This window comes from Ixodes scapularis, unplaced genomic scaffold (assembly GCF_016920785.2).
Source record: "Ixodes scapularis isolate PalLabHiFi unplaced genomic scaffold, ASM1692078v2 PGA_scaffold1__304_contigs__length_218370807, whole genome shotgun sequence".
Taxonomy (NCBI): domain Eukaryota; kingdom Metazoa; phylum Arthropoda; class Arachnida; order Ixodida; family Ixodidae; genus Ixodes; species Ixodes scapularis.
This window is the reverse complement of record NW_024609846.1, coordinates 81,350,398-81,411,345: the sequence shown is the minus strand read 5'-3', so window position 1 is coordinate 81,411,345 and position 60,948 is coordinate 81,350,398. Positions and strand designations below refer to the sequence as shown.

At 45.4% G+C, this 60,948-nt stretch overlaps 2 protein-coding genes across 3 annotated transcripts; one reads left to right on the top strand and one right to left on the bottom strand.

Annotated features, from left to right (window-relative positions):
* Positions 1–318: 318 nt before the first annotated feature.
* LOC120847384 (protein RER1) lies at positions 319–14,990 on the bottom strand. Its single transcript, XM_040219126.3, has 8 exons — positions 14,883–14,990; positions 14,389–14,511; positions 9,691–9,795; positions 7,970–8,069; positions 7,183–7,261; positions 3,486–3,621; positions 2,862–2,962; positions 319–539 (listed from the first exon to the last, which is right to left on the bottom strand). Exons 2-8 carry the CDS (start codon positions 14,458–14,460, stop codon positions 521–523), a joined length of 612 nt encoding a protein of 203 aa, XP_040075060.1. The 5' UTR covers positions 14,461–14,511; positions 14,883–14,990; the 3' UTR covers positions 319–520.
* Positions 14,991–15,178: 188 nt separating this feature from the next.
* On the top strand, positions 15,179–29,488 carry LOC8037702 (tRNA pseudouridine synthase-like 1). Of its 2 annotated transcripts, none has more exons than XM_002412395.5 (7): positions 15,179–15,447; positions 16,950–17,013; positions 20,739–20,932; positions 22,149–22,328; positions 25,246–25,483; positions 26,612–26,777; positions 28,549–29,488. In XM_002412395.5, the coding sequence occupies exons 1-7, from the start codon at positions 15,398–15,400 to the stop codon at positions 28,707–28,709; spliced, it is 1,053 nt and encodes a 350-aa protein (XP_002412440.3). In that variant the 5' UTR covers positions 15,179–15,397; the 3' UTR covers positions 28,710–29,488. The 2 variants fall into 2 exon arrangements, with proteins under 2 accessions (XP_002412440.3, XP_029847885.2); XM_029992025.4 differs by lacking the exon at positions 15,179–15,447 and adding an exon at positions 16,261–16,305 and having other exon boundaries at positions 28,549–29,422.
* The last annotated feature ends 31,460 nt before the right edge of the window (positions 29,489–60,948 follow it).

Here is a 60,948-nt window from a genome sequence, read left to right as displayed (position 1 = left end):
TTGGTGCATACCATCTTTTGAGATTTTCATACAACATTGCGAAAGACAAAGACACATCTAAGGTGTTCAGTTTGCAGATGCACAAAAACTAAGAATGTTCAAACCTGAAATGTAGAATTATAGTGGAGTGGAAGCAAATGCAACTAATGGACGAGAGCAAAGTCTGCACAAGGGGGTCGGATGTTTGAAAACACCCTCTGTATAGGGGTCCAGATCTATTGTACTGCAGCCACAGTGGCAACTGTAGCACTATGGACCCACTTCTTGGTCCTGTGCCATAGCCTAGTGCTGTGCTCAGAAAGGAGGCCAGTTTCAACATTGTGCCACAGGCTGGGTTTTTATTGAGAAAGGTGTTAGTCCACTCGCCGCTGGAGTCAACTACCCCGGGGCCACAGTGTCTCTCTCTGGGTGATGAACGCAATGCAATGCAGTCCGGGCATGCGCACACACCACTGCACCGACTGAAGGAGGGGGCGGGGCCTTGCCTTTGTTCGCAAGGACTGGTTCTCTCCTCTTCAGCTCACAATTCCTCTACACTACTGAAACAGAGAACCGCAGTTTTACTTGCTGGCCCCGAGTAGTGCTGCAATCCTGTCCCTCTAGCCACTCTACTTGCACAATCGTGAGGCCAAAGATATGTGGGCTGCACATTTCCACGAAACCGTCGCACTGCTAGCACAATACGACATGTATTTGCGAACCATCCTCGCATTGCTGCTTTTTCGGAGTGCACGCGGGGACTGGAAACTCCATTACTCCGTTTCTCTGCATATTACAGCTGAAGGAATGAAAAGGGCTCTCTCATCCCATGACTTCTTCAAAATGCATCAATGCATACAGGAAAAGGTGTTCTTGTGTGGTTTCACCAAAATGCACTGGTGCACCAGAGGAAAGGTGCTCTGGGGGTTCCTCCACTATGCACCGGTGCATATAAGAAAAGGCCTTGCTGTGTGGTTTCTCCACAATCCACAGGTTCACAGAAAGGCTGTGTTCCAAATCCTACCCCAATGGATCTGTGTTACTTCCCCGGGTCGTGTCACGTGATAACACAGACTGAGAAATGCTGGATGCGAATAGGTTTAGGATGCCAAGGTACAGAACTCTTACCCTGGAGTAAAATCGAGTAAATTTTGAAGCACTGCCAAGGAAAGGTGTTTTCACTGTGTGGCTTCTCCACAATGCACTGGTGCATACAAGAAAAGACTCTCCCATTGAGTGGCTTCTCCACAATGCACCAGTGCATACAAGGAAAGCTACTCATTGTTTGACTTCTCCGCAATACACCGGTGCATACAAGGAAAGGTGCTCCCATTGTGTGGCTGCTCTACAATACAACAGTGCACATAGAGAAAGACAATCATTCGATTGCAGCTCTATAGTACATCAGTGTATGATGAAGCACTTTGCTGAACTAAGCACCATTCACAATTTGGTCCCCTAAAAGGCTAAACACTTCAAAAGGAAACTAAAAGTGTGGCTATCAAGAAAACAGATTATACACCTAATGCCATTCAATTGTGAAGGAAGTATTGTCAAAGGAAACTTGTCCAGGTGAGTGCAATTTCTGGACAGACTACTTAGTGCTCTCACCTCAGCACTAGTAATGATCTCTTGATTTATGTAAGCAATACAATGCGCTTGAAAAAAGTGCTCCTAAGTAAGAGCTCGCAAGCTGAAGAAACAAGCAAGAATCTTTTGAATACCACTGACAGCATGAATCGGATGTTTAGTGGGGACCAAACCCGACCTATAAAAGTAATTAGAGGTGCCAGTAGCGCTCAATCACAAAGCACAAAAACTTCGTAAAACGAGGTAACAAAACAGCGTCACCGAAACCTGTTCGGCAACCGGGAACAGGACATGTAAATACCGCCTTTATTGGAGTAATAAACGCACCGTTTACGAATGAAGACTGCGCAACCATTTTCCCCCAGGGCACGTGTATGGCCATTCATTGCGACAAAAAGAGGGACACAGATAATGCTCTATTATGGAAATGCTATTTGTGCAGAGTGCAAGTTCTCAGAGAATTGTTTTCTCGACCTGGTTATTCGCCAAGTTTCGTTCGTAGAATGTAACGATTGGCTGTACGCATGCTCTGCGGAAAACAAGCTGTGCAGGCCTCAGTCGCAAACAGTGCGTCTGTTGCCCGAGCAAATGCGGCACTTCACAAAAAACCGGCAGCTCACATCCAGTCGGAGCAAAGAACCGGAGACAAAACGTTCCTCCCCTGGAGCGGAGGACAACAAATGGCCGGCGTGCCACCTGGCTCGAGCTAATTGTTTTATTTCAGAAACGGTACAACAGCACGCACGCGTCTGTAAGCTGGTACAAAAAAGGGGTCAGATTACGAGGCTGGGAGGGCCCAGACTCCAAAAGGCAGCCACTGAACAATAAATACTGCAACTCAAAAACTCCCGAGAAAAGAAAAAAAAGGGGGAAAAAGAGCAACACCTTTTAGACAGCAAAGCCGTAGGGCTGGACGTCACCGAGTCACATCCGAATGCTGACGTGGTGCTCGTGTCCTACCTGCGCTTCTTGCTGGACTCCGAGAGGCGACGAAGAAAATCCAGCCCCTCGTTATCTAGGAAGCAATGGAAAGGATCCCTCCCTGCCCCCTCCTTCGACGTCGGCTGACGCAAGCAATCTATATATATGTATGGATGTATGTATATTTTTCTCTGGTGTGCGAACCGCGCGAGTGATTGGTGGCGGCTCTACGAGTGGAGGTCCTGAAGCCACAACGCAGGGTCCTCGGCGGGGTCGTCGCCCTCCCCCCCTCGAGGCCGTTTGGTCTCTTGCCGCCGCTGCGTGTCGAGGAAACTCCTCGCCGGGCCGCAAGAAAGGAGGGTGAGGCTCACTTGGAAAGCGTTCCCCGGGAAACGGCGCCGTCCGTCATGTCTTTGGCTCGGTACCGGGTCTTGCCGTGGGTCCAGGGCAGATACCGGTACTTTAGCATGTGCTGCGACGGAAAAACGCCATGTTCAAACGCCCGCTTGTCACCTCGTCTGGCAGAAACGTCTAACCTGTCCCCGACCCAGGATGTAAATAGACTCGGAAAAGTTGCCACAATACGATGAACAAACGTAGGTTCATATGGACTTCAGATAACGAGAACAAACAAAACAAACTCAGCTGTTGTACACACAATATTTCCAAAAGGCTTACAGACACCTAAAAGTTTCACAATAGCAAGCACACTTGTTTGCTTGTTCACCTTAGAGTCTAGTACTCCTTACGAGGATTTGTCTTCGCACGACAGACATCCGAGCCTTTTCGGGTAGTACAAGAGCAAAGGTCCACGAAACCCTCGTCCTGGTGCCAACAAACGACTCGTCGCATGTCGCTCTTGGTTAAGTACGAGGAACGCCGTTCAGGCTCAACGGATGAATAGAGGTGCCAAAGCAGGTGAGAAGGAGTCGGTCAGTCGATCGGTCAACTACCCCAAAGTCCTTCGGCAGACCGGCCTGGGCAACGTGCCTCACCTTGATCTGCCTCTTCATGGTGATGCAGAATAGGGTGATGAAGTAAAGCAGCAGGATGGGCCAGAACACCGGCACATTGAAGGCCTCAAAGAAGGTGCACCCAATGCCGACAAGCGTCGCCTTGGTGGCCGAGTACCTGCACGGGCGAAAGACCTGCGTCGAGCAAACTAACGCTTCCCGTGCGACTACTTTGCAAGCAAATGGAAACTCCGTTGGAAACGTTCAGACACAGTTCGCTCCCCCCAAATCGAATCAAACTGCAGAAAGTAGTTTGACACACGCATTGCCTTTTCCTTGAGGGGAGGATATGAGCATGGAATTATAATTTTTCAGAAAAAAAGCCTTTCTCAAAAATGTTATATTCATGTTTATTAACTTCAAAAGAATGGCCTCAGAGACTCATTTATAAACACACGAGACTTGTCTCAGGAAAAAAAAAAAAAAGACCTTTGGCATGCCGGCAGCTTTCACACTTATAAAACTGGGGCCTGCTCTGTGCTCTCTAGCAGGTCCATATCACATAAGCGAATGACATTTTAGCGACAAACGACATTTGAGCGAATCAACGTTTTAGCAATTAATGGGGGCGCGTGCTAAGCCACCCCCTCCCACACGGCGACAGTCTGCGGCGGCTCATTACAAAAATGTTAACCCACCTCGCCCACCCGTAAACGCTGCTTCGCAACGGCCGACTATTCGTTAGCGTTATTCCGTAGAACGTCAGCGTTCGCTAAAACATTATTCAATCAACTGAGTGCCTCCCGCTCTTTGGCATAGCCAGAACGTGTCACCCCATTGAAAGCGCCTTTTACTCTTTAGGTTTAGCCCGCAGAAGCTTCCCAAGTTTAAAAGTACCAATGGCCAGAAGAGCCCCACACATCCAAACAGAAAAAAATAGGGAAATATGGTACAAGTAATTTTATTGGTCGAGACCCAAAACATTGCTTAATATTGGTCCTGCCGGGTGACATGATATTGTGTTATCTTCAGCAGCACCATTTTGACAGTATATTTTCCATTTCAAATCATACTGCTACTTTGCCAACCTCCTTTACTATCATTTGCCTCTTATTGTAAAATCACGAGTGAGCGCCCACTCAAAATTTGGAGATAATCGTGTAAAAATGGGGGATGGGCACTCCTTAGGTCAACAATATGTAAATATATGTCCCTCATGTATTTTCCAAATGTTACAGAATTGAGGGTTTGGCACTTATTGTGGAATGGGCAGATGCTCCGTATTTTAATGAAGTTCTCAGCAGTTCATCTGTCGATAGATGCCTGCTACCAAAGTTTGCTTGCATACAAATGACGCAAGCTGGTAGCCAAAGCCAGGGGAACAATGAAGTCTCAAAGAAGGTGCTACCTACCATAAAATACCACAGAAGCGCCCACTTCGTTCAAGCACCTACTATTTACATTTCCCAAAGTTGGGAATTCTGCACATTATACCCAGAAAAGTCGACTTCTGTACCACTTGCTTGATTTCAATCAAATTTGCAGTGGAAGTTTACATGAGTGGCAAGACCACCGCTGCCAAATTTCTTTGTCCTATAATTCTGAAACTTGTTACGAATGTTACAATTTGGAAGTCAGTGTGTTTGCTTAGGAGAACTATTGTTTTAAAATAAAATAAAAATTTGTGATCTTTTTTGTGTAATATAGTTATAGGAATACCCATAGCACACACCCAACTAGTTATTTTGCTATATTGCATTGTTTTTTTATAAGTGTAACTGCATCAGAAGATTAACATTTTTTGTTCATGTCTGCGCTTTTTTACAAATGTATGTTTTTTTTAGCATAAAAGAATGTTAAAGTAGAAAAAGTAACCAGCCAGGTTATCCCAGAAAACCACCTAAGAATAATTCTCTATTCTGTAATAGGAAAATGATAGTTTTCCTAAAGTGAAATTTGCTGCCGAAAAGTGGAACAGAGAAAAATGCATTCAAAGTGCTCGAACCCCTACCTTTTCTTTAGCATCGGTGGACCGAAAATAATTTATAAAAATTTAAATATGCAGTGTAAACTAATGAAACTTTCTGGGAATACTCGCTAGATGCTGGTGGATGTAAATATGGCATTTTTTCAAAATCTGAATGCGGATGGCTTCTCGATTCCAAAATGCTATCTCGTTCTCCCAGATTCACTCTAGTTAATTAAAAAAAATTATATTCTGTTTGCTGCCGAAACCGAAACATTGTTCTCCCTAGTTTTTCCCCAGTTTTCCCCGTCACCCAAGCGTGATGTCACGGGTGTGCAGCGAGGTGCGTGGCAGGCAATCGGGTATGCTAGCGTCCACCTTTCTCGCGTCTAACCGCGAGAAAACCTGGGCGTTCATGCTATTTAAGTTGATAATTATCTATATTTGCGCAAAGTATACCTTGGCCTACGTGCAAAACTATAAAAAAAGAAAAAAGAAAAGAAAATGAGAGCAATAGCAAATTGGAATTTTAAAAAAAAAAAAAAAAAAAAAACGTTTTTGCAACTCTGTACGCTTAAGTAGAAGATGGCTGGCGAAGAAAGGTCGAAGAGTCACGCAATACATTTTTTAACAAATTGCCAAAGCACCACAGAAAATGCTTGGAATGTAGGTACAGATGCCCCCCACGCTCATACAACCTGAAGAAACGTGCCATCTGTTTTACATTTCCTTTAGAAAAGTTACCGTTGCAGGCGCCAGCACGTGTAACTACTCTTGTGGCATGAATATGCTCCTTGGTGCCTAAGTAAGTAATTTAGCAAAAGATCTATAGACCATTTTTGAAAAGCGCTTCTGGTCGATGCCTTTTTCAGCATTCGTGCGTGTGGCGCATACATTGCTCACCTTCCAAAGCGACAAACATGTGCGTGCTAGGCTGGGACCTAACAGATGTAGACTGTGATTCTCGTAAATAATAAAATGTATAGAATGGAGTGAACGGCATTCGTGTAGATCAGATGGCAGGTTACTGGTCATGAAGATTGTGTTAAAATGACAATTAAAAGAACTCTGCAACCACCAAGCCAAACATCAAGGTGCAATGGAATGCACATAAATACACAAATACACTCTTCATCTTCAAATGAAGAATATTTGCTTGAAGATACAATAAAGCGTAAGGTACAGAAAGACATCATAAAACTTTTAATTCAAAATAGGCTAACGAACGTTACTAAAAAAAATGTGCACCCAATTTTTTTTTTTTTTTTTTTTTTTTTTAATTTTTGGAGTAGAATGCAACGCGTTGAAACAATCATCCACGAGAGCACATTGGAAGGGGGTAATTTTGGCCGAGCTGTCCACAATCTGAAGGGTAACCTTTTGCAAAGGTGTCGCCTAACTGAGCATAAGCATGCTAACTGAGCATAGCATGACGAGAAATCTGCAGATGGTCTAACATAATCCTTGGCTCTTTGCTGGGGCACGCCAAAATAAACGCCCTTTGTCGGTCTGGCACATAGCCTCCCCTCCCCTCCCCCCCCCACCCTCCCTCCCTCCTCTCTCCCCCCCCCCCACAAACACACATATACTGTTTTATTTAGTATTGACACTTGTTTTCTAGGAGACATAGTAGGAGTGGTTACATCATGCGGCCAGTGTTCGAAGAAGGCCAAGAGTGATTTTTCCAATCTGAGCTAGCGTCAAGGATTGTCTCTCGCTCGACGTGATTATTGAGCAGCCGTGCGAGACTCTAAAAAAGAGGGGCATCCTCACCAAAACTTGAACTCCGGTAGCCTGCGGATGAAGGGCCTAAACTCCTCGTTGACCTTCGTTGGCAGCTCTGGCCCGTCCTCTGCAACCCGGCAAAGGGAGGTCGCAAAAGCATGCGGGGAGAGCCCCGCGTTCCAGTTTCCACGCACGTGAAAAAATTTGAAGCGGTGCATTCAGGCTTTGGCCAGTTTGCAAGAAGCAGCATCTCGTTCAAGACTGCTCCAAAGGAAGCACTGTCAAGGCCAATGCGCAAGCCAAGTGGCATTTAGTCTTGGCTAAGATGCTGCTTCTAGCGAACTAAACTGTGGAGGTGACAGCATGCACAAGAAAGGGCAAAGCCTCCAACATGCTCCCCCAAATATGCTTAAACATGAGACATGTTAGGGGATTCTCAAGAAGATTAAAAAAAGGGAGAAACAAGGGGAAGACACAGAAAGGGGACAGATGCATCAGTTTCTCTTGTTGCGTGCCCCTTTTTGTGTGTCCCTCAGTATATCAAACGTGCCTCGTCTTTTGACAGATTAAGTTACTATAGTAGGGGCTTAGTAGGTGTTTACTATATCCGGCCTCGAGTCTTCTGCATCCAGTTTACAATCTGCCTGTATGACAGCATTGTCTCTGCTCCTGAATGCATAGTTTCAGTTTTGCGAGCCGCCAATAAGCTCGGCAGCCAGTATTTTATCAAACTGAAAATGCCACTAATTTGGAGAAGTCAAATGCACAGAAAGCGGTAGAAGCTTAAAAGATTCAAACACAACTCAGCAGCACAAAACGGCCACGACAGGCTCACCATAGTCATCCCCCATGGCAGGATCAATCTTGGGTGTGAGGAAGGCTATAAACAAGTTCAGGTGATAGATTCCTAGTGCATATGTTACAATGTACCAGCCCTGCAAGGCAACAAAAGGCGGCATGTGTCAGGGGAAGCAGCCTATCAAGACACTCTGATCACATAACAGCAGCAAAAATCGGTCACTTTTATGTGTCAACACATAAGCATGTAAAAGGCTCGAGGTACACCTAAGCATTTGTTGAGAGTTGTGAACGCAGAAGCATGCACGCCGCTCTTCGCTCCCTTCCTTCGTCTGCGGCGTACGGCGCGCTGACCTTGGGCGTGGAATGGTGGAGCGATCGTTGAAACTGACGCACAGCGGCCAATAAGAGCCTCGCCAACGCGTGCCAGCCAATGGAACCGAAGCCGAAAATTCATCAGCTTTACTTTGCTCCCTTGAAATCGGGAAAACTAAATGCCGTGTCTAAGCTTTTCACGTGGTTTCATAGCTGGGAACTGGCCACACTTGAATAAAGGATCTAAGGTGCCGTTTTCGTGCTTCAAACTGAGGACATCGGCTCGCTCCATGAGACAGTTAATGCTTTCACACTTGTAAAAGATCACTACATTTTGTCCTAAGTGATGGAACATAGTGCCAAGATACTACCCACTTAATGTTTTAGTACGACTAACGCATTTGACGAGCAAATTTAACAAAGTCGAATTTCAACCAGAGGACCGGCACAGAGGAACACGTCAAAACCCCGGGGCAGAGGCACCACAGAAAAACGAATGGATATGGCTAAAACCTCTGGATCAGACATCGGCTTAACGTTTGCAGCATATGTGCATATTAAGACTTAACGTTTATTACATTTTCGTTCCGTGTGACGAAAGAGCGCTGCTAATTGGTATGGCCGGCGGCCAAAAATAGTCATTTTGTGCAGGATGTGACACAGAACGAATGAAAACGGGCACTGCGTCACGATTCGGTGGAGCACACGGACGTCTGAGCTCGAGGTTGGGTCCAATGGTTCCGGCCATGGCACGTTGCAAGAGTTCCGCTTAAGATGATACTACCTGTCCAAACAAATTTCACTGCCCAGTCAATATTGGAAACCCAAAACTCGTGTGGGCTGTTCACTCTCCATGATCATACATTCAAGATCTTTTTTTTTTTTTTTAAATATAAATATGGGTTTAATAATCAATGGCATCAGAGGAAAGCAGTACCAGTCCCTCGTGTTTTCAATAAGCGTGCAATAGGTTGGTTAGTTCAGACATTTCGCTTTTGCCTCACTGCACATTTAGGGGGTGCTTTCAAACATGGGGCATTAGTTTGTATAAGTTTAATGAAGAATGCTATGTGATTATACTATAAATTCATGAGCGGCAAGTTTAATTGAATATGTACTTTCTTGCCAGTGGAAAGTGAGCGACGGGTCAGTGATGAAGTCACCCATATAATGTTGATACAACTACTAGATATTTTCGAAGTAAATGTAATGTAACTGTGTTATATCTTTCTTCTTTGATAACTGATAACAAATAAATAAAATCTTATGAGTAGCATCATTTAAATACATACAAGATGTTAAATGTGTTTGCAACTCCATTACATTTGTACTTAGGCAACTGGAACCACAACTCCATTACTTTTTAAGAGCCCCTTTTACAGCTCTGCTTGCAACCTCCTTTTTGCAACCCCACGGGGGAGTATGTAGCATACAGCATCTCACCTGAAGGTACACAATTCTGGCCATAAAGGCAAGGAGAAGAAGGATAGTGGCCAGCCACCTGAAGAAGGAATAGGGTGTCCAGGCATCAAGCAACCGCTGGTAAGTCTGGGCGACGGGCCAAAAAAAAACAGCGGTTAGTCACCAGTTGCCATGGATTTGCATCACCTCGCGTCAGGGCACTCTTTTCATTTGCTGTAACTCTTAAACTATTATGGGAGTGGATATATTGCCGGCAACCAGCACAAAAACTTTGAAAAAATTACGGGACACTTATGCTTTGCCTTTCAGAGTGGAACGCGATAGCGAAACATATGAACTCCTGTTTGTTCCCAAGCCGTGCAAGCGTGCATTGCATGGCCTAGTCAGTAGCCTGTCTGGCTCGCAACCAAAAGGGGGGGGGGGGGTTCGAACCCCACCTAAAATTCTTACAATTTTTCTTTAAGGCAAGTGAATTACTTTATAAAGTGAAATCATTTAAGACATGTGGCGACCTATGATTTGCATTACATGTCATGTTTTTTTAATCACTTTCATTCCACATGTGACGTCATGTTTCACGTGAGCATTGTGGGTTGTTTGAAATTCCCACGCGTGGTAATGTGGCTGTGATGTCATGACCCTTCATCCAATCCTGGATTTTCACGTCATGCCACCGACATCGACTTTTCTGCGACACAAGCTCCTAAAGGGGCACTGACAGGTCAAAATTGTATTTTTTTTATTTGTCATCGAGCGCCTAAAAAAGAGCACTTCGATTCTTCGATCATCATCAGTTCTACATGCGTCGAGCACCGCTATGGTAAGGGAGGATAAAAAACCGGGATGTGACATTACTCCAGGTTCCGATTTTCAGTATCTCAAGAAGAAGGGCCATAGTGCATTCGCAACTGCGTTAAAAAACATGTTTTACGAATGCTGTTATTATATATTATAGAAATGTCGTTTACATAGCTTTTAAATTTCATAATCGATGGTGTCAAAAATAAAAAGACACGAAGAGGAAAAAAACAAAAAAAAGAGCGCGCAAAAAGAAAAAAAATGTGTGCGTGGGAATTTTTTTTTGGGGGGGGGGAGGTATTTTTGGTATTTTTTTTGCATGTCTATGACTACAACTTTCATCAGTTTTGACAACAAAAACAAATATGACCTTTGGGGTGATAGTGCCCCTTCAAAGCACTATCATTAAGAAAAAAAAAAAAGCTGCCCCTTCAAAGCCCTATCATTAAGAAAAAAAAAAAAGCTGGCAGTGTTTTTTTACTGGCTGGCTACGTACGGAATATCCAGCTCCATACACTGTTGCATTTCCAAAGGGAAAAGTGTGTGTGCACACCTCTAATCGACGGTGAGCACAAGCACTCCCATACCTTTGGCCACTTTGCCACAGAAAGTTGTCACGAAATGTAGAGGGCAATCGTGCGCACCGCCACTTTTTTTGCATACGTTGCTGCCTCGTCTAGTTTATTGGCCGAGAGGAAGGACGAGGAGGGTCGGGGCTTAGGTTATATTGCTCCAGTGTTGAACGTTACAGGGTGTAAGTATTCTCAAATTTGCTTTTGCTATCACAGCTGCCATCTTCAGTGTTTACGCCTGCTTAGTTTCTACGACGCGGCAGCGAGTGTCACATGTGCCGCTTTTAGGGCCCGTGGATTTGGCACCTGTTTCACGAGTAATTCAAAGCTTTTTGGAACAAACTCTTGTAAAACATTGGCGAAGCAGTGCAAGCAATGGGAACATGCAGAGTCTAGAGCCTAAACCATGAAACAGGTGTATAATACTGCCAGAATTTTTTTTTCCAAACCGATCTTGCTTGCAGCTGGCATATTTCCTGCAGAAATATGCAGGTGGTAGTCGCACGATTGTAGCTGGCCAATTCAACCGCCGGCAATTTTGTTCCCGGCCTCTTGTGCCAGCTGCCGGCAAGATATCCACATCCAATTACAATCCATACCGCCACACACTTGCACACATACACTCGAGAGTTTGCAAACAATGAACACAAATATTTTATACTGAGACAGTCACCCGAGGTGCACTGTGCAACAACACAGGTAGCACGAGGAAGCGATTGCCAGTTTCCCCCCCTCCTTTTTTTTTTTCTTTTTCCGAACTGAAAAGGCTGTTGTCGAAAGCACCAGTAGGAAATGTGTTTACTTGGGTCAAATACGAAAAATTCAGCAGAGACGCTTAAGACTGCTTACATGTGAGAATGCGAAAGCATGACGCACGCACTAGGCACAGCTTTAGTCAGCGAGAACCGTGGAGCTGCCGTGGCTTTGGAGAGCATGCCCGTCTTGCACCCCAGAGGCCCGGGTTCGATTCCCAACCAGACCAAAATGTATGAAATTTTATTTTCAAAGCCATTAATTTACTTTGTTAACAGGAACCTCACAGAGAAATTTTTAACGTGTTTTTAATCTTTACGCTGTGCCACCAGCAGTCTGGCTGGCCCTTAGCAACAATGACGCCGTTACTATAGAGCCACATGGTGCGTCGCAGCCAATGGGAATTTAGGTGCCGTTTGCTGGCTTCACTCTATGGGACAGTTAAAGGGGTACAGAAGCAAACATTGAAATATACAAATTTCGTTCGAAAATTAGTTAAAGGAGCGGTGCAATGATTTTAACACTGAACGAATCCACAGCTTGTATTTTTTATATTGTTTACTTCGGCATAAGTGAGAGAAAAAGTGCCACCATACCCCAAAATACCTCTATTTCGCTGCGTAATCGTAAAATAAAAAACACTTTTTTTCCCAACCTGCGGCCACATGGTGGCCGCAAATGGAACCTGTGGTGTGACGTCATTCGGAGTGGTTTTTGTAAGTGGTAGTGTTAGGCAATTGTAAGCTTGATTTAAGGTTAAGTTTAAAAAATCTTGTTGTTTAGGCATGCAGAAACGCTTCAAAAGCCTAATATTGCCGCTAAAAGGGTATGAATTATTTGTGGCGCCATCTACCGCAAGTCAACAAAACCTGCCGTCGCCGACATCTGTCGACGCCCGAGGCGCCTACGGCGGCTACACGAGCAACCCGGACGTTTTGTCTTTCCCTCGCTCGACGGAGTGCGTTGGTCGTGGTCCGTAGTATCGTGGTATCGTTATTGTTCCTGGTGTCTCGACCTCGACTTCGACTGCCCGCCGCGTCGCAAGCATCTTGCGCTCGACGTCGCTCAGGCCGTCCGCCCATACCGCCATGTTGGTCGGGAATCGGCGGGAGAGCGGGAGAGCGGCGAGCCTGGCGAGCCGGCGAGCACTGGGGAAACGGGAGCCAGAAGAACCCAACCGGAAGCCAACGCCACTCCGAATGACGTCACAGGTGAAGCTGGTGCCGCTTCAATGTTGAGTTGAGGGGTGCCAGAGATACCAATTTCTTTTATTTTTTTTAATGAAAACTAGGGCAAGCAGGAAAGAATAGTTTTCGGTCCTTCGTTTTATATGTGGCCAGGATCAATTCCCGCAATTAATTAGCCAAAGTCCGTAAATTGTTACACCGCCCCTTTAAGCATGATAGATAATAACTAAATGATAATCACACGTTTGTATTTTGAACGACTGGCTATACTTTTCGTTCCAGACGGCGCACTCGAGCAAGCGCTCGAAGAGAAGCGAACGGAGAGCACAATGCGTCATAAAATATCATACGCAAAAAAAAAAAAGAAAAAATTTCTCGCATTGCTGACAGAGTAGCAAGGCTGGCGGGGTTTTGCTTTTCCGTTGGTGGCGTCGTCAGCGTTGTGGTGGCGTAAACAGCGTCAATGCGTTACAACCGAGCCTTTTGATGACGAGCGTTTCACATGTGAGATCAGTCGTGCGTGTCGCGTTTGTGTGGCCCACTCCAATGGCGCTTCAGGACGATTTCTTGAATGGCAGAAGTGAGGATGAAGACACCGCCACCGCCCTCTCTGTATTCATTTCGGAAAGCGAGCAGCAGGTGTTGGAACCCACGTTGAAAACAATGGACAAGCAAACCCGATTCACAGGGCATGAAGTTCTCGTCGTTTGGAAACTTGTTGATCAGCATATCGCTGTTGACCAAGTCGTTACCACAGATGTCAGCCACACAGAAGCGCGGCGACGTCTCGAAATTAAAAAGTACAGAAAGGCTTGGAACTGTACAGCAAAGTCACAGGAACAACTCGGTGACATTCCTCAACGAGCCCATCATGGCATCTTGTTGGCTTCCTTCATAAAAGGCAAAGGCTTCAAAATCACGTTCAGGCCGAGGCAACTTACAACAGTTGAGCATACTTCCAAAGAGTGGTGCTGCTCTGATGTTTAGTGCGGCTACAAAGCAAGCTTCCCAACGTTGCTAGATGACTTCCCAACTAAGCTTCACAGGCATCCAGCAGGTACACATTGAAAGATGGTTTAACTAGCTTTAAATTAAGTTTCCTGGTGCCTTTCCACGAAAGACTGGTGTTTTTGAAGTTATGATGCAACATGCAACACATTTAAGGTAGAAAATGAGAGCTGGAATTTCTTTTCCGCACCCCTTTAATGCTTTCATTAAAAATTTGTGATGGCCGCTATACTTTACGAGTCACATGGGAAAATGCGCCTATATGGTGTTCGCGCCCCCTGTGTCGCGCAGTGGGAGTTTCCTGGCCGAGAACCCGTTGAATCTCGCACACAGGTCAACGGAGGATCATGCGTTACACGTGTAGAGGACGACAACTTCTTTGCTCCTTGGCACGGGCTCACCTGGGAAGCGTTCCTGAAGAATAACGTGAGCGCTGACGGCTGCGGCCGGCCCGAATCTTCGCCTTCCATCATCTTGGAAGATGTGTGATGGAGGTCCCCGTGTTGACGGCTGACACTCCGGCACTTGGGGAAGGGACGAAACAGCGCTGGTTAGGACCGTACTGTCAGCGGCACCGGTCACTTGTTAACACAGTGGCCACGACAAGCAGCGAGGGATACACATTAAGGAAAAACTAGCCTCCCTGATCGAAACCTGGCACTTATTTGATCAACAGGTGAAAAACACTTTTCAGGCGAGCTGTGACCAACTCTCCGTCATCGACACGCTACGAAATGAGTAAAAACTGTTATCCCTGAGCTCGGCCGACCGGCACCGACGCAGCCCACGTAGCTTCGGCATTTTCTCGCTCGTTCTAGGATGCTTCCAAAGGAACGAGAGGCGTCTATCGAGCGAATTTAATGAGCAAGGGGGGCTGAAGGAGACGAGAAGTTACCTCTAATCAGCAATAATCCTCCGAAGATAGGCCTAAGTGGCACAGATTAAGCTTCGGGCGCTCGGGCTTCGATCTGTGTGTAAAACGCCACGTAGTAGCACAAGGCACCGGTAGAATCTAGCGGAGTTCACACCTACTTTGCTGCGTCTGCAATGAAGAGACGCTTACGACCGCTGCCGTAAAATTATTTTAGTCACTTAAATTATTTTTTAAATCTTAGAAAACAATAAAGCACTTCGTCGTATTGAATGAATAAAATCGCTTAATTTGTTTTCTCGACTGGGTATTAAAGTGGTAGATGGCAACCTGAATAAAAACATTTTAAAAATGGCGGCACCCAGTCGATGGCGTGGATGACATGTGGACTATTTGTGCTTTTTCATTGTGTGCCTCTGATATCTCATCAAACAACACTTTAAAATATGAGAATAGGTGAACCGATAGCAGAACATATCGCTCGCGCTATTTTCTGCCTGTAAAAATATTGTCGTAACTTATTTATGTGGTTTTAAGACATGTCGTCGAGGTATCTCCTAAAGTTCTCGTACCTGGGTACAAGATACAGGTGAGTTATTGGCACGCCTGGAACGACAAAACGTTAGCGCATCTGCTGCGTTTTCGCAATCGAAGCGCATGCGATATCGACTTCCCAACAGAAAGTTGATTTAAGCGAGAAGAGAGTTTACTGGGGCCGGCGGTCACCATGTCACCACTAGAGTTGCGCTTCCGTCCAGACGGAAGAGAAACCCGCCACTGAAGCTCCGTCCAGCATATACAGGGTATCACAAAAGAAAATTTACGCGGTCTTTTTTACCGCAAAAATAAACTAAGCATCGCCGAACACTCATTTTCCGCCCAAAGATAGAGCTAGAGGTCACAACCAGATGCCAAAGTTTCAGCCCGATCCGATTACTTAATCAAAAGTTATAAGTGATTTTCTGAAAATTTCAATGGGAAAATGGAGCCTATTTTTGCCCGTTTTCGGTTTCGGGTGCCATAAAGCCCCATGTGTTTGAAAACTCCGTTGGCCACCATTTTCCCATTGAAATTTCCAGAAAATCACTTATAACTTTTGATTAAGTTATCGGATCGGGCTGAAACTTTGGCATCTGGTTGTGACCTCTAGCGCTACCTTTGGGCGGAGAATGGGCGTTCGGCGATGCCTAGTTTATTTTTGCGGTAAAAAAGACCGTGTAAATTTTTTTTTTGTGACACCCTGTATATAAATGAGGGTTTATCCCTATGTTCCACCTCTGACCCATTTCTGGAATAAAATGTGGATCCTACGTTATCTTTGACGTAATCTTGAAGTCGAAATCACGTGTCCCAGCAATCCTATGCGGCCTAAAACTGTCCGAGAGGTGGAGACGAGAGCTCGCGGGGATGTGGGAACGCCGAGCTCGGGTTGGAATGATTAGAGCGGGTAAACTCAAAGCCTTTGCCTCCACTGCACTCTTCGAACGCGCTAGAATGTGGAACGCGAGCATCTGGCGTTTCGCTTTCGCATTCGAACGCGTTCAGCGAGTGCAGTGGAGACGAAGGCAGCTAAGTCGGCATCCAGATCCAGTGAATAGGGTGGATATTCCAGCATTTCCAAACCTTTATTTAGGAATGGCATTATTGCAACGCGAGACCTGAGGCTGGCTGCATTGTCCAAATGAAGTAGCGCTCCCTGTCTCCACTTTCCATGATGTTTCTTTTTGATTGCTGTGCATCATTTTGTAATTAGGTTCGCATAGTAAGAACCCGTTATTGTTGCTCCTTCTTGTAAGTAATCCACCAAAAACAAGGCATCCCAAGAAACCGACCGAGAGCCTGGGCGAAAAGAAACATCATATAATAATAATAATGATAATAATAATAATCCTTATTGGCTCAGGAAAGTCGCAGCGCCACAGAAAGGGAACAGCCAGAACAATAAAGGTCCGCGGTGCTGCATCTAGTGATGGTGATATTAGTTTGATTGTAGAAATTTGTTTTTCCAAGCATCTGTGGATGCTCTGCAGCCCGGCTGTCCTGCCTTGATGTGAAGACGGAAACATGAGTTGATATATGCTTTCCTCACAGAGGCATGCAGCGACAAAGCAGTCGACCCTGCTTGGAGAATTGGACCGTCCAGGGAGCCATTGAGGTCAGTTTCACATGGTGTTCCGAGTGCTACTAGGTTATTGCATCTAGTAGCAGAACTATAGTAAATTGCTTACAATCTATGAGAAAGACGCCACCCACAAAAAGCAAAGGCTTGACCTTCACAGGAGAGGTCTGCATATGCCAGTCGTGCACCATTTTTAGCAGTATGGTTCAGCATATATGGCTAGAAGACGAGCACCCTCAGGCTGCGAACGCATTCGCTACATCTCATTGACTAATGGAGATGCCATGAGCTAGGTACATTGTTCTGATTGTGAATTATCTTTTGTATGGGAGGAGTGTTGCTGCAACGCCCTCGTCATACGCATATCTAAAACTCCTAGGCATTGCCCTCCTAAAGCTCTTCTAGCCCTAGAAGAGCGAGGTGACACTTTTGCCTGCACATAGATTACACTCTGCTCTGCAGGAAGCGGGACTTCTCGCACGTACGATTGTCACACCTTCCCTCCTGGCTCATCATATCTTTCATCCTGTGGTTGCTTCAAAGATGCCATCTGCCCCTTGGCTCGACCAAAACAAAGAGGGTGATACAAAATTCATTTGCTGTCAAACCGCTATATTTTTGCAAAAGGTTAATTCAATAGATTATATATATACTAGGTACTCTTTTTACCTCAGGGCAGCAACGCCATTTCTTTTTTGCGTCCTTGCAAACGTCCGAGGAGGAACAAGCCCCATCATGACACCACTGCTTGAAACCTCTATGAAATAGTTTATTATCATTTATCCTGGATAGTTAAGGGATCGCTTAGCGAGAGGTTTGTTGGAAATATTTTATTACTCATGTAATTAATGTAACCAATTACCTCATATATGTCCGACTGCTAAGCAGAACTACCTTGCCAAGTTTCCAACTTTGTCATTTCTGTAGCACTTTAGTGTCCTAGCAAGGAGATGCCCTGCGTTTGTAAAGACTGAAAGGGTTTCTAATGCTCATTTCCAAACACCTGTGTGTGGTTAGATAAGTGTGTGTTTTTCGGTGTCGCATTCTAAAATGTCAGAAAAATGGTGCGCTTTTATTGAGGGGGCAATTTGCAGTTTGCAGTGTGGCTATTTCCATTTTCTTGTGCATCTGGTGGAAGCTTAGTTATGTCATAAGAACGGCTGACTGGTCGTTGGCAGAATAAGGTCATCAGCAGTGTTTATGTACAGATATTCCAGACATAATAAATTTCTGGAATCGTTCGTTTATGGCCAGGCCTCAAACACGTGAATTCTCGTCTCGGGATCCCACGCTTGCTTCCCTTTGTCAGTACTTCCATATAAATAAGTTTCAACAAGTTACTCGAGCCTGTACATATTGTAATATAATACCTTCTAAAGGTAGCTTGTAGAAATATTATGAACTCTAATTTAAACAAATCTTTCGGTACCCTGACACCGTTGATTTGTGACAAAACCCTTTCGAGCCCAGTATCCTCCCTACCCAATGTCACAAAGGTCTATGGCACTTCAGCGACACTTTATAACCATGTTTTTATGCAAATTGGAATAGCCAAGTAAACAAAGTGTCTACTATGGTATATATAGTTTTTAAATATTACACCTGATTTATTTGCTGACAATTAGTACCTTCAAGCACATTACTCGATCTAGTATGGTTCCAAAAAAAAAAGTGCAGGCGATAGACTTATTTCGAAACTCGAAGCGCCTCATTGTGGAGTACTGCCACGTTATGTATTGAAGGAATCAGTGGAAAGCAAAATCCCTCCATGCTCCACTCCTGGCTCACAGGTTCCGAGGTTAGAATGCATTCGGTGACTGATTTATGGGAGTAGTTTTCTGGATAGCTCATTAAAATCAAAATGAAGAATCTTGATGTCTTCAGCTGCCCCATTTTTTTTTATTTTTCAAAATGCCAAGTGCAGGTAGCGTTCATTTTAATTTATTGCCATATTTTCCGGCGCACGAGTTGCAGTTTCTTCCCCAAATTTCCATTGGTATGTCTTGTACAACTTATATAAATTTTTTTTTTACAGCGCCGGGACGAGCTCTGATAAACTGGCTGCTCCCATTTGTGTGTATATCGCAATTACAATACACAAATGTAGTCTTATCAATGTAATTTTGCAGCACCAACCATACAAAAAGTGCATATTAGTAGCAACAATGTGTAATAAACAAGGATTAAAGGAGAGGACACATAGAAAAACAGACACATGTGCTGGCTATCAGCTCATGTTTCTTCTACTTTGTGTAAAGCAAAACCACGGTAAAAAAAAAAATTGAAATTTTTGTTCATTACCCAGATTGCTTCGCCAAGTAGTATAGTTCTTTGGCAGTTATGGAAACGGAAGGGGCGCTGATGCACTTATCGAGTCGTGTGATCTTCTCGGCTTCAATAATTAGAGAAATTAATGAGGCCAAGAAGATAGTGCAACATAATCAACGACAAGTTTGTCAGCGCCCCTTCCATTTCCTTATCTGCCAAACAACTATAGTACTTGGCAGAGCAGTCAGTGTATTGAGTTAAGATTTCCAGGTTTTTTTTCGTTTTCTTTATACCTAGGTCCTGCTTATACAAAAAAGTAGAGGAAATGTGAATTGATAGTCAGCACCATGACCTACTGTAATCCTGACCTGCCCACAGAAGGGCGTGCCAGCACGCACCTTGTTGTACAGGCCACGGGCGCTGTGTTTCCTCACGCTATGACTTCACGGTGCTGCACGAAGGTCTTTTTGTTTTCTAGGGTATCCACATATCAAACAAAGGCACGCGAGGCACGGCAGCGTTTTCTGGTCCTGACCTGCTCTCCTCGCGGGATCTCGTCAGTCAGTGGGCTCATGACAGGTTCGGCTGCCAGCACAGTGGCTTTTTATGAGTGATCCGAGAACGTGCCTTATTTTGATGCTGGCACGAGAGCAATCAGGGCTAAAAACACCCTTGCGCGCCCGTGCCTAAGAAATACGCTCTTTCGATCCAAACAAACATGAGAGCAAATCCGGCGATGCATCCTGCTGCAGTGTGCTACTGCAGCCTGCTGGCGTCCCTCTACGGCAGGTGTTCTGGAAAAACAGTAATCAGATATCACCAGCCGTGCACTCTGCGGACCGTGCGCTAGACAGGTAGGCTGTGAACTGAGTTTGGGTCACAGAAAAGCCTTTGCTGAGCGCCCCCAACGGCAAAGCGAGGCACTTCATCGGCGGCAGCGTCTCCCATGGGGAGCCATTCTGTGGGCAGGTCGGGATTACAGTAGGTCATGGTCAGCACTGTGTTTGCCTTTCAATGAGTTCTCTTCTTTTGCCCCTGTTTATTATGTGCTGTTTTTACTAATATAAACTCTCACCAACTCGCCCCAGCTTCCATCTTAAAAAAGTGCATGCAGCTCAAGAAAGGTGACTTTTATGTACCAACTTTTTCAAGAAAAACGGACGTTAATGGGGCTGTGACTCGAGGCTAGTTTGCACACTAGCGACTGCTTACAACCTAGTTCCTTAGAGCCTCTTGACATTCTTTTACAATGAGAAAAGTCACTAGTGCGATTTGTCGTGTGGCCGTGGAACACTTCATAGCTCCGTACATTCCCTATTTTTTTATGCGTCATTCTTTTTATTTTATTTTCGTGCATTGTAAGATTGATCTGGAGTTGCAAAATTTTAAACAACTGCATTTATGTTAAGATTTCATTACTAACAAATGCAGTTACGTGAAACCTTTGGTCGTCACTACAAGAGTCAGATTAAAATACTGGTTGGTCGATGCAGGGGGCGCTGCGCAACCTAAGGCCGCTGAGCGAGCCGGTACTAATTCTCGCCAGCCGCACGGACACCGGGGTGCACGCCTCTCTCAGCGCTGGGCATGTGGACCTCGTTCCGGCAAACACCGCACAGCGCTACCAGCCCCTGCAAATCTTCGGCGTCCTCAACAGGCACTTTGCACGCAGGGATCACGACATTGTGTGAGTCTGAGTGACCATCATGGGCTTCGTCCTCGCTGAGTGCATCCAGGCACTTCGCTTTGAGATGGGGACAAAGGAACTAGAGGCTGCTACCAAACATGTGTTGCTCAGGAAGTACTTCCACTACTGAATTTTTGAGAGGAGGAATCCTCATTCGAGGTGGTGCACTCACTTTATGTTTGCATGGAGGTGAACTGCAGCATGGCAGTGAGCTTTGCAGGCTCCAAACAGCTTAGCTACGTCGCTGTGGCAATGCTACTGATGGTTTCATAAAAAGCTTCCACATAGAATAGCTTGACCATATTTGAAGCCCACAGCATTACTAACCAATCCCCTTGCAGCAGGTACAATACTGTTCATTAGTAGTCAATGGATCAGACTGCATATTAAATGCAAACTACCCTATCCCTCTTTAGGCGAGGGGAGCAGTTCGAGGTACCTTGGGCTTTTTATTTTGCAGAGGGTCCAGATATCTGTCTGTTCTTTGGATATTTCCCCGTTTGACGTATATTCGCAAATCTGAGTATTTATGTAGCATTTAACAGTTATATTGAACAGTATTTCCGTTATTAGGGTTTACTTTGAAACAAAAGGCCCGTATACCCAACCATGTTGTTGCATTATGCATCATGCTCGTATTAGCTCCGGAGCTGTAGGTGGACAAGCAAGCAGTTCATCTCTCCCCTTGGAGTTTAGGGGGAGAGCGCAAAGTAACTTGGTGGTTTTGTACTCTAATTGATGTACAAAAAGTTCATTGACTAAAATACACTTTGAGTGAACTTCATCAGAGGCAACAACTAAAGTTGAGTACTTTTTAATATGCTCATTTTACTTTGTATCCTCTTGTTCTTAACAGTTGTGAGCGCAATGAAAACTGATTGCAATATCATTTATTTTTATGTGGAGCTGCCATTATCTAGAACCGATATCCAATGCTATTTATGAGCCACGGTATCAAGTAGCCCGTTGAAGGGCCCTGTGAGTAAAAAATTTCGAGGAGATCACTTTTAATTTTTTATTCAAGTAGCGTAATAAGCAAAAACTTTTGAACCTTGGCTTTACTCCAGGACTGAAATTTCTGGTGGACTTTCGACATTCTGTGATTCACGTTTCATCAACGCACAGCAGAAAAGCTCTGAATGGTTTCTTGGGCAGACCCAATACTTTGAGCACAAGGTGCTACTTACCAGCTCTGTCTTCTTGCTGCTTTCATCAGAGTCCGAGAGGTGCTTCCCGTGCCTTCATGGTTCCACGCCCGCTACCTGGCCAAGTCGCGAAGCTACGTCTACCGTGTGGCCGTCCTGCGGCCTCATGTCCTCGAACAATCCACCGTTCTGGGGACCACCATACGCCACCTCTTGCCGCTGAACGAGATCAACTCCTGCTGCGCTGTCCCGTAAGGACCTCCTTCGTCGGGTGTATCTCGAAACAACCCATTCTTATTTGAACCCTTCTCGTTTGAACCCATTCGCAAAACACCCTTCTCGTTTTAACCTTTCGCGTTTCTACCCTTTCTTATTTACACCCGTCTCATTTGAACCCTTCTCGGCTGAACCCATTCGCAAAACGCCCTTCGCGTTTTAACCTTTCGCGTTTCGACCCTTTCTCATTTGAACCTGTTGTCATTTGAACACCGTAGTGAGGTATAGAGAAAGGAAAAACAGTTAAGGATAAAGGTTGAAGATGAAGCGAAGCGGCACCATTTTTTGCATAGCGCATGAAACAATTTTCCTTACGCCTGCGTTCCACCCCGAGTCTGTTGACGTAGCTACGTGGTCACATGGTGACGTGGTTTCAAAAGTGCTAGCGCAGATTCGGTACTTCATTTATCTTCTGTCGCTGTATGTCGTAAGATGTAGTCGTGTGGAGCGGATGGATCATTGTGCTAGTCTTGTGTTATTGCTTGTAATGGCCAATTTGGGTGTTCATTTTCCCTGAAAAAAAGTTTTTCCGTATCTTCGGCAAGGGCGTTCGCGTGGTCAAAGGCTGGCGGGTGCAAGCTTTTCGGGTTGCGCTTCTCAGGCGTGTACCGGCAATTTACCAGCAGAAGTTTTCCCGAGCTCCAAGAGGTCGGGCAGCTTGTCTGCCAGTCTGTATCCAGTATCGTTACATCTGAATCGGGATAGGGAACCAAACGAAACAATGCTCGCTGAGGCGGCAAATAGCGGGTTCGAGTGGCAAACGAAGCCATCGAGACAGGCACCCCTTTGTGCTGTGAGACAAGATTGCAAAAACAACGAAGAGAAATATAATTTATGTTTCAAAGAAAGTCAACATTTTTGGAAGAATTTGTCTAGCCTGAGCAAGGTATGTTTGCTCTGAGACACGGGCTACATCATACATCACTTTATTTTACAACTCTGTAATAACAAGTTATTACACCGCTGAAAAAAAAGTATGCATAGTGATGCAGTTTGAAACTTGAACACTCATTACAATTTCAAGGAGGGTGGGTGCAATGAGAAGACTGAGGATTCCAAAAAAGGTACTAGAGAGTTTTAGTAGACCGTTCCGATACCCCCGATAGCCCCGATAACGATACTATGCATGCGCAAGGGAGGCGGTGGCGGAGTATCGGGTACCGTTATCGGAGTCATGGGAACGATTTACTAAATCTCTCTACTAACAGTAAACAGAATATGGAAAACGACGTTGGCAAGCCTCTGTGGCAACAGTTAATCGAAAATCCAAACGAAGTTTATTGAAATTTGACGCGCGTGCGGGCAGCACCACACTGATTTATACATCTTCCCTTTCATTGATTTTATATTTTAATATTCTGTCAGCTGTACGGACTGTGGTAATACCAATAGTATTTTGAAAAGTTTTGTGTAGCCGCTTCTGTTTACACACATCTCAAAGAGTCGTAGTTTATGTTTTCGTATGCAGCGTGCTCATGGTACCATAGAATCATCGAAGAAGAAGTTAACAGAGCTCACTCGCGACCCAGTCAAATAAAAACGCCAGTTCATTGTGCTTTGCCTTCGGGTGAAGAGGGTCACGTGATGCGCCGCTGGCGCGTTTTTGGTCGCCGGTGCCACAGGCAAGGGCTCGAAGGCAATTAATTACCCGAATTCGCCATAAATACCGCAGAAAGATTGCGAGATCATGATGTTGGATTAATTTGGGTTCGAAATGAGAGAGGTTAAAATGAGAAAAGTCTTTCTGACAATAGTCAAAACCAGAAAGTATGTTTTGAGAAAATTTGAAATGAGAAAGGTTAAAATGAGAGAAGTCGTTTTGAGAAGGGTCCAAACCCGAAAGTTTGTTTTGAGAACGGTTTAAATGAGAAAGGGAGAAACGCGAAAGTTGTTTTGCGCTGGGTTGAAATGAGAAGGTACAAACGAGAAGGTAGAAACGCGAACGGGTTCAAATGAGAACCACCCCCTTCGTCGGTCCCGGCAGCAGATATTTTGTTGCATGTGGACGTTCGGACGGCATGGAGTTAGGTTGCCTCAGAAACAGAGCTCCGAGTCATTGCCGTAGAGCGTAGGTTTTCCAACTTAGTTCCTGGGGACCCAGGAGTTCCCCAGAACATTCAGAGAGGTTTCTAGAGCTCCCAGATTTCCTCCATCATCCCTACCACGAAGTAAAGTGTTTTCCAAGTTTGGACATTATTTTAGCAGGCATGAGCCAACCATTGATGCATAACTATGGGCCCAAATAGTGGCAATTGGGTATATAATTATTTACACAAAATTGCTTTATTGCATCAGTGCCGAGTTAAGGAAAAGTTCCTCAGGCATCAATCGAAAGAGTTTAAGGTTACTCTAGAGGTGCGACGTGGCCAGTGCAGCATGCGACTGCTCACCAGGGGTTTTTAACGCTTGAGGCCTCCGAGAGCTCACTTTGTTGCTGTTACTTATTTTATTCCAAGATACTGCAAATTCCTTTTCGGATTTGTTATTATAGCAGACATTGGTAATACAAAGGACTCAATGCAAATTGAGGTACAGATCTGTAACAATTCGTGACATTTCACATCTCTCTTATTTACAAGAGCAAATACGGCACTTACAAATCAGTCGTAAGGTGAATCTCAACCGCTTTAGGGAAGGTTTAGTGCTGGTGCAGCTGAAAATAGTGTAGGTGTCTTAGTGTCTTCAGTGTCTTATAGCAGCAAAAAGAAGTCTTAATTTTTGCTTTTTATTTTTAGTTCTTGTGTTATGCTGTTGACTCTCTGGGTGAATGAACGAACGAGTGAGTGAGCGAATTTGTGCTAGGGAAACCGATGTGTGTCATGTTGTAAACAACAATAGCCGGCAATGGCGATCTTCGTAAGAGCCATCCCAGACGTGCATGCCCCTGTGCAGGCCTCTGGACTTCTCCCGGGTACATGAGGCCATGGAGCTGCTCAGTGGGGAGCATGACTTCCGCACCTTCAAGAATGTCGGGCGCACCAAAGCCGAAGACGAGGTCAACACCGTGCGCAACGTGTTGGACTTCACTCTGCGGCCATCGCAGCCAGCTTCGGCCGTCGCGGACCCGCTCTATGACAATGTGGACCTCTGGGAATTCCACATCAAGTCGAGGTCTTTCCTCTACAGGCAGGTTCGTCTCGTGCAACTCACAGGGTGTTGTCGTATTTCGGCAATATACGGGACTTTAGAAATGGAGGAAATGGCATGCAACTGACGAGAAACTAAACTGGATATCGCCCATGGGCCCATGTATTCATTGCTCGTGTATACGAGACCTCTCCTTAAACATACTTAGCTATTCCGTAAACTCCACCAGGTTGCATGAACGAATGACTGTGACTGAGGTGTCTTGATAAAAGTTTTGCCTCAATTTACTTGCCATCACTGACAATCATTATTTGAGTGCTTTAGAATTGTGCCACAAGAGTGCTAGAAGAATGTGGCTCTTCCACTAATACTAAATATACTGAATGGTCTGTCAAGAGGTGCCACTTGCTTTCAAGTACTCTTACAAGCAGTCTTCCAAGTGGTACTACAGTCCACAAGAAGACTTCCAAGCAATATCACCGTCTTTCAAACATTATTGCTAGCCACAGAGTGTCTTTAATGGTATCACTTACTTCCTATTGTAATCACTAGCCAGAAGAGGTCTTTAATGGTATTGCATACTTTCTAGTATTATTACTAGCCACAAGGAGTTTTTAAAGTGGCACCACTTACCACAAGTGATGGCCTAAGTGGCCTGCCAAGTGTCAGCACTTGGCTATAAGTGGTCTTCCATGTGCTACCCTTTGCTTCCAAGTGATTGCACCTGAATCACAAGCTCTTAAGGCTCGTTGATACACTTGCGTATACCTAGGACCGAGTTCTTGCGATTTCTTGGGACGAAAGAATGACCTGGCATGCTGGCACCCTCTGTGGGGTGACCTTGGAACTGCATTTCACTAGAGTTATTTGTGTTATTTGCAAGGTCAAACATACATACTGTTTATGAAAAAACGCTCGTTTACAACAATGTAGGAAGTTTTCCGTGCCAAGAAAGAAAGATTAATGCATGAAAAAAAGTAGGAAATATACTGAAACTGTAAGTGTTCCATGGCCACCCGATAGATGGCGCCAGTGTGCTCTCTGGTCATAGGAGATTTTAAGAAGTTTTGAGGCACCCAGTCGTAAGCAATTGCAAGTGTGTGAAACAGCCTGCATGCTGCAAGACCGGCGCTAGTACGAGAGCAGCTCGTCTGACACCCTCCATTCGCAGGTGCGCCGCATGGTAAGCGTGGTTCTGCACGTGGGCATGCACCCGGAGTCATTGCCGCTGGTGCGGCACATGCTCGAAAACCCGCACAAGGACAGCTGGGACAACAAGGTTCGCATCGCTCCCGCCTGCGGACTCTACCTGACCAACATTGAATATGACCCTGCCCGTAAGTTGGCTGCTTTTCAGGCTCGCCCGAATCATGTCCAGTTTTTCGTTCCACTGCAAGCAGGTCTTAGCATGTATAGCCTAAAAGCCGTCTGTACTGTACTAAATGCGGTACTGTTTTAGAGGTCTCTTTTATCGTCCAGTACTTAGACTGTGTCGGTGTTCTCATGGTCCTGACATACTATCCAAAGTATCCATTGGAACTTCATTATGAGGAAGACTATCATCTAGTAAAGATGCGGATCTAAAAATTGCTAGTAAACAAAAGTTGAAGTATACATTTTTGCTACTGGTACAGGCATTTGAGGTATTGATAATAGTGAAAATATTGAGGTGTTAAAGATTTGTTTGTGAAAAAAATACTGCCTTTAGCGAGGTTCTACTGTAGAGCAGTTCGTTGAAGAGTAGATAAATGCATGGTTGGTGTGTCAGTGGCAACCATTGTTGGACGAGACTGGTCTGTTTTTTTAGCACAGTACTCGAGATTACCCTGGCATTTTCTTTTCTTTTTTCTAATGATATTTTCGCTACAGTATCAATATCTTTACTGAAAATTCTGTATTGTAGTAGCTTTAGCATTAAAACTACCTTCCATAGTGTGACATCACATTGCCTTGTGTCATAACTTGTGTAGGTTTTTGTAGTAGTTCTTGAAATTGAACAGTTGTATAAACCAGGGGTTTCCCCATGAATTGAAATTAGGGGGGTGTCTAAATTTTTAGGGGGTGAGGGTGGGGGTGGGGGGGGGGGGCGCTTTGAGAATAGAGGAGTCGTTGCAAATTAAGGAAGTGCCTTCAGAAAAACAAGGGGGTGTGTACATCCCCCTAAGGGAGGTGTAGCAAAATCCCTAGACTGGAAATATCACCAACAGTCATGCGTGACCTTTATTGATAATCCGTATCTTCGCAATGTAAAAAAAACCTGATTATGGTTCTGCTGTACTCGATGGACAGCAGCAGGGATGTCTTTCTCATGATTGTTCGTTGATATCAGTGCTATATCCATTGCATTTTTTGTCTGCAACAACTTTGCCACTATCCTTTCAGCGGTTTATGCACTATTTTACAGGGTATGGTTCTAGGTAACACTATTGAGTGGTCTAACCTTCACTTTGTCATAAATTATGTTTGACTGTTAAAAAATAAACACTGACTAGACGGTGATGTGAACCAACTGGTTAAGTGCTCAGCGATATGCAACTGTTTTTTTTTTTTGTCTTTTTCATCATTTTATAAACTTTAGTTTAGGCAACAGAGAGAAGAAAAAAAGGTCTTAGGTCTTTGCGATGCCTAAGGTCTATCAGCTCTTCTCGTCTGTCTCTTTATTGCTATTTTGTGATTCTCTGTCTTTTTAACTGCATTAATAAAATTCAGGCTTTCTGGAGCTACAAAGTAACTTTAAATAAATAATAAAGGAAGTTACATAATTTTGATTTCTTGGAGGTAGAGTTTGTTATAAATTTCAAAATCACAATGCCACTGTTTCTAAAAAAATATACTATGCATGATTTCACTGTGAATACTACAGTGGAATCATGCTGAGCAAACTGTGTTTTCTCAGCTTGACATGGAAGACAGAAACTATGAAGGGAAACTCATGAAGTCTTTGTGGCAGTATTTAAAAGATCACGACCAAGAAGTGCTCCTATCTAGGAAAAGAGTGAGTGCTCAGGTTAGCCTCATGAAACATAGAAGTATGGTAAATACACAAATGAGTGCAGACAAAAGTAGACTGAGAGTAAAAGCTGTGTGGCCTATTTTTTTTCTTTTCAGATATGGATCTTGATGCCGATCCTCCCGAAGAGGTAGTTTCATATTTAAGTAAGCTCAGAGATTTCGAGCTTGTCGACGACGAAGACTCCGACGAAAACATTGATGAAGAATCCGTGCAAGAGAGCCACGATCTCGAGGAACATTCTTCGCGGTCCATATAGGACTGACGATCGTAGATAAAAAGCTTGAATCAGTGTTGTTTAATCATTCACCATTCAACAGTGGGCTCACAACATCACTTCTCACCGTTAAAGAGCAGTTCAATCATGCCGCATCATAGATGAGGTCAGCTCGATTCTTACACAGTCAATAAATGCTCTGTCTAAACCCACCGAGCACTTTGGTTGGAAGCCATGTAGTATACCATTGTCTTATTTTGAGAGATTGATGGCCGAATGTGTTGGTGCACTGCATCTTGGAGCGCATGGAGCAAAAGTTCAAGCTGTTGAACATAGCAATCCTAGGTTCTGTATCTGATTCCCTTCATTTTTATATGGATGAGTATCGCATACCAGTGTGCAATCATATACAATCACTACTTAGTAGGCTTGTGCAAATGGTGGATTTCGAGTTTGAAGTGAATGTTACTTTAGGCCAAATATTTTCGAATAGAATATTGAACAGTTCTTCTTATCCTTTCACTACTGTTCCATGCTTAACTCAGCTGAACTCGTGAAGGTTGTTCCCAAGCTTCCACTTGTAAATTTCTAAGCCAATTTAAATCTTACTATAGACCAATGTAGGCATTGGTTTATAGTAAGATTAAGAAAATCTAATGCCTAGATTGAGATGGTAAGTAATCATCACATTTGACCTAAAATCAAGCCTATAGAGATGCCCAGCTATACCTTATTGAGTGGATTAAAAAAAATGTTTGTGCTATATGCTAATTTTGTTCAATTTCGAAGTTGAAAAATAAAAAAAATATAGCTACGAGTGATTAACGCAGGTTGTCGTGACATCTTTGCCAAACATATTCTCTCGCATATTAGCCACAGTTAAAAAAAAAAAAAAAAAAATACAGCAATATAGGTATCACAATTCACACATTTTTTTGTTTGTTTTTAAAGACACCAGGCGCATGCGTGAAACCACCCCGCTCTAAAAGTGTGCTTTTCTTCTGAGTATGTGACTGCGATATTTGTAATTTTCGAAGTGTGGATCGGGGCGTATGGGCGGTGTTAGCCCCGTTGAGCGCGCTTCTTGCCAAGCACTGGTGCACTGCGGGAAAGCAACACCCGCGGAAGCTAGCTCCATCGGTGTTGCTTCTCCGCAGTGCACCAGTGCTCGATAAGAAGCGCTCTCAACGGGGCTAACCAGCCGCGATCAACACTTGGAAAAATACGAATATCGCAGGTCATCTCGTAGCGAATAGCGTATTATTTGAAACTGCTAGGTATTTGTATATTTTCAACATCATATTACTTAACAATACAAGATATGATCTGAGGTTAGCTGCACTAATGCACTGGCAAATCGTTCCTCTCAGATTCCGAACCATTTGTCGCCAGATTTCAAGGGCTGAAACAGAGTTGCGAAAATAAAGCATTACATATATTAGGCGTTTTATTTTAATTCGAGCATAATTTTTTTAAGGGGTGAGAGTTATACGGGTGCCCTCTTCATGTATTTATCAGGCTCGGCGTCCATTAGATGAAGAAATAACCGTCGCGGTAAGTTGGCTAATGAACTAAGATTAGTAATTTACCTTTTTGATTATTGGTTACATTGCAATGGAAATATTGACGGCAGTTCGAAAACCAAAACGGTTCTCGAAATGCCAAAGGGGGTCGAGATATTCATCAATTAGTCTCCTTCTCTCTCAGTTGCTCAGCGCATATTTTTGACACAAACTATTATTGCCATAAATAGAAAACGAGCTTGGTTCAAGAGCGTTTGATGAGGCATTAGTTTATCTCCATGCAGGCAGCACAGAAGGCGTCGCACTTCTACTAACAGTGGATGAGCTAGCGTGGGACACCTGGTTGTAAAGATCTCGTTTTGGCCTTGGAAGGGGGTGTTCCACCTCGACAATCGCCTCGTCGTCGACCCGAAAACGTGGCAACGCATGCGTCAGCGTCTGCTCCGCGGAATGGGCCGATTGGTGTAAAGTCGTTGGATCCAGTAACTTTAGTGCGAACACACGCCCTTGAGCGGCTTCTGGCAGTGCTTGATGGCCTCCCGTAAGCTTTGTCAGAAGGTTCCGGTAACATTTTCTTGTGAAGGCTTGGCTTTTACAGGTATGATCTGCTGGGAGTACACCATCCCCCCCCCCCCCCCCCCCCCCCAAAGAAAAAGAAAGCTAATCTTTTTTTTTTTCTTTTAACGGCTGCGTCTTCGCCTTTATTTTTTTCAACACCGGTGAATCCGCGTGCTTCCATTTTTCTTTATTGCTTCGTCGTATGATTGTAGCGGTACGCCCAACAATCATTCATGATGGTTAGGATGTCGGAGAAGTCAGGGTCAGCTTGGCAAAGCGCGATGTTGTAGATTCCTTTCGGCGCTCTTTTTGTAATGGCGTGAGGGATCGTAGAATGCAGCGGGGGTGGCCTTTATCGTGTGAAAACCATTGTGAATGTGCAAATCACTTTGCACGTGGAAATTTGTGCATGTGCAAATTTGTGCGGGGAAGCTTTTGAACACGTCGAGACTGCTGGAATATGGGTTTTTTAAGCAACAAAAAGCTTGGCAATAGCTTCTTTTTTTTTTTTGCCGCCAATAATAATATTAGTTTTATGACCGCCCCTCGTAATTTTAATTTATATCTTTTTTGCTGTTATTTGTTTGATCGACACGTTAAAAAGATTGTGAAAGGTAAACTGGTCGCAATGAAAGTTGGCTAAACTAAATGCTCCCTCTCCCATGCCGTTTTTTTTTTTTTTTTTGTCCTTGTCACGAATTTGTTTAACGTTTTAGGGTGGCAAAGCGGCCGCGATAAGGTTTACGCTGCGGCGCCTTTTATAGCGAGGCTGTTTATGGCTAGGGTTCCGTGGATTTTTCATGCGCGTCAACAAAACTTCTACGCTCGCACCGCCCGCACGCGCACGCCTTTTCCCTGTAAAAGATTCGAAGTAAACCAAAATAAAGCGTAGACGAACGCGCGTGCAAGATGCCCTTTGTTTTAGGTATTTGCTTTAGAAGAGTTACTACTGCTGAGGCCAGCACGTGCGACGTGTGGAACACCATTCCCTGCATTCTCCTCGATGCTTGGGTAATTTAGCAATAGGTCTATTCAGTAGATTAGTTATCAATAGGCATCCTTTTCAAGATTTGTAGACTCTCAGGTAGATAATAAAGGTTTCTCAGATTTGCTGCTGTGCGACCCGTGTCGGCCATGTCTACGCTCGCACCGCCCTCTCTTTGTCGTCGTTCCAAGCAATTGCGTGCCTAGTTTTCTTTCCTTCCGTTCTCCCGGTGTGGCGGTCCCGTCGCGCGTGTCTAGTTTTCTCCGGTTCCTTGGGGCGGCGATAGTCGTACACGCGAAGTATGCATGGACCACCGATCTAGACAACAATAAATATGTGTGCGTACCTTTCGTCACGATGACCACCGATCAAGACAATAAATATGTTCTTACCTTTGTTCAAACTTCTGTGTCCCGTCTGTGTCGTGTGCTAAACAGCTTCGCTGGTAATCCAACTTCACAGAGTGGAATGGCTCATGATTTTTTCCTCTTGCTGGTTTCGAGTTTAGGCGAATTATTTGTTGCCATAGACTTCCTCGCAAAACCCAACCCATCTAAAAAAGGCTAAAATAATTGGCAGCGATCTTTTTCTGCAAATTCATATGTATGAAATGCAGCAAATTGGTCTAGCCCCCTCAAACCCCGAGTCCACGTACGTGGACATTGGCTCCGAATTTCTGTAGCAAAACACGGCCGCTCCTGCGTAGAATACGAGTGTCCACGTCGGAGGACAGGAATGTAGCGCCATTTCTGATGCAGCCGTGAACGGGCGGCGGAGAAAAGCTTACCGGAGAAAAGCTCACCGGAGATTAGCTCACCGGAGAAAAGCTCATTGCAAAACCGTCAGATGCGAAGAAAAGCTCACCGGCCTTTGAGCAAATGCGAAGAAAAGCTCACCGATTTTTTTTTTTAACTTAGCGGATTTTGCGTGAAACGTGGCGCATTCGTCACTTCATTAAAAATATATCCTCTTTTTTGTAATATTCTTGAAGATCATTGGTAATATTTACTAATTCCTCAGAAATTAGTAATCACCCATTCTGTATATTAATGGAGCCGCAAGTATGAAATCAGAACATCGTACTCCGGTGAAAAAAATAGGCAACAATTTATTGATAGCTGACAGTGCGCCGTCGGTAGCGCTGTCAGATAAAGAGGTTTGTTTTTTGCGGGCAAATATGAATAGCGGTGTGGGGACCAGTTTCAGCTCCAAATATTTTGTTGTGTTTAATATATAAGTAGGTATTTGTTAATGTAGTCAGTGTCGCCTACACTGTTTTCGTTTTGTTAATTTCGCTAACAAAACTTTAGTTACGAGAACAGCTTCGTCATGTCGCGTTTGTTGTCTTCACTCCGTCGTCGTCGTTTGAGCCGTTTTCATTATGTATAACGTTTACCAACTCGCTCTATTCGCTACCTTACAGAAGTCTAGTTCCCATATAGGTCACGAGGAACAAAGGTGTCAGTGTGCAGCTCTGAAGGTCATGGGTGGCTCACCGTAGAAGGGTACTATCACGAAAAGGTAACGTGAGGAAACACCAGCACGAACGGCTGGAAAAAGTGCATGTCCGTGGAAGAAGGAAGCCTCGATATCCTACTGACTGTTTTATCCTGTTTTCAAAGGTTAACAAAAGCTTCAAAGAGATTTTCAGGCACCGCGTTGTTGCGCATGCACTTCCGGATTTTCGGCATTTACAGTTTTGGTTTTTAGGTTTTAGGCAGACATTATTAAGTTTTTGAACTTTTTCCTGTTTTTGAAGTTCATAAAGTTTACAGTTGGGCTTTCGTTGGCGTACTCTCTGTGGCTTACTCTCTACAGAGAGTAAGCCACAGAAAACACTCGCCCGCAGTTATTAATTTGGGGGCTATATACCCAATAAGCTGAACAAATAATTCAAAAAATTATATTTTCTTTTTTACAAAGCTGACGAATGTTGGGGATAATAAATTGATATATGTTACGCATGATTCAACAGCCTTTATGTAAAAAGAAGAAAAATATCGGTGAGCTTTTCTCCGCATCCGCCGGTTTTGCGGTGAGCTTTTCTCCGGTGAGCTTATCTCCGGTGAGCTTTTCTCCGGCGAGCTTTTCTCCGGTGATCTTTTCTCCGGGATTCGCCGTGAACATACAATGCTCCGAGAGGAAAACAACATGGCCTAGATCAGCGCGAACTCGTTCTACCAAACCCGCAGAGGTGAGAAACACTTTTTTTTCAGATGTCTTCAAATAATTAAAATAGCGTATGATTAGTATTTGCAGTGTTTGTGGAACCTGCCGGTACTATTTTTGGTGCGACGCGGCTGTTTGTTTGTAATTCGCAAAGCTTTTCTTGAAACGTTTACGAGCATGGACGCTGGGTCGCTGGGTCGCTGGGTCGCTATTCATATTTTTTGGTTGAATTGCGGGGTCGGCTCCCCGCGTTTGTGTTTTCGGAATCTATGAAATTTGATGTAAAATTTGAGCGCACCTTTGTTTTTATTGCAGGCTTGCCATACAAAACAGCGGAGGAAATCCTGCTACCAATTTGTGATGCAGAAAATTCTAATATTTCGGGATCGGAGGACGAAAACGATGTGGATGACGCTTACAACGACGATACAGAAAAATACGACGAAGAGCAGTCTGGAAGTGGTGATGATGATGATGCTCCGGGGCCCAGCGTTAATCCGCCACGTGCGCTGTGGAAAAAAAGCCACATCCCCACTTGAAAATAATCTGTTAGACTTTGAAGGTGGGTGCACATTTTATGAAGAGCGTTCAGAATTCTCACCTATTCAGTACTTCAGGCAGTACTTTGAAGACGTTCTACTGGAAATGATGGCAGAAAACACAAACCGTCGGATAATTCAGGAGCGCTGAGTAATCGCAAAGATCACGACAGAAGGAGTAAAGAAATTTTTTGGCTGCTTCATGGTGATGGGACTAATTAAATAACCAAAGTCCGTTTTTTTTTTTTTTGGAAGAGAGGCCTAGCCGTTAGCATCGTCGCTGATGCAATGTCCCGAGACCGGTTCTTTCTCAGGGGTTACCTTTGTTGTGAGCTGAAAGTGGACATCCCCGACGAAGACACAGCGAAAGAGCGACTATGGAAAGTTGCTCCCTGTGGCGAGATGACCCGCAAAGGATGCTTGGCTATCGAAAGGCCAAATTGCTTTTGAATTGACGAGCATATCATTCCCTTCTCAGGCAGGTGTGGTATGAAGCAATGCGTGCCCAACAAGCGAAATCCTGTGGGACTCAAGAACTTTGTCCTCGCGGGCAAGGATGGAGTGATATACGATTTTGGCACCTACAAAGGCCAGAAGACATTCCCTGACATGGGCCTTGGCGTCTCTGGAAACTCAGCCCTTGCTCTATAGTACAAACAGTGCCGGCCTTCTCCACCGTCTACTTCGATCGGTGGTTCACCTCCGTTTCCTTCGTGTACGAACCGGTCAACAAGATCTTCGCGATAGTAACAGTATTGAAAAACAGGATCCCAAAAGGTGCAAGCCTTGTCAGCGACAAAGACATGATGAAGAGCCCACGAGGCACAGCTGACGAAACGACAAGGTCAGACAACGCGGTGGCTTGCGTAAAGTGGATCGACAAGAAGCCCATTGCGATGGTGTCAGCAGCCTTTGGTATCGAGGCAAAAGACAAATGCAAAAGGTGGTGTAAAAAAGAGAAGAAATATCTGGACGTGCCTCGACCATCCGTAGTCAAGCATTACAACGAAAAAATGGGGGGAGTCGACTTAGCAGACCGCATGTTTTCCTTCTACAGCCAAAGAAGCCGTACCAACCGTTGGACGATGCGCACAATACTGCGCATGACGGACCTCGCCTGTGGGAATTCTTGGCTACAATACAGGTCCGACAAATTGGCTCAAGGGCTCCCCAAAAGAAGTGTCATGGACTACCTTGATTTTAAGCTTTTTCTATAGCTGAGACACTAATTTCTGAGAAGGCCGCCGACATTGCTTCCCACGATGACGATGGCGCCGACGTGGTGCCCAGGAAGTAGGATGCCTTACATTTGCCAGTAAAAGATGACTTGCCAAACGCTGCAAGGTGCCGCAAGCCTGGTTACAACATGAAGACGTGACACCGATGTTCCCGGTGTGATGCCTACCTGTGCATTGAGATTTATTTATTTATTTAGATACCTTAAGGACCCCCTTGGGGGTATTCCATAAGGGGTGGGTACACAGCGTAAAAACAAAAGGGTAGAAAACACGCCAAAAACAACTCGCATACAAAGAGCAAATACACACAAACGTAAAAGGCAAACTATACACATATAGATGGTTCGTACAAACCTAAAGTGGGGACTCTAACAAGCGTTTTATAAATTCCATCGGATCATGAGTGATGACGACGTTCTCGGGAAGATCGTTCCAATCAATGGCAGTGCGTGAAAAAAATGAATTCTGGAAGGTGACGGTTCTTGCTTTGGGGCGTCTTACGCCGAGGTTATGTCCCGTACGACGAAGCCGGTGTTCTGAAGATATGATGTATGATGATTGAAGGCACTGGCTGTAGTAAAATTTGTGGAAAAGAGATAGCCTAGCAAGTTTCCGACGGACAGAAAGGACAGGAAGGTTTGCACGGATTTTAAGATTAGTTACGCTAGAAAAGGAAGAGTAATCTGAGTAGATAAAACGTACTGCACGATTCTGGAGTGATTCGAGGTTATTGATGAGATGGGCCAGATGCGGGTCCCAGATGGCAGATGTGTACTCCAGTTAAGGACGGATAAGGGATGAGTAAGCAAGTAGCTTTAGATGAGTAGGAGCTAGCTTAAGGTTACGTTTTAAGAAGCCTAGAGAGCGATTAGCAGTGGAGATAACGTGACTGATATGAGTGGCCCAGGAAAGATCAGTTGAGAGGTGGACTCCGAGATACTTATAGGAAAGGCTTTTCTGCAGAGGTACGTTATTAAGTGAGTAGGGAAACACGGAGGAGTTTATACGACGTGTAAATGACACGAGCTGGCATTTCTGAACGTTAAGAGACGTCTGCCATTCTTCGCACCATGCTTGAATGCGTATGAGGTCGTCTTGAATGAGTTGGTGGTCCGAAGAGTTAGTTACTTGGTGGTAGATGACGCAGTCGTCAGCGAAGAGGCGAATATGCGACGTGATTGATACGAGTAGGTCGTTAATGTATATTAGAAATAGAAGTGGTCCAAGGACCGATCCCTGAGGAACCCCTGAGGTGACTTCGGCAATGGAGGATGATGACTGGTTAACGGTAACAAATTGATGTCTATGCGTAAGAAAGCTAATGATCCAGTTCAAAATCGGGGGATCTAAGTTAACTAGAGTAAGCTTGTATATGAGACGTCTGTGAGGAACCTTATCGAAGGCTTTAGCAAAGTCTAGAAAGATGGCGTCAGTTTGAATGCTAGAGTCGAGGTTAACATGCAGGTCATGGACGAAAGACGCGAGTTGAGTTTCACAGGAGAAGTTTTTTCGGAAGCCGTGTTGGGAGGAATGGATATAGTTGTTCTCTAACAAGTAATGAATGATTTTGGAGTAGATTATATGTTCCATTAGTTTACACGACAAGCTTGTTAGGGAGATGGGACGGTAGTTAGAAGGGGAGCACTTGTTTCCGTTTTTGTAGATTGGGACGATCTTCCCCACCTTCCAGTCGTATGGCAGGGAACCAGTAGAAAGTGACTGTGAAAAATCTTTGCCAATATTACGCTAGATATATCTTTAGTATTCTTTAACACTTTTACATTTATTTCGTCAATACCCGCTGATGAAGAAATCTTAAAGGTGTCGATGATTTTCACAATGCCAGCCGGTTCAAACGTGATCCCAACCATGGATGTAGGAAAGGCAGGAGGAGCCAGAAAACATCATTGCACTCTTGTGTAAACACTGAACAAAAAACATCATTGAATTTTTCTGCGCATTCGTCATCAGAAACCGAAGAGTCATCGTCGTTTTTAAGATTGATTACAATATCAGGTTTAGGATGAACAACTTTCCAAAACTTTTTTGGGTTGCTCTGCAGCATGCATGGCAGATCAGCATTATAAAATGCTCGTTTTTGTGTTCTGATTGCGCTTCTGAATTGTGTGTCGGCACTATAGAACTTATCCCAGTCCGAGTTGCGCTCCGTAGTTTTGGCTTTACGAAAGAGTCTCTTTTTTTTTTTTCGTGCTTAAACGTTTCAGGGTGCCATTAAACCATGGAGCAGAAGCGCTTTCGAGAAATGTCACAGTTGGGATGAAACTTTCATCTAGTTGTTGCATTTTAGATTTGTACATTGTCCAATTTTCACAGACAGACCGATTATCAAAGCCTATCGTAAGGACATCTAAAAATTTTCTTAGCTCAGTATTCATTCCTTGGTAATTCCCCTTCTCGTATAGTTTTACGGTTTTCGTCCGCTTCGATTTTGATCGAATATTTAAAGAAAATGTGCAGTAAATTACCTTATGGTCACTTATTTCGTGTAGGTAGTTTATCGACTTTAAAGACTCAGGATCAGAAACAAGAATGAGGTCAAGGATGTTAGAAGAGTGGGCGGTTGATCGTGTGGGTTTAGTTACAAGCTGTGAAAGATCGAAATTGAGACAAAGGTTAACGAAATCAGTCGCTTCACTCGTATCAAGGGGGACTGAAACGGATAAGGCGGACCAATCGATGGAAGGATAATTAAAATCACCGAATAACAGAATATTGTATTTGGGATATTTAAGGTACAATTCGTTGAGAGCTTCATTAAGGTTAATTATAAAAGATGGATCGCTGTGAGGGGGTCGGTAACGTACACCGATAAGGAGCGAAGCATGTTGAACCGTGCAAGAAAGCCAAAGCATTTCCAACGGTGAAGAGAAGTTTACTAGGTTGCACACAAAACAATCTCTTATCGCAATCAAGACCCCCCCTCCCCGGCCACTTGCCCTATCTTTGCGGAATATATTGAACCCAGAAGTGCCCGTAAAAATTTCTGTATCAGTTACTGATGATGACAGCCATGTTTCAGTAGGCGCAATAATGTCACAATCGGTGGATGCAATTAGGCTACATATCTCGTCTTGTTTAGAAATCACGCTTCTTATATTTGTGTAAATAAAGGACAGTGGCTTTGGGGGTGTGGGTTCATGACCGCGGCGACAAGATCGGGTTAGTTAAGAAGGACACTCTTTTACGGTGTTTGACGCGTCCGCAAAAAAGTACCGTTTTTGTCCCATGAGGAGCGTTTTGAAACGTAAAGAAAAGGGCATAGCTTGGTTACGCGCGAAAGTTAACAAATTCCTCCTAGCTAGCTGAACCGAAGGTGAGAAATCTTCACTTACAGCGAAGCTAGTGTCCTTGAACTTTTTACCTTGAGAAAAAATTCGTTCTTTGGTTTTATGAAGAGCAAATTTTACAACTATCGGGTGATTCTGATCGGGACGATATCGACCTAGTCGGTGGGCACGCTCGATGCCGTCTGGCATGATGTTGATATCAAGATGTTGTGAACAAAGGTTTATTATTTTCTGTTCCGATTGTGCCCACGTTTCCCTATCAGAGTCAAGGAGGCCAAAAAAAAAAAAAAAAGAAGATTCGAGCGCCGCGATTTATTTTCCGAGTCATCTACGCGTTCTGCCAGAGTCGCTAAACTATCAGTAAGGGTCGTCGTGACACCACGGAGTTCATCAAAATAATTTCGGATTGAATTAAAATTAGAAAACTCCTGCTCTATTCGCGTCATTCTGTCAGACAGAGCGTTGACCGTCTGGTCAGTGAGTGTAAGTTTGTTTTTGATTGCTTTCAGCTCGTCGAGTACAGTTGTTTGGCCGGCGTCAAGTTTAGTCAGCAACGCCATCATAGCTTCTGTGGTGACAGGGCCGGGATTTAGCTCTACATCTCCACAGAGGAGCAACAACTGCCGTGCCACGGCAGTACACTGAGACACAATGGCAAGACAACACTGGGGGCCTGGTAGCAAGAGCAAACACTTATTACTACTCTTTTTTGTATAAAGGCAGCAGGAATTACGCACCTGTACGAACAAGACGAAGGGCGAGTTAGTACTCATCTTAATAATAATAATAATAATATCTTTATTCAGACTTTGCGTCTGGGCTGAGGAAGCAAAAGGCGATCTAACGCCGCCTGACAAGGCTCCCCCAGCCCTACACATCACTCAGCAGAAGAGAGAAAAAAATAATAAAGAAAATGCATAAAATAATTAATCAACGACGGACATACCAAAAGCGGTCACGTAATTGTCCATGCAAAACATTTATAACTGCCTATACAAAAATGATCACTTTATACAATACTAAATACACAACAAAGTTAAAATGACAGAATGACAGGCACAAATTATCACTAAGGAGAGTCTGATAAGAAGTAATTTTTTGCACTCTTTTTAAAGCTATAAAACGACAAAGCACTTATGATCATTGCTTCATTCTCCCGATATCTGTTTAAAAATTCAGGTAACTGATATTCCAAGCTTTGTATTCCATAATTCGTTCTCGTCTTTGGTTTGACAGTAGCAATGCCACCAGGCCCACAGTCCGGCGCGGTCGATGCTTCCTCGTTTATTAGCCCCGTGCGCGACCGAAAGCGTCGCTGTGGTCGGCCTTCCACGATTGGCCGAACGCTGACTATGACGTAGGAAAGGGGATTTATCATCGATGGAAATAAGAGGAATGAAAGAACTTTAATTTTGACGGTGTTGGCAGTGTTGCTTTAAGACCTCAATGATTTCAAGCTTCCACCATGCTATTTACAAACACCATCGAACTTGTTGTTTGCAAGGTAATGACGTAACAAGGGGGAACCATAGGAGGGCGCCACCAAAACATCTCGCCGCTAATAGGCGAGTCCGTTGCTGTCGATGCCGCTTGGCTTGTAAACTGGCCGAAGATAGTGGCACTGTTGGAAATGCCGAAAGACAGGCCAGGGGAGTTGATAGCACCGTCATCCCACGAGCAATCAGATGGAGCATACCACGCACGTGCCGGGCAAAAGCCAGACACAGCCGCGGGCTCAGCGAAGGAAGCGTTGAAGATCAGAATCTGTACGAACAAGACGAAGGGCGAGTTAGTACTCATCTTGGTAGCAATGCCACCAGGCCCACAGTCCGGCGCGGTCGATGCTTCCTCGTTTATAGGCGAGTCCGTTGCTGTCGATGCCGCTTGGGTTGTAAACTGGCCGAAGATAGTGGCACCGTTGGAAATGCCGAAAGACAGGCCAGGAAAGTTGATAGCACCGTCATCCCACGAGCAATCAGATAAAGCATACCACGCACGTGCCGGGCAAAAGCCAGACACAGCCGCGGGCTCAGCGAAAGAAGCGTTGAAGATCAGGGGGGCTAAGCTCGGCACGGAGAGATCAAGGCGAGTTCTCCGCCAAACTCGCCGCCCGCCGCGATTGGTCGGCGCCGTGCATGACGACACGCGCCGTCACTCCCTAGGTCGTGACGTCAGAACGGAGGGTTTGAGGCGGTCGGAGAGTGGCATATTCGGAACTCGCGGCGAGATGCTGTAACGTCATTGTGACGTGGCAAAAGCCGCCGCGGATGGGAAAAGCTTGCCGGCTCCGACCTAGGCGAGTTGGGGCGAGTTGGGCGCGAGAAGAAGGAGAAGCGTCCAAAATGGCAGCGTTCTTGTTCGTGTTTCGCCGTCGGCGTAGGTACTTAAGCCACGCCAATGTGTTTGACATGAACGACGTTGATTTTCAACAGCACTATCGCCTCTCGAAAGACGTGGTAAGGTGACAGTGCCATTAAATGCGTGGCGAACCGGGCTTGAGGCGATGGAGCCGTGAATGGACCGTCGTCCCCGTCGTGAATCCTACAAACGAATTCTATGAAGTGAATCCTAGAGTCAAATGTGTTTTTACGGCAATCTGCAACCAGGAACGCAGTTTATCAATACCTACAGGCTTTTATAAGTATTCTGACGGTTTGTTGCGCTGCGTAGGTGCAAGCAAAACGCACTTGATAAAATTTAAACTAAAACATAAAATAGAAGAAAAGCAATGTACATGAATGGCGGAGACTAACAACTGTGTAATTTCTTTCTCATCTTTTTCTCTCCTCACCGTATTTTGACGAACAAATTTGTAGGTAGTTGTTTGTATAGCAGGAGAACATGCCAGAACATGGCGACATTGTTGCCTGTAGATAAGCAATTTAGCCAGGGCAGTACGACTTCTAGCCTGGTGTCTTTAACGTGCACCACGCAGTAGTGATACATGACCGAACGCCGGTGCGATGCTCATCCAGATCGACAGGAGCAGGGGTGGGGATTGAACCCAGGATTCTGGGTTCTGCAGCGCGAGCTTTCGCTCCACGTATACCCTATTTTGAAAAAAACTTATTGTGGCGGTGTGGGGGGAGAAAGGTGAAAAAGAAATTACACAGTTGTTAGTCTGCGCCATTCCTGTATGTTGTTTTTCTATTCTCTGCTTTAGTTTATATATTTATCAAGCGCGTTTTTCTTGCATCTACGCAGCGCAGTAAACCATCACAATGTCTAACCAACCAGCCCATATCCAAGCAAGATTTGTATAATTAGCATCCGTCCTGTTTCCGATTCTTATTTGTCATTTATGATTTAAATAAAAAATATTGGGTTGTGTGTATGTTTATACAGCCAAACACTTGGTCTGCCTCAACGGGCAACGATTCTCCCAGCTGTAGATGAGCAATTTAGCCAGTGCAGTACAACCGCTAGCCTAGGGTTTTTAACGTGCACCACGCAGTAGTGATATACGACCGCACGCCGGTGCGATGCTCATTAAGATCGAAACGGGCAGGGGTGAGGATTGAACCCAGGATCCTGGGTTCTGTAAAGGAGCTTTTCTTCGAAGTGCTCCGAGCTGGTGTGCGCTACCCAACCGGCCACCGATCCCCCGATTTAAATAAGATTGAACCCTTCACTGCGGAGCGTAGGGAGAAATAGGAGCTACGCTGGGCAACTCGCCGCCGCCGGGGGGTCGGAAATGTAAGAGGAGGAGTGGGAAACTCGCCGGGGCGGAGTCAAAAGAAACTCCTCCCCTCCCTCGTGACGTCGCATCGGAGAGATTCCCGCCGAAGGCGAGCCTAGCCCCCCAAAATCTGTACGAACAAGACGAAGGGCGAGTTAGTACTCATCTTGGTAGCAACGCCACCAGATCGGCAGGAACTTCTTCTTCGAGTTTCGTGCTTGAAGGAATACGTGAACAGAGACCCAATGTCCACGGGTGTGGACATGCTTTTTATAGTACTTTGCCTTACCATACAGTAAAAAAAAAAATTTTCGTCGTTTTTTTGGTGGCGAAATGAGTAATAAAATCCGCCGCCAAAGAAACGTTTTTGTTTGTGGGAATTTTCTCGGGTCTGAGGAGGCTAGGAGACATTCAACTCTTTCCAGTGACTTATTGTTTATTAATTTACGTGACGTGACTTTGTGCTACGTGACGTGACGGCACTCAACACCTTGACGTCACGCGACACACGTCAGGTCATATGACGATTGTTGTGACATGCTTTGTTTTGGGATATGAATTTTGTTGGTACGTAAAACGCTCTTGGTTTAGCGCTAGTAACCTCCAGGCAGTAGCCTACGTAGCCAGAAAATGTTTTCAGGGGGTGTTTTTCTTTGCTGAAACCGTTCAAAATGGAAAAAAAGAAGAAACAAGATAGATAAAAATAAATTGCACCAACACAGTTTTAGTTAATGTTTTTCTGTTTCTCAGAAGACAAAAATTCAACTTTTTTTGTCAGATCTCGTTCGTTCAATATTTAAAGAGGGAAACTTTAATGGTTAACAACGAAAACACGCAATCATAAAACATAATAATTGGATTTGATCAAAAAAGTCCAGACAGTCCCACAAAATATTCCGGTGCGTACACGTCTCTGCGGAACACTCGGGTATCCAATGACCAAAAAACTACGGAAAAGTTCCAGAGAAAATTGAAGTGTATAACACGATTACACATAAAAACTGCAATGCGCACTGGGGCAATGAGCAAGTGAAGCGTCACGCTCATTGTTCCTGCGCGGGTCACATTGTTCAGAAATTATCGTGCTATGGTCATGCTTCGGGTTCTTTCCCTTCTTCGATGTCGTTTTACGAGAAAGGGGCAGAAAAAAAGTACTAATTTCTATCATTTTGTGGGGTCTAAACATTTAGTGGAAGCCGCCTTCAGTCGATAGAAAGAAGCGAGAGGTCACTTTCGGGGATGACTTGGATGTACCGGTGAATGTTCAAAAGCACAACCCCTAGCAAGTGCTCTTGGGACGTTCAAGCTCTCAGGTGTGAATTGAGTCTTCGGAGTCTCGAAAACGAACGTTCCGTTTCAGCGGTGCTAACGGGCATGGTGGCCAGGATTTGCAGCAGGTGGTTTACGTTAGGATACAAGGCCTCCGGGCAAAGGCAAGTGTCATGTACCGCTGAGACGGGCTGAGCAATGTGGTTCTTCCACATCTGTGTCCAAACCAGAACTTCCACAGGCAGCTTATTTAACGAAACGAATGCCCCGCACGGGCTGGAGATTTGCTCGAAGTCGAGGCTTCCGGCATAGAGACTGACGTCGTTGGCCACAACATCGCTCTCGCCCAGGGAGGACGATGCTGCCAGACGTGAGTGTGCCGACTCTCTTGGCGACCGCAATGACACGCTTGAAATTGTAGGTCAATAATCATTCTTGAAAAAAGCGTCAAGCGACAGTTTGGCTATTGAACTCATTACTTTCACGACTCACGTGCTGAATGAAAGATTATAAATATTACCCACTGCAGCGATTAAAGAAGTCAACAAGGTACGCTTTGAAACCAAGTGACAATGAACATTCCAAAGTTGCTTCCACGGTTTATATGCTACCACTTTTTTCTCTCGTTTCTTTTTACAGCGGAGCTGTTAAGGGCTAGGTTCCCCAGGATCGTGTCCGAGTATGTCGACACAAACTTACCTGGACAGCTACCGCCTTCTGTGAGCGACGGTGGCAAGCACACAACCAGTATGGTTTCCGCCGTTGCTCGTAGATGGCGGCAACCTTTCCAGCTATAATAGAAGAATAGATAGTTGGGCGGTGCGTTGGTGGGAATTCATCGTAGGAAACTGCGCGAAAAACAGACGACGACGAAGAAGCACACAGTGTACAGTGGCGGATCCAAGAGGGGGGGGGGGGGGGGCGACGGGGGCGGCCGCCCCCCCCCCCCCAAAAGAAAAGTCGTCCCGCCCCCTCCCTCTTTCCCGGAGGGCAATTTGCCATTGGTGGTCCCCCCGGTGCACAAGAAAGAATGGAAGAATAGTACCCTTACAAATTCCCCCCCCCCCCCCCCCCCCAAATGGAGTTCTGGATCCGCCCCTAACAGTGTATCGAGTACAGCTCCGCTGGTCGTCCCTCTTCGTGAGAGTGGAAAGGCTGAACGATTTTTTAGAGCGCAGCTCTTAGGGGCCCGTTCCCGGCTCGAGCGGCGTCGGCGTCGCCGTCGCCGTCGGCGTAACCAAGGTCACGCGACCCCCAAGGTCATCCCAAGATCACGCGACCCCCAAGGTCACCGCAAGGTCACGTGACCCCCAGAGGTCACGTGACCGTCCCAGGGTCACGTGACCCCCCTGAAGTCACGGGACACGCCCCCCCTAAGGTCACGTGACCATCCCCAGCGTCACGTGACCCCCCGCCGAGGTCACGTGACCTCCCCGATGACGTCATCGTCACTGATGACGTCACCGGCATCCGCATCGTCATCGTCATCATTACTGATGACGTCATCAGTGACGTCATTGATTACCTCACCGGCATCCGCATCGTCATCGTCATCATCGCTGATGACGTCATCAGTGACGTCACTGATGACGTCACCGGCATCCGCATCGTCATCGTCATCATCACTGATGACGTCATCAGTGACGTCACTGATTACCTCACCGGCATCCGCATCGTCATCATCGCTGATGACGTCATCAGTGACGTCACTGACGACGTCACCGGCATCCGCATTGTCATCGTCATCATCACAAATGACGTCATCAGTGACGTCACTGATGACGTCACCGGCATCCGCATCGTCATCGTCGTTGATGACGTCATCGGAGTCCGCATCGTCATCGTCACTGATGACATCATCGGCATCGTCACGTGACCCCCCCAGGTCACTTCACTCCCCCAGTACCCTTCCCTCCTCCTCCTCCTCAAGAGCTGCGCTCCAATTCGGTGTTACAGGGAGTTGTAAACGGCTTTCACTTTTTTGTTTCATTTTTTTATCAAGGAGGATGCTCTTTTCTTTTACATTTTGGTTGGTGCATTACCGAAAATAGAGGAGTGCACGCTAGTAAGCTATAAAAAAAAAAGACGGGATGAAAACAAGAAAAAAAAAGACGCTAAGCTGTTTGTCATTTCGTCGTCATGTTTCGATTGTAGGGTTTGCTGCCCTGAAATTGTCGTCGAGACCTTGAGATTTAAAGGGAAGGGGGTTTTTGGTCAAGCCGCCTGCATTCTCCGAGGCGATGCTAGCGTCCTTCGAGGTCAGGATTTTGCGGCTTTTGTGACGCCGGGAGCTGAGCCATTCGCACCTACGAGCCTGAAGAAAGGCTTCGGTTACACGGACGAGTTCGACGAGAGATCTTCGGAGAGCCGGAGCCGGACTTGCGTTTCTGACGCAGTCCACGTACAGTGTCGTCATCTTCGTTTTGCTTTGGAATGCTGTGGGCTCGGCCTCTTGTCGTAGTGGGTGGTCGAACAGAAAAAGAAACACATATGATTTTTATTGCCATGACAAATGAACGACACGCACACACACACACACACGATCAAAATGACACCGGAAAGCGGAAATAGAGGGACGTTGAAATTTCGGGGGGTGTTTCGACCCTTGAACACCCCCCTGGCTACGCCACTGCCTCAGGGCATTTCTTCACGAGCTGTGTTTTAGGTGTCTCCACTTCTCTCCACCCTATTGACTTTCCCCGTCAGTTTCCCCGCTAAATTTAGCGGGGAAACTGAATTTGTTTTTAGGTCACGTGAAATGAAGTCATGTGACTTCATTTGTCCCGTTAAGTATAGCGGAAAAACTGATTGGCGTTGAGGTCACGTGACGTCAATTTTCCCGCTAAATCTAGCAGGGAAACAGAAGTTGCGTATAGGTCACGTAATATAGTCATGTGATGTCATTTTCTCTGCTAAATTTAGCGGGGAAATTTTACCGGTATTGAGGTCGCGTGACATCAATTTTCCCGCTAAATCTAGCGGGCAAACTGAAGTCATGTGACGTTACTGGCCACGGCTTCACGAATTGCGGCTTCTCGAAATCCGTAGCAACTAGCCAAAGAACGTTTCACATTAAAAATAGCGCAGTACTAACGTCGTGAGACTCATTTTGAGTAAAGAGTGGTTCCAAAAAGTGCTTCTATTTTATCAAACTTTCCCGAAATTAAAATTACAAATAGAATCACGTTGCTATACAAAAAAATCTAGCTGTCTCGTAACTTTTTTTTTTTTTTTCATAAAATTTTTATTTTTTGACATACGCGTACACCTTCCAGACATATACATCTTTTTTTATAAAACAAAATGGCAATTCCCATTAATTTCTTTTTTCTTTTTAAATTCATGGGAGGCTTTAAAGATCTGAATCTTTCGTCGTACCTATCTACGCTTGCGCAAACTAAATAGTTAGAGAGGCTTCCCCACATCAACACCTTTACCGCGGAGAAGTACGCTTTTCAGTCAAGTAGAAACAGCCACGTGTGCCCTGTGCCATCCCGAATCCACCGATCAATCGCGTAATTGCGCACAGTTAAAATTAATGATTAAATTTAATTTAATAAATTTGTATATATTTGATTAGCGTTTTGAAGGAGGTAATAGTTGCAGTAATGCTAACTTTCATAATAAAATGAGTAGAAAATGTTACCTTTTTGGTGACTTCTAGTCACTGAACTTCGTCTGTGCAGTTAACTATGGACGGATTAATGGTGTAACCCAAGATCTGATCAAATAGTTACGTGCCCGCGATGGGCGCAGCATGAGAAAGCAGGCTATTTAATTTTAGCAGCGATCGCGATTGCTCCGAAATTGTGTCTCAGGTATTGTGGTTCCGTGACCAAAATCGCTGCGGCAAGCGGCACTCCGGCACAGTTCACATGGATTCGTTTTATATGTGCCGTTCAGGAGTACTTACAATCACTGCGGTGCCCAATGTTGCCTGCAGCAAGTGGCGTACGCGCACAATGGGTTTCAGCGGCCTCCAATAACAACCTCCGTGTCTTTTTTGTCTTTTTTTAAATTTATTTATGAAGACACAAGGGCGTATTAAACGCAGAAAACAGTCTCGGGTTGCCTTTGCTTGGCGTTTTCTTTTAAAGCTAGTCGTCTCGAACACATTTGAGTTATTCACCAAGGAATGCGAATACATCATGTTCAGACACAAAAGGGAGAATAAAAAAGGGACGTGACTTCTCAAGGATTGCTTGTGATGCCCAGCCACACAGGCTGAATCCCTCCAAGGCTGAGCACAACACCGAAGTAGGAAACGAGGACACAAAAGACCTAACACAAGAAACACATTAATTTTTAATATTTTAGCATTAGAACGCTCGTTTTCACGAAAATCCGCCGGTGTCAGTCCGTCCGTCCGTTTGTCAGCGTCATGCGTGACGTCGCGAGGAGAGGGGTAGTGAGGAGCTATCGTGTTTACGATTCAATGTCTCACCACGGTGGCAGGGAGAGAGGGAGAGGGTGACGCGTGCTGGCGCCAGCGCTTCGGTCCAACACGAGCGTCGCACAGCTGGCGCAGAGCCAGAGACGAGCAGGCGCTGCGCCACTTTAAAATACGGCCCAGCTCAGGCGCCGCTCCGGCGATGGATGTGATTCTTTCCATAAGTGACAAAGGGAGTGAAAAAAAATTGAAAACGGGTCATAAACGAATGGAAGGGGTTATAAACGACAGCAAATTGGGGAAAAACGAATGGCAAGGGGTCCTAAACGAATGCAAAGGGGTGACGAGGGGGTGAGAACGAACCAATGCTAACGCAATCCCATCGAATGAATCCATTGATGGTCGAAATGTTTTTAATATTAATATTATTAATGATATTATTATATTTTTGCGAGGATTGCCAGCGTTTTTAGATTTATCGGTTAACGAGTTCCACGGAAGAGCGTCGTTCGAAAACGGTTTTTCTCTGCTGTCTGCCAGCGAGCAGATATGGGCGGATAGCGTTCCTAGCGTCACAAGCGGCAAAATATCCACGCGTGCAAAAAAAAAAAAAAAAAAAAAGGGTTCAAACGACGCGTTTTTTTTTTTTTTTTTTTTTATCTTGTGTGAAAAATTGTATCTTTAACATAAAATCTACAATAGGTCTGTAGCTCTCAAGTTTTGAGAAGCGCCCCTCGCGGGCAAAATAAAAGATCTTTATATCGCGTTTCGATTGTGCGTTTTTACGCTCCCTCTATTTGCTGAAAGTCCGCTATATGAAGAAAACATATATCAACAAACTAGCCCAATTACAACTTCTTCTATAAACAAAACAGCAGAAAAGAGTACATTCTTGGCGTTTCGATAGGATGCTAAGGCCACGAGCTGTACGTTTTTGTTGATATTATTTTGTTTTTCTTTACGCGGATGGCCACACGCCGACAGACGCTAGAGTTCGAACATGGCTCGCGTCTATGTTCGTTCATGATCGAATGATATAACGCCGCCTTTATGGTCGCGCCTTGCAGACGCCGAAGTCAACATTACATGGTTGCGTCTTGTGGACACGCTCGTGCCCCCTTGCCGAGTGCCACAGACCCATAAAAGCACTTTTCACCGCATGCAGGCAATATACATCCAATGATCCACTGGTTCAGCTTAGAGCCGTATATAGAGAGAGTTTGGCCATTCATTAGAAAGTATAGGAGGCAAGCAAGGAGGGCGCCATTGGCCGAAAGCGGGCTGGGAGTGTTCCAGGGCGTCTTCGCAAAGTCGAATATGACCAACCGGAACTGGAAATAATACCCTGGCGATGGTCGCGAGAAACGAAATTAGTACGCGCGTCGGAGTACCTCTTGGGGATTGACAATAAGGTGCACGTGATGTTTCAATCACGGTCATCCAAAAGCATGGTAGAAGAGCGCGACTAGCGGAATGATCGACTTAATCCGTACGCCAGGTGCCGAAGGCCAGGAATCTGCCGTCCGAACGTTCCCACTTTGTTCGAGCAAAACAGAGTACGAGCGGTACATTCTTTTCTTACATATTTTTGCATGATCATAATTGAAACATCATGTGCACCGTATTTTCAGCCATGAAGAGTTACTACATTTAACCCTTATGCTCTTATTAAAACTGTTTCTTGCTAACACCGCTTGGGGATTCTTTTCAGCTTTTGGTTGACCAAGAGAGCATGCTGCCCTGGTTCTGTCCGCTCCTCCCATTGACCAAACTCTCTTTATACACGGCTCTGGTTCAGCCGCTTCTCTCCATAGGGCAGACTGACAGCGTAGCGAGCGCCATCGTGCGGACACGCCACGAAAAGACGCCAGGCGTTCCACGAAGCTTTTTAGCTTACTTTGGTTTTGTTACTTTGAGAACTTTGAGGGAATTTCGCCTCCTGTTGTCTTCTAGGGGCAAGTCTAGTCGTTTCAAATTTGTTGATAGCGCGCCTTGGTGCACGGATTCATTCATGTATACCCTCAGACATCAAGAAAATAATGCTGCAAAAATTTGCTAAAAAAAAGTACAGAAAAAAAGAGAGAGAAAGAAGAGTAAATTAAGGTAGTGGAAAGTTTGGAACCATTGTTCTATAAGATATATTGTTTAGTTGCAGCTATAAGACGTTTTCCTCCAAAACGCGAAGTCTCCATAGTTTGCGGACCTTGAACGTCGCATTGAACCGAACGCTTTTCATTCGTTGGTTGAGGCATGGGAACACTCCAGCCAAGAATGTTGAGCGCGGTGAAATACATTTTCATTTGGAATTGCGAGTTTGCTCTACGATGGTTGTCAGAAAAGGTATGTCCACGCTTCGTGGACTAACACTGGAGCACGTGGCCGTCGACACATGCCTTGCCTTCTAAAAGCCTATGGAAACCGGGAAAAAAAAGTTAAGCCTTTTCACTTTCGTAAAGAAGGCAAGACCAGCGGAGCTGTACATACTTAATACACTGTGTGCTTCTTCGTCGTCGTCTGTTTTTCGCGCTGTTTCCTACGATGAATTCCCACCAACGCGCCCAGCTATCCATTCTTCTATGATGATGATGATGATGATGATGATGATGATGATGATGATGATGATGATACTGCGGCTGCTCCCTTTATAACGGGCGGGCTCAAATAATCGTGCCCAAGCCTGGGGGTGAATTTAGCGCCCCCTGTGTTGTGTATGATGCCACCAATCCTCCAGTCGTCTTTTCGTCTGCTCGATGGTCTTCCAAAAGGCTTCAGTAGTATTGGCTGCCTCGCTTGTTGACGAGAAGCCCAACGCTGCCGCTAGAGGCGGGACACCTTCGTGTAGTCGGTTCGCCTCTTCGGTGGCAGAAGTGGCAGAAGGTCGGATTCCGCCACAACGGAGTATGATGTGCTCTGCGGTTTCGCTCTCACCCTCGCATACTCGGCATACAGACGACTGCACACTATTGTCGAAGCGCTGTTTGTACACCAGTGTGCGCAGGGCTCCAGCACGAGCCTCGAACAACAGGCGGCTGCCCAAGCTGTTGTCGTACAGCCGCGTCTCTGCCGTGATTTGCTGTTTTAACTCCGCATACATGGTAAGGGTTGTCTTTGTCCGGGCAGCCTCCAGCCACTGCACATTCTCCTGTTCGCGGACCCTTTTCCGCACCACAGACTCCCATTCTTTCTCTGTGGTCGCCTCCACCGGTTCTGTGAAGAAGCCGAACTTTTTCTCAAGCTGGTAGAGGCGCTTTCGCCAACGGCTCTGCAGGGAAGTCATATGTGTGTATATGAACAGCCTCTTGGCCCAACGGCACCGGTCCATGAGTCGAAGCCGCCCGTCATAGGAAACCTTGCTTGTCGCCTCCCTCGCTTCGAAAGACGACCTGCCCAGGTCCCCCTGCACTGCCTCATTCGCCACCGTGCCATGGCAGCCCAGCGCTTGGCGTCCCACTTCTCGTTGTCTGCGCTCCAAAGCGGTTCTTGTGTCACCTGGTACACACACCACTGCGTTGGCGAACTTCAAACCTGGCACCACCACCGCCTTCCACATTTCGCGGCTCACTATAAATCTATTACAGCTCCATAGCCTGCGCTTACGGAGGATGTTAGCTCCCCGTGTGGCGGATTGACGGAGGTGGACGTAATGCTCTTTCAGATAGTCTGCCTCGTTGGACAACTGAACACCTAGGTACTTATACCTATTCAGTACCGGTAATACGTCAAGCCCCAATCTGAGGTTATCGAGCTTTTATTTCTGAGTGCCCGCGAATTGTATCACGGCGGACTTGGATGTGTTGTACTTGAGACCAAGCACGGCAGCCTCATCAGCACATATGTCGAGAAGTTGCTGCATCGCCGAGCAACTTCATTATAGCTAGAAAAGTTGGCGCCATCTACGAGCGACGGCGGAAACCATACTGGTTTTGTGCTTGCCGCCGTCGCTTATAGATGGCGGTAGCTGTCCAGGTAGGTTTGTGTCGACATACCGGACACGATCCTGGGGAACCCAGCCCTTAAGGCCACGGTCCCACTGAATGTGGCAGTTTAGGTACTTTTTGGCAGGTCATTACTCATCTCCTTTTAAATACTGTTTTGTGGGATTGATGTCATTCAAAAGGCAATGCAATCCTCTTTCATTTGATATTAGGTGTGTGTTGGTTTTTACTGTTCATGCGCATTTATAGCGATGCGAATATGATGGCGCGGACCCTCACTTGCTCCGCTAGTTCATGTTTTATGAACGATCCATTAAAGATAGCACGGTTCCAATATAGCAGTTTTGTTAAGAGGATGTCGGAGCAGAATGTAACGATACACTTTTTTGGTATTTGCACTACTTTGTTTTTTTTCATCCATCCAAGTATTGCCCTAAAATTTACATTTTTCAGCACAAATATGTTTTTAATGACAAGCGCTAGGACAATGAAATTAGCTACAGATATAGTGCATATAATTGGTAATATGCAGAAAAAAAATTAATGTTGTGTAAAATTTTTTTGTTTAGATATTTTATGTCAAACGTAGCATTTTTTTAGCTTTGAGTCATGGTACTTCAAATGCCGCTGAAGAAATAATTAAACTATGATAAAATCTTTTATAACATTTAGAGCTACAATGGTTGCCCAAGAGGTGGACGATGGCTTTTTTTCATTTAAAAAGTCATAACGCTCCAGGAGCCCTTCAAACTTACTTGTTTTTGACGCATATCTTTTTTGGACATCAAACAGATTTATTGGCACCTAATAACATTTATTGTCTGGAATATATATACATTGCGATGTATTAAATATTCACAGTTATCTTGCTTCAGGTTTTGAATAGGTGTGGAGCTTAGCTAATTTTAAAAACAATTAAAAACTGTTTGGGTGTTTTATTGCGCTACCTGACGGATGGCAGACAAACTGCTGATTTCTAATGTTCAAAAAATTTCCGAGGGCGGCGTTGGCGTCTGTATCATCATCAATCTCCGTGTCTTTTTACCTTCACATTTAAAAAAATCTATTGGAAGATTTACTATCGATAAATGAATGGTTGAAGTACTGGGTCAGGTTAATAAATCTAAGACAAATAATTACACAAGCGTAGCGTGATATAATGTGTTCATTATTCGATATGATTGAAATCAATAAACAATAAAGACGAAGAGGAAAAAATACACCCGAGTTCACTTCACGCCTAGAGTCACTAAATGAGCTTTAAAGTATCGGCACCCCGTTCCCCGAAATTGTTTTGGGCGCCGCCATTTTGGGTCTTGTTCAGAGCAAACGCAACTGCCGATCGTCATGATCCAAAAGTGGGACTTCCTCAGCATTAGATGCGGTGCTAGGAAGCTGATGCAATATTGCAATGCTCTGTCGCGGGTTGTTTAAACATTTGTGGGGGACGGAAAAGCGTTTCCTGTGATTTTAGATAAAGCTTCAGATAACTGGCAACCATGATTTTAAGCCACAAAATGGCCAAGTTTCGTTACTCTGAACCATAGCTAATTTACTGGCACAAGCGGGAACAATGAGGAAGAGGCAGGTGTGAAAAGGCAGTGGCTTGTGGAATCCACGGGGCTTACGTCATGGCCTTTCCAGGTATTACAAGCCTCTTGAACAAGAGCATGAATAGTGTCATTAAATAAGATACGCTTCAGAGTAGCGGCACTTGGCCATATTCTGGTTTAAAATTGTGGTTGCCAGCTATTTGAAGCTTTATCTGAAATCACAAGAAACGCTTTTCCGTCCTCCACTTTTAACAGTTTGCGACAAAGCAAAGCGACATTACATGAGCTTCCTAACACCGAATCTAATGCTGAGGATGTCGCACTTTTGAATCATGACAATCGGCAGTTACGCCTGCTCTGCACAAGCACCAAAATGGCGGCGTTCAGAACACTGTCGGGGAAGAGAGTGCCGATACTCTAAGCGCAGATCATTTATTGGCTCTAGTTCCCGCGAAACTCCTTTTCCCTGACTGAAACTGAAAGTAAATATGAATATTACACCATTATTATAGCTTGTTTAGTTATAACCAACTACACATAATGAGAGGAGGAAGCGGCCGGGTGGAGAAACGCGGGTTTTATGTGCGACCGTTCTAACCGTCTCAAAAGAGAACGCGCGAGCTTTCGCTGGTTTAAAAAAAGGCATCCAAAGAAAAGAGGCGGCACGCTGCGTTCTTTGTTATTATGCGTCTAATTGCAAATTGTTGTGTGTATGTTTATAGAGCCGGAAGTTAGTCTGCCTTAGTGGGCGTCTGGTGCCTCAGCTGTGGATGAGCAGTTTAGCCAGTGCGGTACAACCGCAAACCTGGGGTCTTAACGTGCACCACGCAGTAGGGATACGCGACCGCACGCCGGTACGATGCTCTTCCAGATCGAAACGGGCAGGGGCGGGGTGGGTTTTGCAGCGCGAGCTTTCGCTCCAAGTGCTCCGAGCTGGTGTGCGCTAGACCGTGCACTCGGCCACGGACCCTTGTGCGTCTAATTTATATACAGGTATAAGTATTTGAAGATCAACGATGGACGTCGATCGTCTCGAGGTAATGTAACGTAATAACATTATATAAATAATAAATTTGTTGAACGACTGAACGACTCAATTTTTCAATTCTTGCATTGTAGTATGGCGGTAGCCTATTGTACTTACTGTTGATGAAGAGCAAAATGAGAGGGGGGGGGGCTTGAGGTAATGATTCAATGATGAGGCTCTATAAGGACGACGACATTAGTGGGTGTCGAACCACAACGTACAGTGCCAGACTTGTTTCAAGTATCGTGTAGCCAAAGACTTTCTTCACCCGCAACAGTATATGGTAGAATCAATGAGGAAGTTGCTTTACAACTGTACGTGGAACAGGAAAACTTCACTATGCAGAAGTGCGGCTTATTCGTTAATATGAGGGACGGATTCCTAGCAGCATTCCCTGATTGACTACTTGGAACAAATGGCCTCGTTGACGTAAAGTGTCCCCGTTCCAAAAGATTCTTGAAGCATACTTAAACCGCAAAGGAGTATGAGGCGAAAAATAAGAAAAAGGAGCCTGGTGTGAAAGGTCCAAATCACCACCCTAACTTCTACTATCAAATACAAGGGCAGTTACACAATACACAAAGAGAGTTTTGTGATTTAGTTATATTTACACTCAAGGGCATTGATATCCAACGTATTCAGAGGGATGACACCTTCTGGTCAACCAACATAGAGCTTTTTCTACTCAAGTTTTACATGAAAGGCCCGGCTTCCGCTGAAATTCCTCACTTAGACGAGTTGTCCGACCGAATAAACTGACATTACTCCCGATCTGGGAGTCTCTCGATCGTCGTTCCTAGGCCATAGTATCATGAAATCGAGGGGTGTGGCTCTTCGTCCGCCGAGTATTGCATCGGCGGGTGTTTTTTCCGTGTACACTCTAAAAAAAAGGGTATCACCTTACACCCTTTTGTCCCATATAATACACCCCAAAACTTCATTTCGACGCACAGCGCCCTAGAGTCGAACAGACGGCACGAAATTTTACTAGGGGCTTGATAACGGTGCAATATAACTTATTAAATTGCTAAAGCACGTATCAAAAACCAAAGAAAGAAAACATGAAGCTTTTGCAGTGTGGCCAAGAAAACTCCGATATTTTTTTTTGTAGTCAATAATACGTACATCAGCTATCTTAATAAGTTCTACTACACGGCTATCAAGCCCCTCGTAAACTTTGGGGCCGCCTGTTCGATTATGGGGCGCTGCACGTCGAATTGAAATTTTGGGGTGTATTATATGGGACATGGGGTGTAATAATACACCTTTCTTTCGGAGAGTGTAATATGAGACCGTCGCGTGCTGCTGGAACAAGAACCTGGCGATTCTTCACTGAACTGCTTCTTCCGTAAGCTTCAAAAGGGCTTTTTTTTTCGTTTTGCACACCATCTGTTCTGCTTGCCCGTTAGTTGCAGGATGGTGTGGTGCACTAATGTGATGCCTGATGCCGGTTATTTTTTAAACTTGTTTATTTTATTTGAAGCAAGATTTGGCGCGTTATCAGAGAAAAGTATTTTCGGTAGGGCAAAAGTAGGTCAAAGAGACCGTAGAACGTCAATGACGTGTTCGGACGTCGTGGCAGGCATCGTGTAAACTTCCAGACACTTATAGTACGCATCGATCATGACTCCGCAGCTGCGGACACGTTTCGCCACCCACCGACTGAATAGTGGATCGTTTTCAGTTACTGTTCATGATGGCGTTGGACTCAAGGAAGACTTCGAGTCTTTCCAGAAAGTTTCTGGGAACTATAATGTAACAACTTTCAAAACATCTTTCGGACCCCGTGAAACACAATATTTCGTGACGTTATTTTAGTCGTCATTAAAATGGTGAGGTAAGTACCGTAAATCGCGAAGCAGTTTACTTGACGTCCGCTTCCACTGGTGTGTCTTGGAAGATTGAGTCGACTGAGAGTGCATTCCTGCAGAAAAAATTTTCATTGATAGAATATTGACACGTCAATCAACATTTGATTCCTTCTTGGTAAGATTTATTGCGAAAGCCCGTTACAACCGCCGAACCGCATCTCCCTATATCAGAGAACAATTTATACCCAGCCTGACATTCTCGCATACATCCGTTTGCTGGGCCACGCTACTTGAGCTAGCTGAGCACAGCTGGCAGCGGCGTGAGCAAGGCCACGAGGGGAACGTGATGGTGCTCGAGCCATCCCACCGTGAACCAATGTTTCGGCCACCCCACGGGTGCGTGTCGCCATCTATTGGTTGAACTAACGCCTTGTTCAAGATGGCTGCCGTGGGACCGCAGCCTTAACACTTCCTAGATAACAAAGACATAGTGCTGATAGTGATGTCATCATCAGCGAAGGCAAACACTGGCTCATGATTGGATACGACGATTGCATCAACGTTCGGCTCAAACTTTAGTCGGAGCCGAGCACTGACGCAGTACTCGTTTCAAAACTGTGTCCAGCGTTGGCCTTCGCTGGTGACTCAAAAATGTTAGCACTACAGCCTTGTCTTCCAGGGCCCGTTTTCTCGAACGCGAAGCGTGGTTTGAAGTTAACTATTGTCCCTAGAAGGGGGAATTTTAGGTCACGTGACTGGAAGAGCAGGGGCGCCGAGGGAGGAGCAGTACCTAGAAGCAAAATGGCCGCGGCGTCGCTTAATGAGGGCTAATAGTTCTGCTTGGTTCTGCTGAGCATTCATTTCGATCCGGCTGTTATATTAATGACGCACCATCAACCTATTAGCACGTCATGCAAAGCGATAGTTCAGAGGGACTACTAAACTAACCGACGGCAGCATTCCGCAAACGCCTCACTCTTCAGCAGTCCGGGATCCAAGACATATGACGGTACATAAGCCTTGCAAGTGTTTTTATGGTGAGTAAAAACAAATGTTTTGCGAACGAGTGTTGGTATATATTTATAATAAGACGTTTAATTTGTTACACTATGCACGCCAACTCGTGAGCAGCAATTACTTTGCGGAGAAAGGGGGTTATCCTCAATAAAGTCCTCGTTCGGGGTGAACAGCTGAGACATTGTACTGATTTTTTTTTTCACAGTGTGCCGACAGTATGCCGACAGCATTGAGGTTTCTACATATCCCCGGTGGCCAGCAATTCAACGGTGACGAGAAGCTTAGCTTCTCGTCACCGGTGGATCGGTTGGGCAAACGGAAGAGAGGGCAAACAGTTGAGATCAGCAGGAATCGCAGAAACGTGCGTCGCAAGGAACAAAAACGAGACTACAGCACCGGCGTTGCCAAACTGGAAGGAACACGGGAAAGTTATGCGTTGTTTATGGCGAAACATACTGAAGGAAATGTTTCTTACATTTTCGAATATTCGTCGACAAACTCTAGCATAGTAGCTAAAATTTCTTCGTACCATCGGAAGCAAATAAATTGGTCTTCAAGTACAACATTACTATATTTTGACTTAAAATGCCATACTAGATCGATGACAACCAGCGGAAAAAGAGGATAAACAAAATGACTGGCTTGTTTCACCGATAGATGGCGCATTTTATTGCCCAATCAAAAATAATTATTGTTGTCCTATATCCAGCCGTTTATTACAGTACCTAGGTGTGATGTATCTGCTTATGCTATAGCAGATGGCGGGACATGTTGGGAAGCGCGCGGTCCCCGCGTGCTGAGAGCGCGCGGTTTGAAAGAGCACGGGTCTCGGTCAGTCGGGAGCCATGATTAAAACGAACGAGTCGAGCGACTAACGGCTGCAGCTGGGTCTTACTCGCGATACATCACACTTTTGGCGACGAGGTCGGTGAACGGACACCACAAGGGCGAGTGAACGATGGCTACCCAGGGCAAGCTGGAAGAATTTGATGGAACAGCGTGGCCGTCTTGGGCAGAGCGACTTGGATTCTACTGCGAAGCAAACGGAGTGCTGGAGCCTACAAAGAAGAGGGCTTTACTGCTGACCCTTTGCGGAGCAAAAACCTACGAAGTGGTACGAGCGCTCGTGGCACCAAAGACTCCTGGTGAGGTCAGTTTCGACGAGCTCATGGCGACATTGAAGAAACACTACGACCCGCGGCCGTCGGAGCTTTTCAGCAGGACGAGATTTCAGCGAAGAGACCAGCAGGTGGGCGAGTCGATATCGAGCTATGTCGCAGCTTTAAAGAAGCTTTCTGCCGACTGCAATTTCGGAGTTCTGACGGCAACCCCTGCGGCGGTCACAGCTAGCACCAGCAACGCAGGTTCCGCAGGCGAAGCACAATCTCCTGCTCGACAGCCACAGCTGAACCCAACGTTGCTGCCTCTCGAGGTAATGTTGAGGGATCGTTTTGTGTGCGGCCTGCGCGACGAACATTTACAACAGCGACTGTTTGCAGAAGTAAACCTGACTTTTCAGAAGGCGCACGACATGGCGCTGCGGACAGAGAGCGCCGCACAGCATCAAAAGGATCTGAAAGCAGAGAAGTCCGAAATTCACGAAATCCGGAAAGAGAAGACACCACTTAAAAAAAGAGACATCAAGGAAAAGAGAACATCCGAATCGACCAGATGTTACAGGTGCCAGGAACAGCATGCAGCTGCTTCCTGCCGATTCCGTAACGCGCGATGTAACTTCTGTCACAAAACGGGCCACATTGAAAAGGCTTGCTTCGCGAGGACAGGACTCAAGAAATACCCGCGCTCCACACATATCATCGAAAAAGAAGATCATGCATCTGAAACCGAGGATGATTCCCCTGGAACTTCGGCAGATCTATACGAGCTTAATGCTGTGCGAGCATCAAGTACATCACCCAAGTTCATGATCAAGCTCAAGATTGAAAATCGAGTCATGGATTTTGAGGTGGACTCGGGAGCGGCCTGCACCATCATCAGCGAGGAAACATATCGTCAGATGTGGCCAAAACACCCTCCGAGGCTAGACCAAGAAGATGTGACCCTACACACTTGGTCAGGCGAAGGAGTGGAAGTGCTCGGCACAGCCGATGTCCAGGTACGACACAAGTCCAAGGACTACGTACTACCTCTGTTAGTGACGCAAGGAAGGGGATGCAACCTGCTAGGAAGGAACTGGTTCAGCGCACTAAGAATCCGAGTGAGCGGAATACACAACGTGGGTGCCAACGACAACGTTGCAAGGGTTCTAAGCACACACGACAACGTTTTCGACTGCAAGATCACCGGACACAATGGCCCACCTGTGCACCTGGAGTTGAAAGAAGATGCCAAGCCACATTTTCTCAAGGCACGACCGGTGCCGTTCGCGATGCGGACAGCAGTGGAGGCCGAAATTCAGATGCTCCAAAATCAGGGCATCCTCGAACCAACTCAACACTCGGAGTGGGCCACGCCAGTCGTAGTCGTACGGAAGAAAGATGGCACTATCAGGTTGTGTGGAGATTACCGTAGCACGGTAAATAAAGAAGCAAGGACAGCGGTGTACCCAATGCCTACGATTTCCGAGATACTAGCGAATCTCCAGGGCGGATCAGTGTTTTCAACTCTGGATCTCACTCAGGCCTATCAACAACTGAGCCTGACTGCTGAAACTGCAAACGTGTTGACCATCAACACCACAAAGGGACTTTTTAGGGTCAAGAGGATGCCTTTCGGTATTTCAGCAGCTCCGGCGATTTTTCAACGATTTATGGAGACAGTGCTAGCAGGAATTCCTGGAATCGGAATATACTTAGACGACGTAATTATCAGCGGATCAACACCATCGCAACATCGGGAAAGGCTCAGTACGGTACTATCACGACTTTCCCAAGCAGGCCTTCGTCTCAAAAGGGAGAAGTGTCGTTTCGCAGTTGATCGAGTGCGGTACCTCGGACACATCATTGATGCGGCAGGCATTTATGCTACCGACGATAAGCTCAAAGCCATCAAGGAGATGCCTGAGCCAACTAATCGCACAACTTTGCAGTCGTTTCTCGGCCTGTTGGCATTCTATGACCGATTTATAGCAAATCGGGCAACCATTGCAAAGGAGCTCTACGCTCTCCTCGAAAAAGACGCTCCCTGGAAATGGGACAAAAAGCACCGGGAAGCCTTTCAACAATTGAAAGAAGCCATTACCCAGGAAACGGTTTTAGCACATTATGACGAGAAGAAAGGCTTGGTGGTATCATGCGACGCGTCACCGTATGGCGTTGGA

Excerpts from the sequence above, each read along its gene's own strand:
- LOC120847384 (XM_040219126.3), bottom strand. The coding sequence starts at position 14,460 with ATGATGGAAGGCGAAGATTCGGGCCGGCCGCAGCCGTCAGCGCTCACG. Across the intron at positions 7,262-7,969 it reads TGCCATGGGGGATGACTATG|AGGACGGGCCAGAGCTGCCA; the intron begins GTGAGCCTGTCG and ends GCCGGGTTGCAG. Across the intron at positions 3,622-7,182 it reads CTACCGGAGTTCAAGTTTTG|GTACTCGGCCACCAAGGCGA; the intron begins GTGAGGATGCCC and ends TCGCCCGTGCAG.
- LOC8037702 (XM_002412395.5), top strand. The coding sequence starts at position 15,398 with ATGTCGTCGAGGTATCTCCTAAAGTTCTCGTACCTGGGTACAAGATAC. Across the intron at positions 15,448-16,949 it reads TACCTGGGTACAAGATACAG|AGGCATGCAGCGACAAAGCA; the intron begins GTGAGTTATTGG and ends CTTTCCTCACAG. Across the intron at positions 26,778-28,548 it reads CATTGAATATGACCCTGCCC|ATATGGATCTTGATGCCGAT; the intron begins GTAAGTTGGCTG and ends TTTTCTTTTCAG.